Here is a 72089-nt window from a genome sequence, read left to right on the forward strand (position 1 = left end):
TCCATATAAAGTCTCATTTTTGTACAGGAGGCACGAATCATAAAACAAAAAAAACACAAAACAGATATGCAATCTATAAAACATGAATCGTATTTCCACAACAGAACCTTTCTGCTTAAAATCAGCAGTTTCTATACACATGAAAACAAAACCCCTGACTGTTTCTGTAACTCATGTTAATCTAGTGTGTGTATCTCTGAACTTGTCTTATGTAAAAAAAAAAAAAATGTCTTAGCCCCATTGTTGAGACTGTGTCTGATTTTATCTCCACCAGAGCAGAGAGAGAGAGAGAGAGAGAGGGGGGGAGAGGGAGAGAGAGAGAGAGAGAGAGGGAGAGAAAGGGAGAGGGAGAGAGAGAGACTAGCGTTTGTGTAAAGAATAAGAAATAGGAAAGCAATGAATGATGGGAATATAAAGATTTGAATACAAACATACATGCAGAAAGGGAGATTTTTACAACAAAATGACAGCTGGATTGGACTCTGACTCTATGGGGAAATGGCTGTATTCCTTTAACTATGATCCCTCCCAGGAATGACAAGGGGGTCTTAACCGTGCAATCCAGTGTCGTCCGTCATTTGTTCATTAAGAACTCGGTATCTCATTGACTACATGCCTTTTCAACGTACTTTCCTAACTTATAAAAGAGAAATGTAAAAATTAACTGTTGATGACTCAACTGAAATACATAAACAATATTTTGGAGCAAAGTATGTATATACTTCATTGCTGGATAATGATTCTCAGCCAAACAAATTATCATGAGACACTGCAGCCTAAAACAAAGAGTGTTCCATTTGTCTATTGTTAATTAGTCTTTCAAGAGTAATTCTTCTATTTCTCTATCTCACCCCTCTAATCTCTAAGTCTATACTCCTTTTTTGTCCCCTTTATCTGTGAGAAGAAAAACAAGATAGTTATCTTTAAACAACAAACAAACCAAGCATTCTCATTCTTTACCATCGGCCAGCGATTAGGAAAACAAGCATTTGACAACATAAAACAAACAAACAAAATCAACAAAGATTACTTTTTAAATCCGTTTCCTGCACACTAATACTTACCACAGTTTTAAACTTTACTTTGTCTAGTTGTAGGATTACAGGTCTGACCTGAACTCTAGAGTTGATTATTGCTTTCACGCACAGCATTTGCTGCTATAACATGTGCGGGCAGGTGTGTTTTCTAGTCTATGTGAATTCCTTCTTGGATGATATCTACCTGACCCACCCCTATGTGTATTGTCACTTTCCTTTGTTACAATCTCTCCTAATGTGTCCTTCTTCTCTGCAATTGTAACATCTCACTATTCTGGGTTTCCTGTCATGTGGGTTGTATGCTGGTGGTCGTGTGTGCAGTCCCTCTAGTGCTGGGATACTTACCATCATTACCCTATTACTTAGTGTCTCTTTCTGTTTATTTTTATCATGTCCTATAGCTGACTCCCTGAGAACACTTACAGTACTTCCTCTCCAGTATGGTAATGAAGTTTGCACCCTTCTTTTCAAGTTTTCCCTGAGTCCATCCATTAGAACGTTAACAGCAACCTCTCTGTAATCTACATTATCTTTTATGTCTGATACCCCTGCATATTTGACCATCTCCATCAGAGCCCTGCAAAAATAGTCTGTTGCATTTTCACTATCCTCTTGCCTGATAGTAAAAACTTTAATCCAGTCCACTATCACTGGAAAATATATGGCCAACCATGGGATTATTTGTCTAATATTGTCCTGATTATCATCCTCGGTTAAGGATTCATCCTCCTCCAAAATACAATCCTTAATTAACTTTTGTATATCAGTATTGAGAGGAAGACAGGTCTTCAATAATACTTGCCAATCGTTATTAGTTGGCTCATACATATTACCATAATATCTAATAAACTGCTGACATTTGGTCAAATCTTTCCTAGGATCAGGGAAATCAGACAAAATTTTAAATGTTTCAGATCTAGTGCATGTATCATGCTTTGCTACATGTTTTAAGGGAACGTCACCATCTCTGTCCGCTTTCCCATTGGGAACTGTTGTAGTGCAGACAGGATGTAAGTCTACCAAATGACTATGTTTTGAATTAGTTGCTGATGTTGCTGCTGCAGTACAATGGATGTATCCCCCTGTGTTAACCTTTACATTATTCACACCACTTTCAGCCGCTGCCCCTGCTGGTGGGGCCGTCCCTCTTCTTTGTCCTGAAACATTACTTTTAACATTACTTAAAACAACATACAGGTTACTAATTACAGTTTTCACATTTTTGGTATTGGCTGTACTTCCCGTCCCGACCGAAGTTGTCGGGGGCGTGTTTGCGCTCAGTTTGCCACGCTTAGCAACGCACACTTCCGGAATGCTTGTTTCCGGTACGCTTACTTCCGCTGAACATTCGCTGCTCTGCCACGTGTTACCTTCCATTTGCCACAATTTTAAACAATCATTATTTCTATTTCTCTTTTTCGTTAACTTACTCAACCGTACTTTATCTTTTACGTTATTTTGTACCTCTGCATTAAAACTCCCTATTGTTGGGAAAGGCCTAACACACTCTTTGGTCATCTCGACCCCTGTGTTGCAATAAGCCGTTGCGTATGCACCATATTTATTACACATGCAAAACCTTGCTGAATCCCTAAGGCCTTCTTTAGGCAGTACATTGGCCATCTCTAGCGTATGCTTAGCACCCATGTTGAACAGTGTCTTAGATAGCCCGGCTACCACAACCTTCTATGCGGAACACAGATATACTGATTTCAACAATTGCTACAATCACTCTACCGCTAGAGATCTCTTACTGGCCGTGGACGTATTCGCTACAAGCCGCGTCCACTCGCTTCCTCTTGTCTTAGACAAGGACCCCTAACACAGAAACTATCACTGTGGGACCCAAAGGCTATAAGCTCCTCGATGCCCTGGCTAAACTACAAAAATCTGTTGAGTTTAATATAACTGGGAGAACAAAGTCGATACAATCAACCAGCCTTTCCAACATAATTCCTCCTAGCTGCTTCACCAATTCGCACTGATGGTTGTCATGTGGTTAGTTCGCACAGCCTACCAATACTAATTATTAGCAAACCTTGCAATCTATTGGTAGTGCTTTGCGAAAACCTGGTTTTCGCATTCGGTATACCTGCCCTATATACCGTCCTTCAGTTGGGCAATCCGCCTCGTCAGACAGCAACTGAGCACAATGAATAATAAACAGTGTATCTACGTTACAAAATCACACACTATACACCTTTTCTGCGCAGAAAATTAAAAGTTCCCAACAACAGTAATAATGTCTCAGAGGTTTTCACAAGTAATTATACTATATACATATAATAACTATCAAAACGATTGTTTAACCACGTGGAAAATATACCGGAAGTTCGCGTATGCACAGCCGGAAATATACATACGCTCAGCAATGCAATACACTTTAAAACGTAAAACGACAAAAAAAAGAAACATTTTTCTTTCTTGTCCCTAGATTCTAATTAGCGTTCCTTCAGTCTATGCAACGACGGACATTCGGTCTCTCAACACAAAGTAAACCACAGGTCTTAAACAAATTGCGTTCTTTCCTGCTATGCGATACATCCGTCAATCCACCCTTTGTTGAGGAACCGAATAACGTAAGCGTTGCATACCTGCCGGTAATGTAACTCACCTTCGAGCCCCCAAATTATTAAAGTAATTCTATTGTTTTCAAATAAGCATTGCCCAAGCGATTGTATTGTGTTTCTTACGCACAAAGTGATTTATTTTAGCAGATGTAAATAGTCAACAATTCAATACATTATTATATCATGATACAGTACAGTACAGCACAGCCAATACCAAAAGATAAATACATACCAATGCAATTGCATGCGCTCGCTGCACACCCACGGGACCCGATGGACAGTATATCTGTTAGAATACTGTGTCAGAGTTGACTGAGGTCTGGATGCACAGCTATGAATATATATACAGTCAGTGTTTCATTGTGAACAATAGAGATGACGTAGCTTGCTTCTATAGGTCCAGACACAGTGTGGCTCCAGGGTAAACAGTTCATAGGCTCATTCAATCTAAGGAATCTAAAGGAGGGGGTCGTCTCTTCAGGGGGTCTGCTCCTTTCATAGCCAGCATCATACAAAATGTTTATTACCTAATATCAATAACTAAAGTATGCAATGTGCGATCACTTCGCCGACTGCACCGGTCAGCTACTGATGAATAGGGCTTCAATATGATATCAGGCATAACACCTTTCCTATAACCTAAACCTTTAATAACACTGAAGTGTACATATAATCAATGTCTATATATATATATATATATATATATATATATATATATATATATATATATATATATACTAATAATAAGTCAAATGCTATCTGCTCATAAATTACAGTGTAACGGAACCAATATGAATATGAATTGTATAAATAACTAAATGTTGTAATGCGAGTGTGTGCGTGCGTATTTTACCATGCGATCGCATCACGCCACGTGTTATGTGGCGTACGCTTTGCAATATGCATGGCAAACCAATATTAAACCAATATACTTTCGTTCATCCAGTTATACGACTTCGACAGGCTCTATGCGCTCTGTCCAAGATAAGTTGTTCTTTTGAAAAGTCTGCTATCATTTATAGGAATAAACCCTCAAGGTAGTCAGGTAGAGCTTCTGCAGAGACGGATTCTGGAATATTTTTAATCCGGATATTGTTGCATGTGTTACGGTTCTCCAGATCTTCTATTTGATCTTTAAAGGAGTTAAATTCTGTTCGCAGGTCAGCTATCTCGGTATCTGTTGTTTGTTGATGCTTAGAGACTGCATCTAGTTGATTTTCTACAGCATCCGTTCGAGATCCCAGGTCCGATATTTCTGAACGAAGTTCCGAGACAATTGCTCTCATTTCTGACTGAATTGTTTTTGTGACTATAGCAATCACATCATTGGAAGTAAGTGCAGTCTCAGGTGATGAGTTGTCGTCTGAGTCTGAACCCAGGTCAGCTGCATCCGGTAATGCTTTAGAGCGGCCACTGGCCTTTTCTAGCGCCTTAATAATGGTATGTTTATGAGTATTGCTAATTTTTTTTTTTTTGTGAGACATATTGGTGAGAGAAAAGTTCCACCAGACGTTTCTAGGATTATGCAGAGATCAAAACCTATAAAGATTTGTTGTGCAGGATTGCAATTATTTCCCAATCTGAACAGAAAAATATTCAACACTTTGTTTTAGAACATCAATAGCATGACGCTTCCTCTGCCTCCACTATGTTTAGAGTTAAGATGACATAATTTTACAACTTACAGTTGCAGGACATTAGTCGGGATACTCTTCCGACAGATGCTCCAGGCTTCACAACACTGTTAATAGTTGCTACTGCTGTTGTCTCCAAGAAATTTGCCTTCTCAGTTATTAGCACGTTATACTGGAGAAGCACTCTCAAATTTATGCAGAAGCTCCCTTTAAAAGTTAAAGCTTAGAATCTAGTATGACCACAAGGTGGCAGTGTAGCTAGATCTAAAGATATTATATGTCCCAGTACAGCAATAGGAGAGACGAGCAAGTGAGAGCTTAAAGGGGATAAACACAGACCTGCTGTCAGGTGAAGTTACAGCACAGCCAGGTATAGTCACAGTCAGCACCAGGTGAAGGTCTGTATTTTCTCTCCAGTCAAAGGCCACCAGTACTCAGTTACCGCCGTTGCATCAGGGGAGCTGGGCTGGATCCAGACGTGGACCGTCAGACACTTTCTAAGAGTGTTCCCAGCGTGCCTCTCATCTAACTCCTTGCCGGAAGTGAAGCCGGCGATGGCGCCTGCTACTTCCGGTTTAGCGTATTAGCGGAGCGGAGTGACAAGTCGGGCCAGACAGTGAGACTTTCAGCAGGGGACCAGTCTGCAGGTTAATCGTCCGCCCCAATGTCTCAGGTGCAGCCGCAGAATGGGGATTGCGGCACCTCTCCGGCGCCAGAAGGCTGTTGCAGACCTCACGGGGGTATGGTTGATTCCTCAAGCAGGCTGGCGGGTCGGCAGCGCTCTCCTAACATACACCAGTCGGGCCGGACAGTTAGGGTGGCCACACAATGTTAATTAGCGGTAATTAGGGTGACAGTTTAGGGAGCTCCAAAAACGCTGTTTGTTTTCAAATCCTTGTATTCTTATCATCTCTTGGCTTTCCTATTTCACAGTCTTTACTTCTCTTGTCAGTATCTCACTTTCTTTTCTTGTAAAGAAGATACGAAAACATGTACACATGGTCTCTTTTATGGGGCTAAGACATTTGTGACATCAGACGGAGTCAGGGATACACACACTAGATTGACATAAGTCACATAAGCAGCTAGGGGTTTGTATTTATGTCTATAGAGGCTGCTGATTTTAAGGAGAAAGGTTTTTGTTGTGGGAATATGATTCATGTTTTATAGATTGCATATCTGCCTTTTTGTCTCCTGTGAAAAGTGTGTCTTTATATATATGCACAAAGGGTGGATCGCTGGAGGTTAGACATACAATATATGCATCTCTGTGTAGAACATTGGAGTAGGATTTTTTCCACAATACCTGACAAAATGTGAAACCCTAGAAATTGTAAAATTTACATGTTTTATATTTGTTCACTGTTAGACAGACATGTACTGGATACTATTATATTTGAAGAAAGTGTTATAGAGAATAGATCCCTTTGCCCTTCTCACTAAGCTAAGTAGCTGGACATGGGGGATTGAAAATGGCATGTGAGTTGGCAGAGGGAAAATCAATTGATATACATTGGTCTTCAGAATTTTTCTAGTCTGGGGGTGACGTTGAGGCGACTGAAGAACTTTTTATAGCAATGCCAGCACATAAAGTAGGACATCACATGGAGGACTTGTGACAGTGACACAGTTACCAACTGAAGTAGCTGTTAATAAAGTCTATACTCACACACACAACTCTACACCAAGGCGGACATGGCTGTCAAATAGGCAGCAGGGTTTTATGTGACAGCTGACAAATCTATGTTTTGTTTTGTTTTTCATTGTATTGTTTTAAACTGTGTACATACATACACACACGCACGCACGCACACACAAATTAGTTAATATAGGAGATTTGTGTTACCTGAAGAATAAACTGTCTGGAAGGTGAAGAGATGTGGTCAGGAGTCTTCTGGACCCTGGAGAGATGGACAAGGTAGACAAGTAGCTCCCAGAGTGTATCTTCCAGACCTAGCGGAGGTAGCACATGGTTTGGCTCATCTGGGTACATAATGTATGTGCTAGCTGGTAAGAGTATATTGGGGTGCACCAGATGTTTCTTCTTAAGCTAGTAGGAAGGCAATGTCCTGTGTTGATTGAGAGAGTGTCAGGAAGATAATATCAATAGAGCCATCCCATATCCCTCCTACAGATGGGCTTTCTCCAGGTAAAACTAATTTACGTCATCCAATTACCACCTTGCAGGATCCTCAAGTATGCACTGGTGTACAGATGAAATATATCTGGGTAAAGGTGTATTGAAATGTTTCTGATGTATTGCTGTGTCATGCTCAGGGCTTTTGTTATTCAATGTGATATCCCTAGAGTTATAAAAGGTAATAGGGATATTTATGTTATTGGTAATAAATGTGTAATGTATGAGCAGTGAAAACAAATTACATACTTTTAATTAGCCACAAACCAGTGGGTAAATAAAATAACAGTACTAGCTAGAAGGAATTGCATAGCATGAGGGTTGAAACTTGATTGGAGTGGCTGGTAGCTTTGGCCACTAGTACTTTCCACTGTCAAAATCACTCCTAAACTGCCTCTTAACCTGTTGCCTTTTGAAATGTTTTTGACTTTTCTTGTAATGAGTGGTAACGGAGAGACTGTTCTAGACCTTGAGAGAAAAAGCAAATAGTGAGACAGCAACCGAGAACGTTCAAAACACTGTCTCCGGAGGTAGTACACTAACTGTCATGATGTTGGACTGGGAGAGTAAGTTGTGGAACTGTAATTTGCTATGCTCAGGTTTTTTGACAGACAGGTACCAAGTGTTGACGACCAGCATCAAGTTCTTAGGGGTAGGAGAGAGACACTGGTACCCATTCCATCCACTGCAGAGGAGCCAACACCCAGAGAAGGTCTCAATTACACTCGTGAATCTGTTCTGGGAGGCCTCGATTGCAGTTAGCAACACCTGAGCCAAGGACCTTGCAAAGACGGTCTTCCAGCATGAAGTAGTAGTTTTTCCTGTTTTTCCTGTTCTGTTTATTACTTTCTCTCATTCGCTTTTCAGGACAGTCAATTCTTTCAATTGTGGACAGGTGACAGAGGCTGGTTCAGGTAGTGAAGAGTTGGGGATGAAGAAGTTGGTAGCACAATCGGTCCAGCGAATTACTCTATTCAATTCAGGGGTAAAAAGAAAAATTTGGAAATCTTGGAGCTTGGAGAAAGTCCGAGGGGCTATTGTCTGAGGAGTATTATGCCCATAAGTACGTTGACCCCATAGTTGAAGAGAGGTACATCCAGCGATGCCAGTCCAGTAATATCCGGACTTATATAACATAAGGTTATATGTACACTTTAGTGATATTTAAGGTTCAGGTTACAGGAAATATGTCATGTCTAGTATCATTTTAATCCCCTATTTATCGGCAGTTGTCCGGTTCATTCGCCTAAAAGGATTGCACATTGCATACTCTAGTTATCGATGATAGGGAATAAATGTTTAAAACATTACTGTCTGTGAAATGTAAATAGACTAGATTTAACTGGATTCAGGGCGGGAAAATCAGAATCAACATCTGGAGAGCAGACCCCCACCCTTGGAATGTTAACCCCCACCTGTGGAGGGGTTGTTTGAATTGGCCTATTACCTGCATTACACTGGCCCCTCCTGAAGCCTGGACCTATAGAAGCAAGCCACATCATCTGTTTTGTTTTCTCTGTAACACTGAGTGTATATATACAAGTTCACTGGGACCAGCTACGCAGTCATCACTGACCACAGTCTTCTAGGCTGAAGGACTGTTCTAGCTGGATCCAGCAGAGGGCGCAACGAGCGCAGCGTATGTCTGTATGTATGTATGTATGTATGTATGTATTTATTTATTTGGTATCGGTTGTACTGTATTATAATTATGTATTGAACTGCTAAACCTTTTGCTTTTGCTAAATAAATTGATTGTGCTTTGGACCCACAAGAAATTGCTTAGACAATGCTTATTGGAAAACGATAAAATTACTTTAATAGTATTGTACCTAGAGATGGGTGGGCTCGGTTTCCTTGAAACCGAACCCACCCGAACTTTGGGGATCCACAGCAGTACACATATGAGCAGGAGCAGCAAACAGCTGCTGCCACCAGTCCTGATGGTAGTCTTCCCTGTACGTCATCTAGTATAGCCTATGTAAAAGTACATAGTCTTTTGAAGTCAGGGAAAAAATCCAACAAAAAAAACACCTTTTACTGTGTTGAAGAGAAAAAGAGCTGTAATACAGGAAAACTTAACTGCCCATAAAAAAATATTGCCAACATGCCATTCTACACACGCAGTGGCAAAGAAAGAATGAGGCCTTCGCCTTTCTCTATTAGTGCAAGATCTAAAAATGTTTCTGAGGCTTTTTCTTGTAAGGTCACTCGTGACCAAGCAAGACCAAGTAATTTGGAGTCCAAAAGTGGTGCACAACTACTGTTACAAGTGAAAGCCGAGCTGGAAGAAAACCGTACGGCATTAGAGGAAAATTTATGCTCAGAATCAGAAATTACACCAATCCCTGAGGAGAGTCCATCCACTAGTGGTATGTATAATCGTGACTATTCTGATAGTGTACCCATAAAGAAGGGCCCTTTCAGCATTTCTACTGATGTGTGCCTGAACAGCCCGAGTGTAGCCGGTGATACATCAATTGAGGATGCCACTTTGGATTTGGAAGATGATGAGGGGGATATATGTTTAGCCGACGAGGGCGCTAATGAGGATGTTGATGAGAATGAGGTTGTTTGTGTAAGTACTGCACCAGTGGAAGCAGTTCTGGCACGTGACAAGAAGTAGGCCATTGTCATGCCTGGACATAAAACCAAAAAAGCCACTTCTTATATGTGGAATTATTTCTACCCAAATCTAGACAACAGTTGTCTAGCCAATTGTAGTGTATATAAAGCCACAGTCAGTCGAGGGAGGGACCTTAACCATCTTGGAACCTCATCCATCTTACGCCATTTGACGCGAGTTTATGGCAAGGTGTTGGGAAAAGCTGAAAGATATGGAAAAAAAATAACAACAAGCAGACCATCAGCTAGGACCCTTGTCTCACCTACATCCTGACGCCTGCAATCCACACCCACAACACCATCCTCATCAATATCCTCAGTAGCGATCGGAGTTAGCCCTGCATCCAACTTGGTAAGGCTTGATGACTCCTGCACTATAATTAATTCCTCTGAAGAATTCTAGAGCGATAGTCCCACTGCTGCTGCTGGGGGTGAATCTTCCACCTATAAGCAGCCCAAGAAGAAGAGCACTAGTACTTTACAACAATTAACTGTGAAACAATCTTTTGCTAGAGGAAGCAAGTATGAAAGCAGTCACCCAGTCGCAAAGCAGATCAGACGCCATGACGATTATGCTAGTGTTAAATCTATGTCCAATATCCACTATAAACGCAGCTGTTTTTTCACAGTTAATTAATGTTTTGTGTCCCCGTTACAAAATTCCATCGCAACACCATTTTTCAAGAACAGCTATTTCTCAACTGTATAAAAACGCTCGTAAAAATGTACTAATTGGGCTCAAAAATGCCATTCTACCGTCTGTACACTTAACCACAGATATGTGGAGAAGTGGAAGTGGCCAAACCAAAGATTATATGACTGTGACAGCCCACTGGGTTGGTCATTCGCCTTCACAAGCAGGAACAGAAGCAGCATGTACACCACTACGTAACATTTCTCACAGGCAGGCTACTCTTTGTATCACCGGCTTCACTAACAGGCATACAGCTGATAATTTGTTTTACGAAAATTAAGAGATGTCATTGATACATGGCTTATACCACTTGGACTCTCCCCAGGATATGTAATTTCTGATAAAGACAACAATATTGCACAAGCATTACAGCTGTGTGAATTTATTCACATTCCGTGTTTTGCTCACACAATAAACTTGGTGGTGCAGAGCTTCTTGAAAAATAACCGTGGGGTGCAGGAGATGCTTTTGGTGGCCTGTAAAATTTCGGGACATTTACGGCATTCTGCCACAGCATGTAGGAGATTGCAGCAGCTCCAAGAACAATTTAATTTGCCCTGCCACCAACTTAAGCAAGAGGTGTTAACAAGGTGGTATTCCACCCTGTACATGCTTCAGAGGATGGAGGAACAGCGCAAAGCCATACAAGCGTATTGCAAAAGCCATGACATTGGGAAAGGAGGGGGAATGTATTTCAGTCTTGCACAGTGGAGAATCCTTTCTATGTTGTGCAAGGTTCTGAAACCATTTGAAGTTGTGACATGTGAAGTGAGTTCAGATTCTACTAGCTTGAGCCAAGTCATTCCCTTAATTCGACTTTTGGAAAAGCAGCTTGACTAACTGAAGGAAATTAAAGAAAGCAATTTCAAAAAGTATGTTGGCCTTGTAGATCAAGTACTTAATTTGCCTCGCAATGATCCAAGTGTTATTAAAATCTTGAAGTCGGATCACTATGTTTTGGCAACTGTGTTTGATCCGAGGTTTAAGACCTACATCGATTCAATGCTTCCAAATGACCGAGATCTGAACAGTTGCAAGGAGCTCTTAGTCAGCAAGTTGACCGCTGAACTGGGCCTTGGCTTGACGACGTCTCCTCCTTCAGTTTCTCAGGCAGCTTCTGCTCAGAAGAAATTGCACTTTCCAAAAAGAAGCAGGGATGGCGCAGGTGGCAAACCACAACAGTTTGACATCTGGGCTGGTTTGAAAGATTTTACCAAAAAAAGTGTGACCTTGGCCATAACTCCATCCAATCCTACTATTAACATGCAAAGAATGGTGGAGGATTATTTTCAAGAGTTAATTGATATGGAATGTCAGACAGTCCCTTTCCTTACTGGGAGGAAAAACAAGCCATTTTGAAACCCATGTACAAACTTGCTTTGCAATACCAAAGCTGCCCACCCTCCAGTGTGTACTCAGAAAGAGTATTCAGCAAAGCCGGAACCTTGTCAGGAGGTTTCTTCCTAAACATGTGGAAAAGACGATCTTCATCAAAATGAACTACATCTTCCACGAGGAAGGCCTTTACCGACAAATACATCCAAGTACAGACACTTCTCTAATGGCGGATTCCAGCAGAGATTAATTAATAGTTTGTGATGATGATGTACACACTGATGAGGGTGATGATGATGACATCATCTTCACAGTGTAGATATCACTTCACAGCACTGTTGGTCTAACATGCCTTTAGGCCTAGCAGGGATTAAACTCTATTTTTCTGAATTTGCACTAATAAGTGTAGCGTGTAATATACAACTTTTATAGAAGAGCTGCTTTGGTCATTTTTATTTATCTACAAGTCTTTGCAGGCTTTTTTTCTTAATTTGCACTAAGAAGTTTATGGTGTAATATACACATAAAGAGAAAAGGTGCTGTGATCATGTTGATTAATAGCGTCCCTAAAGCAGTTCATTGGGGCTGATTCTAAGCTCACTAATGAACTGGCTTTTTACTGTGAATTTCAATAGCTCTTTTTAGTGCATTGTCTGGCACCCTGGCTTGGTGTGTCTGATAAAAGCACCCATCCAGGGGGTGTCAGCGCTCGTTGCCATGTATTAGGTGTAGAATTACCACACTTATCCAAGAAACATGTGGAGAGATCGATCATTGCCATGGATTAGCTGTAGAATTACCTCACTTATAAAAGAGACAGGTGGAGCGCTCGTTGCAATGTTTACTAGATGTGGTAGGAACTGCCGTGTGTTTGAGTCATTGCTCTGTCGCTTACCATCCAGCCAGATCGCTGCAGTATTGTCCCACAGCGGTCCTTCGGCATCTATAACCGAGGCCCGACACTCTCACATGCCTCACGCTGATTCCATGCTCCGGCTGCTGGCGTCCTGTCTCCGACTCTGCGCATGTGCAGACTCTATCTTTTATGTCCTTTGCATGCTCCCTATTGGATACCCATTCTGGCTCCAAACTTTAAAAAGGCACTACCCTCTTCTCCTCAGTGCCTGTTGATCGTGTTACCTGCCTGGTATTAGACGTTCCGTCTCTCTCCCTGCGAGTTCTATAAGGTCTTCAGAGCTCCTCATCTCCGCTGTGCCGCTGGCTCTAGATCTCCATATCTCAGCTGTGCTGCTAGCTGCAGAGCTCCATCTTTCTCCGCTGTACCACTGGCTGATGAGCTTACGCTCCATCCCTTCATTTGTACTGCTGACCACAAGAGGTCACGCTCCATTTCTCTCAAGCTATACCACTGACCATAAGAGCTCACGCTCCATCTCTCTCAGCTATACTGCTGACCACAAGAGCTCACGCTCCAACTCTCTCGGCTATAACGCTCACATCAAGATCTTATGCTCCAGCTCTCTCAGCTAAACCACTTTCCACAAAAGTTTACACTCCATTATTCTGTTACACTATTGTCTACAGAGCTTGTGCTCCATCTTCTCTGCTGTATCCTGTTCATCCCATTCCGCTCATTCCCCTAAAGGGTCTCGCCTGACACTCCTGGTAAGGGCCGCAACCTGCGGGCGGACGCAGCTAACACCAAACCACCTTGCGGTGGTCCCTGGTGAATACCGTCCGTTCGTTAGACTACGCGCCTTGCTAGAAGTAGCACCAAGTTGGGCAGATCAAAGAATCCAATCCCTCAAACCGGGACAGTATCAACAGGCCATGACGGATTCTACTGGGGAACCATCTGCTAAAGACATGCTTCTTCCTACTCCATCGAGTGGAACAACAGGACGGCGGTCAGCGGCAACTTCTTCAAAGTTTTCAAACGCTGGCATCTAGAATGGATTCTATTCAGGTTGCTGCTTCTACTGCTCCTCCCGTCATCCCGGCGCCGGAACCTCCCACTCCAGAGGTACCAGTTACCACTACCTCTTTCTTCGGATTCCTCCTCCTTCCAAGTTTGACGGGGACCCTAAGATTTGTAGAGGCTTCTTCAACCAGTGTTCGATTCAATTCGAACTACAACCACAACATTTTCCTACTCAAAGAGCCAAGGTGGCCTATCTAATCTCGTTACTTTCGGGGAAAGCCCTGGTCTGGGCGTCTCCCCTCTGGGAGCGTGATGATCCACTCCTTTATGACAGTACTGCCTTTATTGCGGCCTTCCGATAAAGATTTGTTGAGCCTGGCTAGGTTACCTCCTCAGCATTCAGTATTCTCAGACTCCACCAAGGTTCACGATCAGTGGCTCAGTATGTCATCAACTTTCACTCTCTATCATCTGAGTTGCGTTGGAACAATGACTCCTTGGTAGCTACATTTTGACAAGGATTATCCGATAAAATCAAGGATGCTCTGGTCTCCAGGAACTACCAACTACCTTGGATGCTTTTATCTCTCTATGTAATTGTGTGGATCTTCATTTTCGCGAAAAGGACTGCTGAAAGGGCTAATTCCCGACGTCCCATACCCAAGCCAACACCACGTTTCGTTTCCCCAACTTCTAAGGATGAACCAATGCAACTGGGACGTTCTCGCTTGACTCCAGAGGAGCGCGACCATAGACTTAAGAACAAGCTGTGTATTTACTGTGCCGACCCTGGCCATATGCTTAACAATTGACCTAAGAAGTCGGGAAATGCCAAGCCTTAATCTGTTCCGGAGAGGTCAGATTAGGTAATGTTAAATCTTCTCCTCTGTCTAATCTACCTAAAATTTGTTCTTTTACTATTACGCTGTATGGTCGATTAGGTCCTATCCATTCCCACGCCTTGATGGATTCTGGAGCAGCTGGAAATTGTATTTCACTCTCCCTCGTGTCTCAATGTTCTTTGTCTATGAATCCTCTGGACTCTCCTGTCTCCATCACTGCTATTGATGGTTCCCGCATCTCTAATGGATTAATCAAGTGCAGCACTAAGCCTATCGTTCTTCAGGTAGGAGCATTAAACAGGGAGAGAATCACCTTCCATGTTTTGCCGTCCTCTACCAGCTCCGTCATATTGGGGTTGCCATGGCTCCAACGGCATTCGCCTCAAATGGACTGGACCACCTCCCAAGTTTTATCATGGAGCCCCACTTGTTTTCGGGGTTGTCTTTCTCAAGTTCGCCCCCCTGCCTCTACTAGGTCAAATGCCCTAGCTAGTTATTAATTTCCCCAAATCATGTGTCATTGTAGTGATAGTCCAAGGTTACGTTCAAGTATCAGAGCAAAGCCAGTCACACATTGAAGATAATATCGAAACTGTACCCAGAAGTGGCATCAGTGATGTAAGACAGAAGTGCAAGTGAAGCAAATCTCCATGGTACTGGACTGTGGTGAGCGTTCTGTTTGGATAAAGCTGAGTACATCACATAACCTGTACGCCGTGTATCCAGATGAAAGTAGGTTTGCAGGCAATGTTGCATTTAACTCCAAGGAGGCTGTCCCCTACAAACCTCCCCCCACCCCCTCTTAGTCCATTCCTAGTAGTAAATGTCAGCATGCACATAATAATGTGCATGTGAACTGTGGGCCCTGAGGCTTTTCGAAAGTTCCCTCCAAAAAATTAGTTTATTACAATACAGCATAAATATGAGGGCATATTTTACAATGTGGTTGAGCGTGAAGAACAAAAAAAAACAAAACATTGTGTCAATTTCCTGCGTTTCTTCTTAGCCAAATGATTACAGTCCACAAAATTGTTATGCATATGCTTTGTATTAGAACTCATACCTGCTGCGTTGTGAGTTCAAAGTGCTAACCACTGAGCTTCTTGTGAAATTCCTATTTTGTCAGTAATTTGTGTGAATAATGAAGAGTACATTTAAGTGTCAGTTGCCGGTATAGCACGCATGCTGTATTGTTGGTGTTCTTCCTATTTTTTCAAACATCAGATTGTGATAGTGGGTAGCTCTCCCACTTTCCATAAAGGCAGTCATGAGTTCTAATCCAGACAGAAGCCCTTTATCTGTGTGGAGGTTGTATACACTCGTGTGTGTGTGTACCCTTTATGGAAGAGTATGCTATGCATTTTCCTGAAAATTCAGATGGATTTATAGTACATACATTTTTATAAATTCATTATTCATGTGCTTTTAATGTAGCCATGCCCATGCATTTTGCGCACTATACGGCGACTTGAAATCCAAAACACAAAGGCCTTCAGCAATGTGTCTTTTTGGTAAAAGTGTGTATTACACTAATTAGTAGCAAACGTAAAACATTGTTCACAGTGTACCACATCATTGGTATTTGCCAATGATTAATCAGTAAAGAGCTATCCCGTGAAAATAAGCCACAGGCATTGTGTTTTGTTACTTGTAAACAAACTGTTCGGACCTCCCACATTGGGCGTGACATATACATTTCTTAGCTTCACGTCAATTGCTTGTGATCCGTCGCTTGTGCTTCTACCTTGTTTAAAGATCCACATGTTGGTGTGTTTTTTTGAGTTTGCGATTCTTATTTCCATCACTTAAGTGTAGAAGACCACAAGTGGGTGTGTTTTTGGAGTTTGAGGTTTTTATTTCTCGCACGTAAGTGTCTGCGTCACTCAAAGTATGCAACGCAAATACGGATGCGTTTGCGTACCTTGATGAATCGGGCCCATGGTTATCATTTTAGACAAATACACAGGCCCTACTGTTAGAAGTACACAGCTCTGCCTTCACAAGCAGAATGTTGTGAAACGGGACATACCTCCTAACTGTCCTTGCAATCAGATTAAATCCTGACTAAGTTATTTGTCACCTAAATTCTGGAATGTCCACCAGATTCAGGAAAGTTGGCAGACTGTCCTGCTCTCTCCTACCTGTCTTGGTCACTTTCACCACTTGTAGCAGCTGGTTTCTTTAGCTCTGTTCCTTCTTGTCTTGATCCTGGAATATTGGATGCCCTATTTTGAAAAAAATGGGTACATGAGATTTAGAAAACTCCAACCAGCCCCGGTGTCAAAACAATAGCACTCACATTTTATAATTAGGCCTCCCTCCAGTCCCCCAAATAATATTATTCACATTTAATAAGTAGAACTATTTCCTTCCAACCAGCCCCAACATTAAATTAACAGTATACCCATTTACTCAAATCCTATTTCCCTCCCTCCAAACAGTCCCAGCAATAAATGAAATAGCATTAAAGTTTAAAAATTATAGCCATTTTCCACAACCATCCCCAGCAATAAATAATTCATATTCACAAGTAATAAATAGCCCTCCTCCCCAAAATCAACCACATATTTCAATTGATAGCCCTAAACCACCCCAGCATTAAATTAAAGGTTCCTTCACCTCACCAGGGCCCGATTAAGGGTACCAGCCGCCCTAGGCTATTACCGCCGCAGCAGTACCCCCCCCCCCCCCCTCGCTGCTAGCTGCCTGTCAGGACGGCCACGGGCGCTTCTTACTGTGGTCACGTGAGATGCGGAAGTCCTGATCTCACGTGACCACAGTAAGAAGCTCCCGCGGCCGTCCTGACAGGCAGCTAGCAGCGATCGCTGCCAGACTGCCTGTCATGTAGTAGTGACAGTCGGGCCGCCCCCTTTACACCAGGGGCGATCCCGATGATGCAGGCCCGGCGCTGCCTAAATAAAAAAAAAAAAAGGCAGTGAAAAAAAAATAATCTCCGTGACACTGCGCCCCCCAGGCTCCAGCGCCCCAGACTGCAGTCTGGTCAGACTATTGGCTGATCAGGCCCTGCACCTCACCCTAAATAATTAGCCCCCAGCAACACTCCACCAATAAATAGCCTACCTCCCTCACTATATAAACATCCTACCTTCCCTCACATATTATATTAAAATATTGTGCGCACACTATATTTAAAATATTGCGGACACACGCGCACACCATATGAACATGGCCAAACACACACACGCACAATATATGAACATGGCCAAACACACACGCACACTAAATGAACATGGCTAAACACACACTATATTAACATGGGGCCACACACACACACACAGTATATTAACATGGTGACATACTACATTAACATGGAGCCACACACACACATTATATTAACATGGCCACACACTATATTAACATGGGGCCACACGCACACTATATTAACATGGGGCCCCACACACAACCATTTTAACATGGGGCCACACACATTATATTATCATGGGGCTCCACATACACACAATTTTAACATGGGCCACACACACACACACACACACACACACTATATTTAAAATACTGTGCACACACATGCACACTATTTTTAAAATATTGCGGGCACACTATATGAACATGGACAAACACACACGCACGCACACTATATGAACATGGTCGAACACACACACGCACACTATATGAACATGGCCAAACACACACAAGCACACTATATGAACATGGCCAAACATACACTATATTAACTTGGGTCTACATACACACACATTATATTAACATGGCCACACACTATATTAACATGGACACACACACACACACACACACTATATTAACATGGGGCTACATACACACACATTATATTAACATGGCCACACACTATATTAACATGGACACACACACACACACTATATTAACTAGGGATGTGCACCGGCGGCTTTTGTTGTCTCGTGTTTTGTGTTTTGGATTCGGATTTTCGCGATGTTTTGGGTTCGGATTTGTTTCGCAAAACACCTGCCGAAAGGTTTTGGTTCAGATTTAAGGTTTTGGATTCGGATTTTTTTTGAAAAAAGCATAAAAAGTTCAAAAATCAAGTTTTTGGGCTTATTTTCACTCCTACGCTATTATTAACCTCAATAACATTCAATAACAAGCATTTCCACTAATTTACAGTGTATTCTGAACACCTCACAATATAGTTATTAGTCCAAAACGTTGCAACGAGGTATCTTTCTGGACTGCGTAGTGGAGTGGTCCCCACAATATAATAAGAAAACCATCAACTGGTCTTAATCGCACCAACAAATGTACCTGGACTGCGTAGAGGAGTGGGTCACCACAATATAATTTAAAAACCCTGAGCTTGTATGATTCGCACCAATAAATGTATCTGGACTGCGTAGAGGAGTGGGTCACCACAATATAAATTAAAAACCCTGAACTTGTATGATTCGCACCAATAAATGTATCTGGACTGCGTAGAGGAGTAGGTCACCACAATATAATTTAAAAACCCTGAGCTTGTATGATTCGCACCAATAAATGTATCTGGACTGCGTAGAGGAGTGGGTCACCACAATATAAATTAAAAACCCTGAACTTGTATGATTCGCACCAATAAATGTACCTGGACTGCGTAGAGGAGTGGTCACTAACCACAATATAAATAAAAAACCCTGAACTTGTATGAATCGCACCAATAAATGTATCTGGACTGCGTAGAGGAGTGGTCACCACAATATAATTAATAAAAAACCCTCCACGGCTCTGAATTTCCCAAAAAAAAATTCTGGACTGTGTAGTGGGGTGGCCCCGGTACTAAATTTGATACCTGGGCCACAATACCTCCTCCAAGTTCCAAGTGTAGTGTTTATAACATATTAACACTACACTAATTTTAGAGTGCACTGAGGCACGTGGGCCTAGACCCGTTATTATTTGGCACTCACTCCTTCAGGATTGGGGCGGCTACTGTTGCTGCTGAGAGTGGTTCTTCCGTTAGCGGCATTAGAGCTTTAGGGTGCTGGAAGTCAGACGCGTACAAAAGGTATATTAGACCAAATAGGTGATGGATACGCAATAATATACTCCCCGTCCAGTGTTAACCTTGGGCTTTGCTGCTCGCTGTTGTTTTTATACGGGGGCATGAAGGTATTTTGCCATTTTTTCCTCTGTAATAGGAATGATGGGGTTCACCTGTCAGAGGAAGGCAATTGGATTTTTATAGAGCAGCTTTTTTGGAGAGTAGGTCAGTTAGTGAGGTCTATGGGTGGCGGGCTGGGGGTCCGTTAAAGGACTCCAGCGTGGCAAGAGAGCTTTTTCAATCAGCGACTAATTCATACGGTGCTACCGCTGATTGGCCGCACGTCACCGCTCCTTTCGAAGCACCCTGGCTCTTGGTACCTCTGTGCGAGGACCCCTTGACCAGCACTGTGCGCGTACGTCTTGGGGAGCCCAGAGGGGAGTGGTCACGATAACGCCAGATTTAGCACCGGCCGATCGTAAAGGACTGTGGTGCCTGGGACCAGTGGTTAGTGCCTATGGGCCATACACTGTTCGGTTTTCGATATTAGTTGTTAGCTGATTCAATCGCTCTCGTCGCCACCCTTTATAGGTAAATAAATAAATAAATAAAAAGATTATTTTATTTTCCACTACAAAGTTGTCGTGTCTTTATTATAGTTAAGTTTATAGTGCTAAGATTAACAATATTAATGTATGGTGTTAAGCTGAGGGAATCAGCAGTCTACAGTTTATAAGCAATCCGTCACTGTACCCCTGTAATGTGCTACAAACCAAGACTAAATACAATATTAGTAAGTGACCATGCTGCTTTAGAACTGAAGATATAGCACTGTGATACTGCAACCCCTTTGTACTCCATACGGCAAGATTTATGGTACTTTAATATCTGCTTTATGGACGAGAGAGGGTCCCCAGGAGGGACAACATTTATTGACCCTACTCTCATATAAAAATATAGAACTTCAAGTGTTGGCAAGAGAGGATATCAAGATGCCTTTGTTTTTCAATGTGCCCAGCACCCTGCTCTTGATACACCAGCGTCTCTTCACAATAAAGATGGCAATTTATTTTCAAGACAAGAATATCATAAAGTTGTTTGGATTGGGAGCAGAGACAACCTGCCTGTGCTAACCACCCGGGTGTACAAGAGTCCTGATCATCTTTATGTCGTTCAATATGTACCCTGCTCTGTACAGAGTGTGACAAAGAGCATCTTCTTTATGTCAAGGGCCAGGTGGAGAGAGAAGAGCCCCGATGGGCCATTTTAGCCTTGTAGAAACGGGGAGATGTGTCACATGCCGGGCAGATCCGACGGGGTATTGGTGAGCTTCCAGCGGGGATTCCTGGCTTCCTTAGCAGCACCTAGTCCAGCAATGACCATAAAGGGTTAGGAGAGGCCTTGGAGGACGGTTGTGGTGCAGAGAACCAGCTCGCTCGTCTTCTTATTTCGTATAAAAGTCTCTTTTTCTCGGTCACAGAAACACAACGTACGAGGAAAGCTCCCCTTACACTCAGACAGGGAAGGGTTTACGTGTCTGATATCCGCCAATAGAAACACAGGACGGACTGTGCACACCAGCCAATCACAGCGCAGCCGGCAGTGTATATAAGAGACTTCTGCCGCCCTCTATGGATAGTACTTTTCTATTTGTGTACTTGTAGTTAAGATGGCAGAAACCGCACCAGTCGCCGCTGAGTCTGTTCCTCTATCAGAGGGCGCCGGCAAGAAGAAGAGACAGCCGAAGAAAGCCGCAGGAGGAGCCAAGAAGGGCCCCAAACCCTCTGGTCCTAAAGTGTCCGAGCTGATCCTGAAAGCGGTGTCCGCCTCCAAAGACCGCAGCGGGGTTTCTTATACCGCCCTGAAGAAGGCTCTGGCTGCCGGAGGTTACGATGTGGAAAAGAATAACACCCGCGTCAAACTGGCTGTGAAAGGTTTGGTGAGCAAAGAAACCCTCATCCAGGTGAAAGGCAGCGGCGCTTCCGGCTCCTTCAAGCTGAATAAGAAGCAGCTGGAGAGCAAAGAGAAGGCGGCCAAGAAGTCTGTGCAGCCCAAGAAGCCGGCGGCAAAGAAAGTGGCCAAATCCCCTAAGAAGCCCAAGAAAGCTCCGAGTGCGGCCAAGAGCCCAAAGAAGGTGAAGAAGCCAACGGCGTCTGCCGCAAAAAGCCCGAAGAATGCTGCCAAGAGCCCGGCTAAGAAAGCGGCTAAACCTAAAGCTGCCAAGAGCCCGGCTAAGAAAGCGGCTAAACCTAAAGCTGCCAAGAGCCCGGCTAAAAAGGCGGCTAAGCCCAAAGCTACCAAGAGTCCGGCTAAGAAAGCTGCGGCAAAGAAGTGATGGAAGAGCCGCAGCCTGATCTTTCTTAACTCCCCCCAAAGGCTCTTTTCAGAGCCACCCACCCTCTCACGATAGAGCTGTATGCACACGATATGATCTATAAGGGGGAAACACGGGAGTTTGGGGTATGTATTAGGTAACCATATACGGTCTCCAGGCCTTACACTCAACCACATTTGCTGTCATAACCTTGGGTATTGCTGTGAAGAGGCAAATGTGACTTCATAGCAATATTACAGTAAGACTGCAAACTCATGCGCTGGTTATTACATCTAGACAAATGTATGTTGACTACATAGAAAAATCACCGTTTCTCCTGCAACACCTCCTGATTATCATTGTATATTGCAAACGCTGGTGGTTACACTGCAGTGTATAACATGATTGATCTGATTGCAGATAGGTTCTTCAAGGGTCACTGACATTCTCGGCAGTCTTAACCTTTTTGGAACTCTCAGGTACGCAGGGTTCTCGCGACGCCAGCAGTCTTTCAATAGATTCTGTCCGGTATACCCACTGTCATAATGGAGAATATGCAAACTTTAACCCCTTGCATTACACCTGCCGATAACCATCTTTCCTTGTACATTGTGATCAACTTTGGCACAAAGGATAAATAGCATTGCCGACAATACTTATGTCTCTTGGGGAATACGGTTTATTCACTCTTTTACTCATAGAAATGTAGCAAAAATATAATGCACAATAAATATTCACTTTGATACTCTATTTGTTACAGTTGAATGTATCAGTAAATTCCTTAACCACAAGTGGAGAATTAAACAGATATCGGGACAACTAGAGGAGAGGTTCCCTCAGTGACCACATGAGGTCGCTCTTGGGTCAGATTAGTGTGGTTGCCAACTTCCAGTTTCTGATGTTTTCTAAGAAAGAGCCAAGAATCCAAAGCGCGTTTATAAATTAAAAATGAACACAAGAAATACAAATTCTATGAAATGTTGTATAATAAATGTTAATGGACAAGGGTTATTACCACATTTATATTTACGTTTCTTTAAGTGCACCATATAGATCAACGTGTACACCTTAAATATTCGCATCATTAAAAGTCCGAAAAAAACATTCAGGAAATTGTTAAATGAAGTCCGGATGAAAAGCCAGATAATAGTCTGAAATCACTTGTCAGCAGCCTAGTACAGTCACAGCACAAACCACAATAAATACAGCCCGATTATAGAGAAAGTGGGTGGCTCTTAGAAGAGCCTTTGTGTTCATTTCGGGCGGAGAAGGGATAACTTGGCGCTGGTGCACTTGGTGACGGCCTTGGTGCCCTCGGACACGGCATGCTTGGCCAGCTCTCCCGGCAGCAACAGGCGTACGGCGGTCTGGATCTCCCGGGAGGTGACGGTAGAGCGCTTGTTATAATGAGCCAGGCGGGAAGATTCCCCAGCGATGCGCTCAAAGATGTCATTAATAAAGGATGATGCCCATAGCCTAAGAGGAGATGCCGGTATCGGGGTGCACCTGCTTCAGTACCTTGTACACGAAGATGGCGTAACTCTCCTTCCTGGTCTTCCTACGCTTCTTCCCATCTTTTTTCTGGGTCTTGGTCACCGCTTTCTTGGAGGCTTTCTTAGCAGCAGGCGCTGACTTTACAGGATCAGACATGATCGATTCACTCCTTCTACACACTACAGAATAAACAGCTCCCAGATCTGCCATATTTATAGGCAAAGGAATGCAAATGAGGAATCAAGCAATATTGGACAGACGTATCATGTGACGATCAGTACGTCCATAATTCCACCTTTCACTCTCTGATTGGTCTGTGCATGAACCTGAGCGGCATTGGTTATCTTGAAATGGACCAATCACGGAGGAAGAGCAAGTGATTTGATCTGCATGTTACCCTACAGAACCGACGTCCCTACAACACAAAGGCTCTTCTCAGAGCCACCCACTTTTTCCTGTAATAGCTGATTACAGCGCGGTTGTTTCCATTGCAGTTTATTTGTGTAATTTTACAGGCCATTATTTTACGTCTATACCGAGACCATGTATCAATCTAGATTTGTGAGCTTCCCGACAGAAAGGAGCTGTGCCGCGGGGAAGTTAATGTTTGGCTCGTGTCATTTTTATGCACTGTAAGAACTCAATGTTATAGAAAAAAACTGTAGCTAGCGTGGGTGCACGTGTTGTGTTCTTACCATAGACAAACTGTAAAGAACGGATGATCGGAGGACAGTATTCGAGTCGTGTTTTGTTTTTAAGCGATGACATTTAGATACCACATAAACCGGTAAACAGCGGGTGTAATAGCCTCTTATAAAGTAACATACAGATCATGCCAGAGCTCGTTTAGAAGGATTTGGTGGCTCTGAAAAGAGCCTTTGTGTTATGTATATAGATATACTGATTATCTTATGCCCTCTCCCCGCGGATTCTGCGGGCCAGCTGGATGTCTTTGGGCATGATGGTCACCCTCTTGGCGTGGATGGCGCAGAGGTTGGTGTCCTCGAAGAGCCCCACCAGGTAAGCCTCGCTGGCCTCTTGCAGGGCCATGACTGCCGAGCTCTGGAAGCGCAGATCGGTCTTGAAGTCCTGGGCGATCTCCCGCACCAGACGCTGGAAGGGCAGCTTGCGGATCAGCAGCTCAGTGGATTTCTGGTAGCGGCGGATCTCTCGGAGAGCAACAGTCCCGGGACGGTAACGATGCGGCTTCTTCACGCCGCCTGTAGCTGGAGCGCTCTTCCGTGCGGCTTTAGTTGCCAGCTGCTTGCGGGGAGCTTTCCCTCCAGTAGATTTGCGGGCGGTCTGCTTGGTCCTGGCCATTGTTCTACTACACGTATGTACTAGTAATGAAGAAACATCCGTTAAAACACATCTATATATGCTCAGTCCTGCGCTATGATTGGATAGCTAAAGAATGATCCTGATTGGTTTACGATTTGTCGTAGCAAGTTTTCAAAAGCCCGCCAAGAATTTGTGTTTATTTTTTCATTAATTATTCAATAACGTCTTTCATGTGAAAGAATATGAATTATCTTAACTAATTTATGAATTAGTATACCATCTTCTGTGCAAACAATTTAATGCCTTTAAATTTAGACAACTAAAAAGAACATATTTACTGCTTTACAATCTTTAAATTAGCTATAATGTTATATTACTAGTCCAAATCAGAGGACAAGATACTTACCCGACCAATTTTTTCCATATATTAGTCCCTTCCAGAACCACAATTCCATCCTTCATTTCATTTATAAAGCAAGTACATTTTACATATATAACACATTACAACACAGGAACATACTTAGGGGCACATTTATCATTAATCGGCAAAAGTGAGAAATAGTTATCAATCCTTATCGCAAGGATAAGGATTGAACTATTTCTCAAATTTATTAAAAAGGGAACACAGAAACAGCAGTTCCGAAAAACTGCTGTTTCTGTGATAGAAAAAATCACACTTACCCCCCTCTTCGGATGCGCTGTCTCGGGATCTCGTCTTCGTTCCTCTTCTTCCTTCAATTGCGCATGTGCAGTGCACATGCGTACAAAGTCCCCACTCTGTCTCTGCAACTATCGTTGCAGAGAGAGCGCGCTGAGTGACAGGGAGGGATCATGTGATCCCTCCACACATGCGCTGTCCAGCTCTGCTCTTCGGAGCAGAGCTGACAGCAGTGGATTTCTTCAATTCGGATGATGTACGCCAGCCTCAGCTGGCGTACATTATCAAGACAAGTTCCCGAAATTTTTATTTTTTCGGGACTTGTTAGATTGCGGCCAGGAGCAGTCATCATTCTGTTGAATGGTGACTGCTCGCAAAAACGATCAGGAGTGCAAAGCAGCAGATATCCATGATATCTGCTGCAATGCACCTTTAATAAATTTGCGGAGGGCACATCGGGACTTTAATTCCACGGTAAGTGCACAATAGTGCACTACCGTGATTTGTTAAATATGCCCCTTTAATGTCTTTAGTTAAATGTATAAAATTAAGTATTTGTATCCTCTTTTTTTGTTGTTAAACTTTCAGCATATATACGTAATTAATCCTTCACAAAACAAGTACATGAAGTTACACAGGACCAAATCTTTTGCCCCATCCCTGATGCAGTATAGTTTGGTCTGACACACCGTTCACTCACTACTTATCCACCCAGCAAAGAACCGAATGTATGTACAAATTACACACAAACCTCCACATTTAGCTTCTTTCTTGTTTAATTATCTTAGTGACTTGTTAAAAGTCTGAAAAGAAGGTTTAGCCTGTCTCTAATAGAAAGTAAAACGTGATCTGGTCTTAAATTGTAATGATGGAGAACCAGTGCCCAACGGGATATGGGTAGGAATCTAAGTTTTAGGAAGAACATCAGTTTCAACCAATCTTATGATTTTTATTCCATAGCAACTGATGTTTTTTTTGTGTGCTTTTTACTGATTATTATTAAAAGGTTTAAACTGCAAACAAGGGAACTTTTTTTCTGTAATCACTTCTCAGAAGCTGCAAATAATCACGTATAGAGGATCTGATGAAAAAAACTAAGTTTTACGTATTCTATACCCCAAGCAAATGTTCACAAAGCAGATTATTTTGCAATGTAGGATAAGACATTGATGTAAATAGAGCGTACACGTTAGTGATCACATTTCATTAAATGCAAACCAGCCTTGTTACTCGTCTCTGGTGTCCTAACCTTAATTCTCTGAGTAGCGGCTTTGCCTCTGTAACACTGTCAGATATGCTACGGACTGGGGACTTGTCTTCCACCAGTAACCAGCAGCTACAAAACAAATCAAGATTCCAACGTCTACAAAACGTGTGCTTGACTAGGACGTGGATGGGGGAATAATACAAGAGTAACTGAATTCCACCGGTTAAGGCTAAGGGATGTGTTATGGGGATCTATGGTTGGGCGGTTTAGTCTGCGTGGAATTCTGCATTAGGAAATTAACAGCATAATGTCACACACTACAAGCTAAATTAGGCACATTACATTGTTGATTTCCAAAAAGTCATTTAAAAAATTTATATTTCCAGTGCAATTCCTTTTCTTAGTTTTTCGGTAAAATTTTATATGTCAGCGATAGATACACAGCTTTCTGTAATATCCAGATTTACAAGTAGAGAAAGTCACCAGTCCAGATTCTGACAGTTCCTCCACTTCCTCCTTTTTGTGGATTTTCCAGGACAGCGGCACATGGCACCGGAGAACCATTGTTGATGCAGAGAGCAGATACTACTGAGGGAGAGATCCACTATGGACATTTCCCTTATAGCAGATTTTCAGCAGCAAATCCTGTAGCGTGGCCTGTACTAAGAACCTGGCATCAGTTTTCCAGCCTCCCGTGCATATACTGTTACAGGATACACTTACTGGATCAATCATATTGTTAGTCCATAAACACTACAGTTCTTTCTTCTGTTGAGAGCAACAATGTGTTAATATATTCAAATCGATCAGGCTCTTTGTTTTATTACATCCACATCATCTGGCGTAAGCTGCACTGGCTCACTGGTAAACTGAGTGTCAAAGTTCTCCAACCCATAATCATCTGTGATCTGAAGCTTGAAGGGAGGAACAACCTACCTTTTCTCCAGCATATTCCATACTCTTCTCCTCTGAGGATTTCAGGAGAAATGTAAGTTGGTGATCACAGAAAGTGCTAGTTGTGTCTCCTGGCCCTAGGCCCTCCTTACACAAGCCATAATCAGTTAGTTTGATGTGATCCAAGAATTTGTATTTAGTACTTTGTTTTAAATCTAATAAGCGAGATGGCAGGATCACAAATGAAATTAGTTACAATAAGCAACATTTTTATGTTTCAGTCATAATTACATTAGAATTGAATCAAGAAGAATTTTCTAAGAAATAAGAAGTAGATACACATACTTACCATATGGTGGTGATATCGCATCACATACTGCAATTTAGTACTAAGCTCCAAACATTCTACAAAGAGAGTTTCTGAAACAAAGTCTTCACATACACAGGAAATATACACTTCCCGTGACTTGGTATCTCCATACATATTTTCATATAGCATCCCTTATTGATAATGATATAATCATTTGTTTTAAATGATCAATCTCATTTGACGGTCTCAAATAGGTTGTCTCTGTTTATTTAATGTACTGTAAGAGGATAATAAAATATGATGTCCGGAGAGCAGGGTGCCAGGCACCTTGAAAAGTAAAGGTACAGCCCACTTGTCATCCTCTCTCTCTTAAGTAGTTATATATTTTATTCAGTGAAATAGTTTCAAATGTGTTTTAAGCGTCGCAATTTACAGTACTTAAAAGTTTTCCTGTGTGTTCTTTATGTAAAAGTAGGAAGACATTGGACTCAGTCCCAACCTCTCTGACAGAGGAGCAGAACATTTTGCTCTGCAGTCAGGTCATTGCTCCATGTGACTTTGTGGATATTGCCCCTATAGGGTGAGTTGTTTAGTTGGCTTAGGTGCTTTCAACCCCCTGACACTGTTTGTTAAAGAGTGTGTATTTACTTAATGCATTTTATTTAGAATAAAACCTATTTGTTTTTTCATCCAACTGTTTTTGTTAAGTGATTCATGAGGGAAGAGCAGGGTGCTGGACATTGAAAATAAAGGTTAAACTTGCTTGGCATCGCCTCTGATCCAGTACAAGGCGCTCATCGCATGTAATGTTTTGACAGTTCTTAAATATTGCCAGGTGGGTCCTCTATGCACCACTAGGCAGTCCATCACTTCCTCTGAAGGAGCTACCATAACACATGGATACCCAGCCGACAGGAAACACCCAGAGAGGTTACACAGATCGTTGGCTGATACTTTTTTTTTTACTTCCTGCCCTTGGTGGTCGTCCGTGTTGTGCTAGAAAAGTGGTTAAACTGGGACATGGCTCATAGTGCCCAGGGGTGCAACATTATTTTAGTTAGTTAAGCAGATGCTTCTTGACTCATTTTTCCTTTCCAGCAATATGTTTCCCTTTCTCTCTCTCTCACAAAGACACACACACAAAGGAAATATTATCACTCCAAATCCGTCTTTAAAAGTCACAGCGACACGTTTATTAGTTAGGCATGGATCTCTAAGTTGCTTTTTTTTTACTAGCTTTTATATAAAAAATAGATTGCTTTGGTTCAAATAAATGGTGACAAATAATTTGAAACAATACTTATTAGTATCTAAAATATAACCTACACATTCCTCACTAGTCTGATGTAGCTAAGAGGTACCTCTACACCTTCTAATAACTGTCTTTCAATATCTCACTAAGGGGTCTATTTATCAAGGATTTTTCTTGTGTTAAACACCCGAAAACAACAGTTTTCGGGTGTTTACCGTGAAATTGCTATGTATTATTGAAGCATCGCAGCAGATATCTCAGATATCTGCTGCTTTGCATTTCCTATCGTTTTTCTGAGCACTCCCCATAACAGTGTATGGGAAGTGCTCAGAACCGCTATGTATGAAAGTCTATTTAGAGAAACTTTTCTCTTTTTTTACATGTTAATGTACGCCATCTGAAGCTGGCGCCATCTGAAGCTGGCGTACATTAACATATCTGTAAACTTCCGCGCTGTCCAGCTCTGCTCTGAAGAGCAGAGCTAACAGCGCATGTGTGGAGGGATCATGTGATCCCTCCCTGTCAATCATCCTGCAGTTTGCCGTCCAGAATGCTAGTGCGCATGCACCAACTTATTAGTCGGTGCATGCGCACTAACGAAAAAGGAAAAAAAAGAGAAGATCACCGCAGCCTTTAAACTTGAGAAAAGACTGCGATGATCAGGTGAGTCACTTCTCAGGGACAGCAGTCTATCGGCACTGATGTCCCTGAGAAGTTTTTTTAATACATAGCCGTTACTTTTCAATCCTTATCAAGGAGATAAGGATTGAAAAGTATCAAGTGAAAAAAACGAACCCCTAACAACGATAACTATCACTAACAATATAGACTAAACTTTATCACAGCTGCTTTAACTTAGTAAACACATAGCATACAAGTACATTTGGATGTTAAGCAGAGGTATATATGGGTATGCAGTCTCTATACAGTGGCAGTTTAAACACAGTTCACTACTTCTCTTTCACAGTTCAAACAAACATTTCGTGGAAAATAGCACAGAGCAACGTCACGGCTCCCTGTATTCCTCAATTTGAATTTAGCACGAATAATCCCAAACAGTGGAACATTGCAATGTTAATCCCCTCCAACGAACAGTTACTTTATTCCAGGCAATTTGACAAAGCACGTGTAAGAAACTTACCTGCTCCACGCTCCTGTTCCCGTCCTGTCTGTAGTGTGGGGACTTCCGAGTGTGCGGCTCTGCTGGTCATGTGACCTCCAGCAGGGAATTTGACCTTCACCTTCCTACATAAGAATCGCTCTGACACTTGTATGGTGTAAGTTATCTAGCGTCTGACTCGCTTTGCCTTCTAGGTGCTTCTTCTCCCTGTGATTCGTGCCTGCTTCATTACTGGTTCTGACCTGTGTACCAGACCTCGGCTTATCTTGAGACTTCGCTACTGGATAATCCCTGTGTACGACTTGATACATTAAAAAACACCTTGGCTACCCAAGTTAATCCTCCGGCTTGCGGTCCCCCAGTGCAAAGCTCTGCAGTAACACATTCTTCTGCGTCATAGCTCCAGATCCTTAATTCTCCGAAGTTTGATGTTGATCCTAAGTCCTGTTGGGGCTTTTTAATTCAGTGTGCTTTACAATTTTAATTGCAGCCGGGAAATTTTCCTACTGAAAAAACCATAGTCACATATATAATTTCTGTGTTATCTGGCCAAGCCTTGGCTTGGGCCTCGCCGTTCTGGGATCGCAACCATCCTTTGTTACATAACTACACTATGCTTTTGGAGATGTTTATGAAAATATTCGAAGAACCAGGCAGGTTCTCTAGTACAGCCTCCGCCATTCTTCATATACGACAGGGTACGCTTCCTCTGGGTCAATAAGCCATTAAGTTTCGTACTTTGACTTCTGAGCTGCGGTTGAACAATGACACCCTGGAAGCAACTTTCTGGCAGGGTTTATCCAATTTTATAAAGGATAATCTAGCTGGTCAGGAATGTCCTGTTTATCTTGATGCCCTTATCTCCATCTCTAACCAAATTTACATTAGTTTTAGGGAGAGAATTCAAGAGAGAGAACATTCCTGTTGCTCTAACCTGTGTTTGGCTCCCAGTTTTCAAAACCCCATTGTCCCTGTTGAGTAGTCCATGCAAATAGGCTGAGCACATCTCTCACTTGAGGAGAGGGAGAGACGTTTTAATAATAATCTCTGTCTGTACTGTGGTGAGCCCGGACATTTCTTGATACAATTGTTCTAAGCACCTGGGAAACGGGAGAACCCAACCTCCTCCAGAGAGGCCGGGTTAGGTACATCAGAGATCTCTCTGTGTGACTCAAACTATTCCTTTGAAGTGCTGCTTTGTTATGCTGATCATCAGGTCTCACTGCCCGCTCTTATTGACTCCAGTGCAGCCGTACATTTGCATCTCCTTCCTCAACTCATAGCTATCACTAACATTGACGTAGTCGCATTGTGGGGGGATCAGTTAGATTTTGCACTATTCCTCTTTCTCTTCAGGTGGGTGCGCTGCACACTGAATGCATCTCCTTTCTGGTTATCCCTATATCCATTAACCTGCTGGTATTAGGTCTTCCTTGGCTCCAACTCAATTCAAAGGTATTGTATTGGCATAAAGCGCAAGTGCTATCTTGCGGGTCCTCCTGTCATTCTGATGCCTTCAGAAGGTGCTGATTCCAAAGAGAGAATTCTTACCATATTTGTTTACTTCCTTGGATCTTCTGGCTCAGTACGTTAACTTCACGATTGTCTTTTGTGAACAAGAAGCCTCCAAGTTACCCCTTCATCGGGCTTTGGATTGTGCTATAGAGTTGTTAACTGGCAAGACTCCTCCACATGATCGCGTCTATCCTCTCTTCTTACCTGAATCCCAGGCCATGTCTACCTACATTGAGGACAACCTAAAGAGAGGCTTCATATGGATATCTACCTCCCCTGCCGGGGCATAGTTCTTTTCGTCAATAAGAAAGATGGAGGGCTTTGCCCTTGCATTGATTATAGGGGTCTCAATTCCATCACTGTTAAAAACAGGTACCCACTGCTCCTGATCTTGGAACTCTTTGACAGGATAAAAGGAGCTTCCATCTTCACAAAATTAGATCTAAGGGGAGCTTATAATTTGAGTCGGATTAAAAAAGGCAACAAATAGAAAACAGACTTTAACAACCTTGATGGCCACTTTGCGTATACGGTGATGCCTTTCAAGCTGTGTAATTCACTCACTGTTTTCCAAATTTTTATGAATAAGGTCTTTCAAGATATGCTCTATCAGTTTGTGGATATATATCTGGATGATATTCTCATCTACTCTTCTGATTTAAGATCTCATCGTGAACATGTGGCTGCCGTTCTCACTCAGCTTCGACAATATCACTTTTTTTTGTAAATTAGAAAAATGTGTTTTGGAGAGAGAACAGCTTCATTTTCTTCGGTATGTGATCTCTGGTTCCGGATCTCAAGTGGACCCCGAGAAACTCAAGGCTATCTTGAAATAGCCCCAGCCTGTCTGTCTCAAAACAACTCAGCGTTTTATAGGGTTCCCTAATTATTATCGTCACTTTATTTGGGGATTTTCTTCTCTTGTTGCGCCCATTACAGCCTTGACTTAAAAATCAGCTGATTCTAAAACTGGCCTAACGAGGCAGTAATGGCCTTTGCTTTACTAAAATAAGCCTTTAATTATGCAACAGTTTTGCAACAGCCCGACACTACTTTCCCCTTCCTTCTGGAAGTAGATGCATCCTCCATTGGATTTGGGACTATCTTGCCTCAAAGTTCCTCTAATGGGAAAATTTACCCTTGTGGAGTCTTCTTCCAAAAATTATCTTCTGCTGAAAAGAACTATGCTATTAGAGACCGGGAATTACTTGCCATAAAACTAGCACTAGAGGAGTGGAGACAACTGCTGGAAGGCACATATTTTTCTGTTACTATTTATACTAGAGATGTGCGGGCTCGGGTCCCCGAGAACCGAAAACGCCCGAACTTCCGGAATCCGAGTACCGAGCCGAGTCGACTCGGTACTCCGGCTCCTATTCGGATTCCAAAACGAGGCAAAACGTCATTGTGACGCCGTCGGATCTTGCGAGTTTTAGAATGAATAAATAGCCGCCTCCACGGCGATCTAGCGCCATTTGAGAGAGGGACAGGGGAGTGTTAGGTCAGAGGAATAGAGCAGGAAGAGAGAAGTATAGAGAGTATAGAGGAGGCATTGTTCCTAATTTACACTACAAAGGGTTTGGGGTGTTATATTTCCCCCTTCTAAAAAAAAACGATTTGCTGACTGTTGAAATTCTAATATAGCAGCACTATATATTTCTGAATTTGCACTACAAAGTGTTTTGGGTCTTATTAAAATGGAGACACAGCAGTACACACATGAATAGGAGCAGCAAGCTGCTTCTGCCACCAGTCCTGATGGTAGTCTTCCCTGTAAATCATCTGGTAAAGCCTATGTAAAAGTACATAGTCTTTTGAAGTTAGGGAAAAAATCACAGAAAAAAACACCTTTTACTGTGTTGAAGAGAAAAAGAGCTGTAATACAGGAAAAGTTAATTGCCCATAAAAAGAAATTGCCAACATGCCATTTTACACACGCAGTGGCAAAGAAAGAATGAGGCCTTCGCCTTTCTCTATTAGTGCGTGATTTAAAAATGTTACTGAGGCTTCTTTTTGTAAGGTCACTCGTGACCAAACAGGAACAAGTAATTCAGAGTCCAAAAGTGGTGCACAACTACTGTTACGTGTGAAAGCCGAGCTGCAAGATAACAGTAAGGCATTAGAGGAAAATGTATGTTCAGAATCAGAAATTACACCAATCCCTGAGGAGAGTCCATCCACGAGTGGTATGTGCAATCGTGACCATTCTAATAGTGTACCCATAAAGAAGGGCCCTTTCAGCATTTCTACTGATGTGTACCTGAACAGCCCAAGTGTAGCTGGCGATACACCAATTGAGGATGCCACTTTGGAATTGGAGGATGAGGGGGATATTTATGTAGCTGACGAGGGTGCTAAAGAGGGTGTTGATGATGATGAGGTTGTTTGTGTAAGTCCTGCACCAGTGGAAGCAGTTCTGGCAGGTGACAAGAAGAAGACCATTGTCATGCCTGGACATAAGACCAAAAAAAGCCACTTCTTATGTGTGAAATTATTTCTACCCAAATCCTGACAACAGTTGTCTAGCCAATTGTAGTGTATGTAAAGCCACATTCAGTCGAGGGAGGGACCTTAACCATCTTGGAACCTCATCCATGTTACGCCATTTGACGCAAGTTCATGGCAAGGTGTTGGGAAAAGCTGAAAGAAAAATAATAACAAGCAGTCCGTCATCAGCTAGGACCCTTCTCTCACCTACATCCCGACTCCTGCAATCTACACCCACAACATTGTCCTCATCAATATCCTCAGTAGTGATAGGTGTTAGCCCTGCATCCAACTTCGTAAGGCTCGATGACTCCTGCATTATAATTGATTCCTCTGAAGAATTCTTGAGCATTAGTCCCACTGCTGCTGCTGTTGCTGCTGCTGGGGGTGAATCTTCCACCCATAAGCAGCCCAATATTTTTACATTTTGCTGTGCCATAAAATATATGTGTGCTACGAACGATCTTAGGTGTTGACCTAAATGACTGCTACAGCTGTACTAATTGCAGCAGGTTGTATATATAATTGGACCCCAACGAGTGACCACAAAGTATCTTTGACATAGTCAGAAACAGACTGACGAAACGCGTTAGTGGATATTTATTCCGAATCAGACAGACATATGTGGAATTTTAACATTCTTTTAACCTGGACATCAATGTTTCTATCAACTTTTGAGAAATATTCTCTCTAATAAGTACATCATTATAGAGGAACTGTGAATCGAACAACTGTATTTGGCTGCAGGAATTGTAGAGGGGGAGAATCCTTCTTCAAACTGCCCACAAGCTCTGAATCAGGAGGTTGTCAGCCTTAATTGAGGAGAGCATGATAAGACTAGATTATTGTTCCTATGGAGGGACCAGCAGCTTGGAGTCCGAGTCTGTTCAGTTGTATGAGCTACACAAAGGGAGAGTCTTCCCCAACAGCCCGCTGTTAACCTCCTGGTGAGATCGCTCTAAAGGCACTTTTCCACATGTAAGATGTATTCATGTTCTGTTTTTAGAAAACTTTTGGAACACATTGACATTCATATAAGTACTTACAAGTGAACTGGCCATTCACTTTCATCTTGTTCTTCAATCATAAGGTATTCTCATTCAGGTTCCAGGAGCATAATTATCACCTGTGCATGATATGCTTTATCCACGCACATTGTTTATTACACTTACCCCAGGTGGGATTTTGGGTATAAATAATTTGATTTTAGATTACCTAGCATTTATATTGTATTTTTACATCTTACAGACATTTTTGTCCTTTGTTTTAAGAAAATTGGTTTGATATCAGATGAACTTTGCCATTGTTTTTCAAAATTAAACACTCCTTTGGCGCATCTATATATGTTTATAGATTTTTCGGTACTGTAGGGGTTGAGAGGCTAAAAGAAACTCAGTGAGAGAAGACTTGGTGCAGGAGTTGCTGTTGGTAAACTCCTCTAGATCCTGGCAAATAGCCTGTGGGTGCTGCATATTGTGACACCCAATACTCCAAGTGTTCCAACAAGGGCACATTATAAAGTCCCTGAGCTAATGTCATCTATTGCTCTGTGTCACATTGTATTTTCAATTGACTATAACAGGAATAATAGAGACGACCTATGTGATAGTTACATCAGATTGATCATTTAAAACAAGTAATTATGCCACTATCAAAAAGTGATGCTATACTGTAGAAGAATAAAATAGAAGGAGTGGGGCGGGGGAGTATATATTGAACGTGGGATGTTTAGCTCCTAGTACTGTATTGTAGATTGTGACGCAATATCACCACCGTGTGGTAAGTATGTGTATCTACTTGTTATTTCTTCCCGCTGAAATACTAGGAAATACTTCCCGGTTCTGTTAAATCGTAATAATCATTACTGAAACATGAAAATACCGTTTGTATTAATTGTTATCATTTAATTCCTCATCCTGTCAGATGGCTTATATAAAAAATAACAAAAAAAACAATAAAGATTATTGGCGGACTTTTTGAAACATGCAGCGAGCTGATTAAACCAATGAGGATGAAAGGCGACCTTAAATCATCCAATGACAGCGCAGCACTTTGTATAAATAAAGTTGGTTAAGCAGCTTTTCTTCAGTTACTAGTACACACTTGTCGTAGAACAATGGCCAGGACCAAGCAGACCGCCCGCAAGTCTACCGGAGGGAAAGCTCCCCGCAAGCAGCTGGCAACTAAAGCCGCCCGGAAGAGCGCCCCTGCTACCGGCGGCGTGAAGAAGCCGCATCGTTACCGTCCCGGGACAGTTGCTCTCCGAGAGATCCGCCGCTACCAGAAATCCACTGAGCTGCTGATCCGCAAGTTGCCCTTCCAGCGTCTGGTGCGGGAGATCGCCCAGGACTTCAAGACCGACCTGCGCTTCCAGAGCTCGGCAGTCATGGCCCTGCAAGAGGCCAGCGAAGCTTACCTGGTGGGGCTCTTCGAGGACACCAACCTCTGCGCCATCCACGCCAAGAGGGTGACCATCATGCCCAAGGACATCCAGCTGGCCCGCAGAATCCGCGGGGAGAGGGCGTAAGATAATCCGTACATCTACATACATAACACAAAGGCTCTTTTCAGAGCCACCAAATCCTTCTAAACGAGCTCTGGCATTGATCTGTGTATGTTATCAATTATTTCTCTAAAGTAATAACTGGTATAAGACACGGGTCGGTATTCGATCATTTATGGGGATCCAAAGCAGCAGCTCAGCCTGTATTCTCAGCACAACGTGCATTTCGTCAGTTGCTGTTTGCACACACTGATTCTCCTACCTACTTAACATTATTTTTTATTTATTTTCGAGAAAACTAAGGTTGTACTCAACTAGTTTCAACCACCCGCACGAATGGCATAAACTAGTGTGTGTATGTATAGATACTGACGGATTTTCTCAGCCACGTTATCCTACTGAACGAGCTATTAACATTAGTTGTTCCCCACAAAGATCGTCCCTGTACATAATCTCACTTATCTACCCAAAGTGGTGATAAAAGTTCTGGCCGGGTTTACTAGTGAAATAAACTGCTGTGAAAGAAACAACCGCATTGTAATCAGCTCCTATAGGAAAACGTGGGTGGCTCTGAGAAGAGCCTTTGTGTTATAGGGACGTCGGTTCTTTAGTGGAAATATCCAGCGGCAAATCACTTGCTCTTGGCCGGCTTGTGGCTCTCGGTCTTCTTGGGCAGCAGCACGGCCTGGATGTTGGGCAGGACACCTCCCTGGGCGATGGTCACCCCACCGAGCAGCTTATTGAGCTCCTCATCGTTGCGCACGGCGAGCTGCAGGTGGCGGGGGATGATACGGGTCTTCTTGTTATCACGGGCGGCGTTCCCGGCCAGCTCCAGAATCTCAGCCGTCAGGTACTCGAGTACTGCGGCCATATACACCGGGGCTCCGGCTCCCACACGCTGCGCATAGTTTCCCTTCCTCAGTAGACGGTGAACGCGACCGACAGGAAACTGCAGACCGGCCCGAGATGAGCGAGTCTTGGCCTTAGCCCGGGTCTTACCGCCTTGTTTCCCTCTTCCAGACATGTTCAGCTCAGCCTAATATACTAGCACTGTAATATAAGTAATTCTGCTCGTCTCCTTCCTTCATATACTTGGAAGGGACAAACAGCTTCCTCTGTGATTGGTCCGCTTTTCACTAACTAATGCCGCTCAGGTTCATGCGCAGACCAGTCAGGAAGTGAAGGGTGGAGTTATGAATACACCGCCCGTCACATGATAAATTTGTCCAATAAATCGTGATTCCTCATTTGCATGCGCTGCCTATAAATAAAGCAGATCTGACGGCGTTTAGAAACAGTTTTTCAGCATCGTGTGTAGAGGGAAAGAACTGATAATGCCTGATCCAGCGAAGTCAGCGCCTGCTGCTAAGAAAGGCTCCAAGAAAGCGGTGACCAAGACCCAGAAGAAAGATGGGAAGAAGCGTAGGAAGACCAGGAAGGAGAGTTACGCCATCTACGTGTACAAGGTACTGAAGCAGGTGCACCCCGATACCGGTATCTCCTCTAAGGCTATGGGCATCATGAACTCCTTTGTTAATGATATCTTTGAGCGCATCGCTGGGGAAGCTTCCCGCCTGGCTCATTATAACAAGCGCTCCACCATCACCTCCCGGGAGATCCAGACCGCCGTACGCTTGCTGCTGCCGGGAGAGCTGGCCAAGCATGCCGTGTCCGAGGGCACTAAGGCCGTCACCAAGTACACCAGCGCCAAGTAATATTCTCTGTCCTACATGAACACAAAGGCTCTTCTAAGAGCCACCCATCTTCTCACTAATCGGGCTGTAATTATTGTGGTTTGTGCTGTAACTATACTAGGCTGCTGACAAGTGATTTGGGACTATAATCTGGCTCTTCATCCGGACTTCATTTAACAATTAATTTCCTGAATGGTCTATTCGTACTTTTAATGATGTGGAAAATGCAGGTGTACAAGTTGATCTATATGGTGCACATAAAGAAACGTAAATATAAATGTGGTAATAACCCTTGTCCATTAACATTTATTATACAACATTTCATAGAATTTGTATATTTCTTTTTTTCATGTTTATAAATTGAACACGCTTTGAATTCTTGGCTCTTTCCTACAAAACATCAGAAATTGGAAGTTGGTAACCACACTAATCTGACCGAAGAGCGACCTCATGTGGTCACTGAGGGAAACTTTGCCCTCGTTATCCCGATATGTTTAATTCTCCACTTCTAGTTAAGGAATTTACGGATACATTTAACTGTCTCTAACAAATAGAGTATCAAAGTGAAGATTTATTTTGCATTCTATTTTTGCAACAATTATGAGTAAAAGAGTGAATAAACCGTATTCCCCAAGAGACATAAGTATTGTCGGCAATGCTATTTATCCTTTGTGCCAAAGTTGTTCACAATGTGTGCCAGGAAAGATGGTTACCTACTGCAGGTGTAATGCAAGGGGTTAAAGTTTGCATATTCTCCATTATGACAGTGGGTATACCGGATAGAATCAATTAAAAGACTGCTGGCGTCGTGAGAACTCTGCGTTCCTGAGAGTTCCAATACGGTTAAGACTGCCGAGAATGTCAGTGACCTTTGAAGAATCTATATGCAATCAGATCGATCATGTTATAGACTGCACTGTAACCACCAGCGTTTGCAATACACAATAATGATTATCAGGAGCTGTTGCAGGAGAAACGGTGGTTTTCTGTGTAGTCAACAGACCAATCAGTCATTTGTCTAGATTTAAAATCCAGCGCATGAGTTTGCAGACTTACTGTAATATTGCTATGAAGTCACATTTGCCTCTTCACAGCAATACCCAAGGTTATGGCAGAAAATGTGGTTGAGTGTAAGGATTGGAGACCGTATATGGTTACCTAATACATACCCCTCACTCCCGTGTTTCCCCCTTATAGATCATATCGTGTGCATACAGCTCTATCGTGAGAGGGTGGGTGGCTCTGAAAAGAGCCTTTGGGGGGAGTTAAGAAAGATCAGGCTGCGGCTCTTCCATCACTTCTTTGCCGCAGCTTTCTTAGCCGGACTCTTGGTAGCTTTGGGCTTAGCCGCCTTTTTAGCCGGGCTCTTGGCAGCTTTAGGTTTAGCCGCTTTCTTAGCCGGGCTCTTGGCAGCTTTAGGTTTAGCCGCTTTCTTAGCCTGGCTCTTGGTACTTTTGGGCTTAGCCGCCTTCTTAGCCGGGCTCTTGGCAGCCTTCTTCGGGCTTTTTGCGGCAGACGCCGTTGGCTTCTTCACCTTCTTCGGGCTCTTGGCCGCACTCGGAGCTTTCTTGGGCTTCTTAGGGGATTTGGCCACTTTCTTTGCCGCCGGCTTCTTGGGCTGCACAGACTTCTTGGCCGCCTTCTCTTTGCTCTCCAGCTGCTTCTTATTCAGCTTGAAGGAGCCGGAAGCGCCGCTGCCTTTCACCTGGATGAGGGTTTCTTTGCTCACCAAACCTTTCACAGCCAGTTTGACGCGGGTGTTATTCTTTTCCACATCGTAACCTCCGGCAGCCAGAGCCTTCTTCAAAGCGGCAAGAGAAACCCCGCTGCGCTCTTTGGAGGCGGACACGGCTTTCAGGATCAGCTCGGACACTTTAGGACCAGAGGGTTTGGGGCTCTTCTTGGCTCCTCCTGCTGCTTTCTTCGGCTGTCTCTTCTTCTTGCCGGCGCCCTCTGATAGAGGAACAGACTCAGCGGCGACTGGTGCGGTTTCTGCCATCTTCACTACAAGTACACAAATAGAAAAGAACTATCCATAGAGGGCGGCAGAAGTCTCTTATATACACTGCCGGCTGCGCTGTGATTGGCTGGTGTGCACAGTCCGCTCTGTGTTTCTATTGGCGGATATCAGACACGTAAACCCTTCCCTGTCTGAGTGTAAGGGGAGCTTTCCTCGTACGTTGTGTTTCTGTGACCGAGGAAAAGAGACTTTTATACGATATAAGAAGACGAGCGAGCTGGTTCTCTGCACCACAACCGTCCTCCAAGGTCTCTCCTAACCCTTTATGGTCATTGCTGGACTAGGTGCTGCTAAGGAAGCCAGGAATCCCCGCTGGAAGCTCACCAATACCCCGTCGGATCTGCCCGGCATGTGACACATCTCCCCGTTTCTACAAGGCTAAAATGGCCCATCGGGGCTCTTCTCTCTCCACCTGGCACTTGTCATAAAAAAGATGCTCTTTGTCACACTCTGTACAGAGCAGGCTGCATATTGAACGACATAAAGAGGATCAGGACTCTTGTACACCCGGGTGGTTAGCACAGGCAGGTTGTCTCTGCTCCCAATCCAAACAACTTTATGGCACTCTTGTCTTGGAACTAAATTGCCATCTTTATTGTGAAGAGAGGCTGGTGTGGCAAGAGCAGGGTGCTGGGCACATTGAAAAACAAAGGCAACTTGACATCCTCTTTTGCCAACACTTGTAGTTCTATATTTTTATATGAGAGTAGGGTCAGTAAAGGTTGTCCCTCCTAGGGACCCTCTCTCATCAGTAATAAAGTACCATAAATCTTGCCATATGGAGTACAAAGGGGTTGCAGTATCACAGTGTTATATCTTCAGTTCTAAAGCTGGGTACACACTACACGGTTGTCGTCCAATAATCGGCTCAATCAGCCGACATACGACCGCTCGTTCAAAAGTCGGGTCAGTGTGTGCAGTGACACAATGGTCGAAAGTCTGCCCAAATGGACGATTATCGCCTCATTTGGTTGGTTGTACCGTTTTATATTTTCGTTCCAATCTCGTTTCCGTTGTGAAGTGTGTATAAACTTCCAACCGATCCACAACAGTGAGTACGAAATTACAGTCATTGCTCACCACAACATGGCTGTAAAAAGTCGCTAAAGGGACGTCCGCTCTTCCCTTTATCGTCCTAAACAAGGCTAGTGTGTATGCAGTCCATGAACCGAGCGATCGGAACATCGATCGCATGTAAAATCGATCGACATAAAAAGTTGGTGGAAAAATCTGTAGTGTGTACCTAGCTTAAAGCAGCATGGTCACTTACTATTGTATTTAGTCTTGTTTTGTAGCACATTACACCGGTACAGTGACGTATTGCTTATAGTATGAACTGCAGTATTTTGGACACTAACGGCCAGATTCCAGGAGCCAAAAATCCCAGGCTGCAGGTTAGCATTTCTAGAAATAAAAAAACAATAACGGGTTCATTTTATGATTATCTTGGATTTAGAGACATTTTCTTGGATTATATTGAATTGTGTGACAATTGCTGGCTCCATTGTTTAATCATTCACTACTACAGACTTCAGGGAGACCTTGGGCACGTGAGGGCACAACAAACTTACTGGTACTCTCCGCAAGATAGTGCCCTCCAATCCTCATACTGGGACAAATGTCTCCACTTGTTCCCATCCCCTTCTGGACCAAGAGACCCAGAAGAGGGGCTTAAAGGGTGATGCAACGTACATATTCGGGATCAATTTGCTTTCAAGCTTGTTGGAGGTTATAATTCCTGATGGACTGTCAGACATCACTCGGGAAGTCTTTAGTGTTAGCGGCTCCCAAAAGTTAGAGTGCAAAATTATCCTCATTAGTAACCTTCTAGAGGAGTTTTTGACTTCCCTGCCTCTACTTACCATTGTCTACTTACCATTGTCTTGTCACTTTTAAACTCATGGTCATGTTAGCTGGTAGTTATTCATGCCTAACTCGGAGACTCTTCCCCACACTTTTCTGTGATGAGAGCAGAGTATTGGCATTGATCAATAAGGAGTAAATCTCAGGGAATCTCCTCTCATCATTAATAATGCTGCTGCTCAGATTATAACATTTTACCATGGGTCGTAATCAAAGTAATTTTGTATAGTGTTATGAAATGTTCACTGTAAAAGAGCCTAAACGCCTATTAAAGTAAATGAGGAAATGTACACTGATAAAACACCTGGGTACCCTGAACGGACATTCCTGTGAACGGAAGAATGGGTAGTTATTTACCCATTTGTAGGTAGAAAATACACCAAGGGTTTAAATGCACAAGCAGCCTGCACTTAAAGACTTTGATTATGATTATCCTCTTTCTGAATGTCAAATGCACAGCTAACTGGTTCTTGGCAGTGCTTCCAGAATTTACGGATACAAAACAGGAGGTCTCATGCTTCATTCAACATTATTTTATGTATATATTTATATATTTATATATATATATATATATATATATATATATATATATATATATACACACAAAAACAGACTGGGGTGGAAGAGGGGGTTGCCCACATTGTATAAATTGTCAATACAATGTTGGCAACCCCCTCTTGCACCCCAGTCTGTACATGGAGAGTGCAGAGGATCTATGTCTGTTTTTGTTTATACAATGTAAGTCCCATGACTCTTGCAACCCATTCTTTACATTAATTAATTCCAACTTGTGTCAGGTGAGTCCCAGGTCTCCCATGGTTGCTAGTGCTTGGGAAAGACTTGCATTTAAAAGCTGTGTGCAGGTAAGCCTTAAGCCCAGATAAAATAGCATAGCATAAAATCATTTTAGGACTGACCAGAATGGGAAGACTTTGGCGAGAGTTGGTCAGCTTAACATATATTGCAATATGTGGAACTAACATTCCCTGTTTGTAATATAGAAAAGCTTTTAGTACAGCATTAGTTATGTGTTTGGAGAGTGCAGAGTATCCCTGTTTTTTGCCAATATATATATATATATATAATTATTATTATTAATTTTTATTTATAAGGCGCCACTAGGTATCCGTAGCGCCGTACAGGAACATACAGAAACACGATACAGGGTGAGACAGCACGGTACAGTTAACAAAAAGCACAGTAACTCAGAAGCTCAAAGTACAGCTAGATGAAAGGTGAGAGCCCCCAGCGGTGAAGCTAGAGGGGCAGAAGGGCAGGAGGACCTCACGGAGGAGACAAGGAGCTGGAGAGCAGAGTTAAGGTGGTGGAGAACAGGAGGAGAAGGAGGAGCATACAATCTAAGGGGAGGGTAGGACGGACAGAGACACAAGGGTAGGAGGAGGAAAGGAGGAGAACGCAGAGAGGGAGAGGGGGGAGAGGAGAATGACGAGGAGGGAGGCAGGAGGAGGGCAGGATAGGGAGGGCGGTAGGTGGGAGGCTGGAAGGAGGTCGGTTAGGTGGGGGACTGGAAGGCTTTGAGGAAGAGGTGGGTTTTTAAGGCCCGTTTGAAGCTGGACAAGTTGGGGGATGTTCTGATGGAGCGGGGGAGCTGGTTCCAGTGGAGGGGGGCAGCGCGGGAGAAGTCTTGGATGCGAGCATGGGAGGAGGTAACCAGGGGGGAGGTGAGGCGACGGTCATTAGCCGAACGCAGAGGGCGGGATGGAGCGTGGATGGAAATGAGGTTTGAGATGTAGGGAGCAGTGTAGTTGGAGAGGGCCTTAAAAGTAAGTGTGAGGAGCTTGAACACTATTCTGTAGGGGAAGGGGAGCCAGTGAAGGGATTGGTATAGGGGGGAGACAGAAGAGGAGCGGCGAGAAAGGAAAATGAGCCGAGCGGCTGCATTGAGTACAGAGCGAAGGGGAGCGAGATGAGTGCTGGGGAGGCCGGTAAGGAGGAGGTTGCAGTGGTATAAGCGGGAGATGATAAGAGCGTGGACAAGAGCCTTAGTGGCATCTTGGGAGAGGAAGGGCCGAATGCGTGCGATATTCCGCAGCTGGAAGCGGCAGGTTTTGGCGAGAGAGAGAATGTGAGGAGCAAAAGAGAGAGAGGAGTCAAGGATGACACCGAGGCAGCGAAGTTGAGGAACAGGGGAAATAGAGGAGTTGAGAACAGAGATAGAAAGGTCGGAAGGGGAGGGGGAATGAGCGGGAGGAAAAAGAATAAGTTTGGTTTTAGCGAGATTAAGTTTGAGGAATCTAGAGGACATCCAGGAGGAGATGGCAGAGAGGCAGGCAGACACCCTGGAGAGGAGGGAGGAAGAGAGATTGGGAGAGGAAAGGTAGAGTTGGGTGTCATCGGCATAAAGGTGGTACTGGAGACCAAAAGAGCTGATGAGTTTCCCTAGGGAAGAGGTGTAAAGAGAGAAGAGTATATATATATATATATATATATATATATATATATATATATTGTATATATATTGTATATATATATTAATTATGCATGGGCAGTAATTCTGACAAGCTTTATGGAGAAGTCATATATGGCAGTTACATCCACCCAATGTGTCCTCCATTCTCTTCCAGACAGGAAGCCCATAACAGTTGCTGCTTCATTTACATGAAAAAGCTAGCCAGGGGTTGACTTCTAGGTTCAATTTATTAAGGACACTGACCCCATTTGTGCCTATTGTTCTGTAAGGCATCCTAGCAGACATCCAGGTGCCTTCTCAGCAAGGTTAGAAGGATCTGCAGTTAATGAATAGAGACACTCCAGTCAGCCCCTTTGTCTGGATCTTCAAGGTATCTGATACCCACCCAGGGTGAATCCTTACATGGTGGTAAATTGGGGGTCCCTTTATAATAAGTTGCTGGAATGATACCTGTGCGTTTTATTCCGGAGACTGGTTGTGGTGAGATCAGGCTTTCTGCCACAGCAATGGGGTAAATGCATGTTGCACATGTCTAGGGTTGTGCCTGTTGATCTGCTCGTGGAAATCTCTGTGGCCATTGTTGCTTTGTGCACCTGACGAAAGCAGGAAGACAGAGGACTTGGCCCCTGCCTGGCTGGCGGAGGAGTGAGCATTGTGGCTTAATGGATATTGTGAATATAAGTCATATAAGATAGAGTACTGTAGTATGTTCTGTGTATGGTGAAGCCTTTGCTACCTGCATTCATTATTATTCATGTGTGTATATATATATATATATATATATATATATATATATACACACAAGTTAACCAGTACATGATACGCATGCATTCTAGCCAAATCAAGCTACTTAAGGTGTTAAAAAGGTTCTTGTCATGCATTTGGGCCTAGCCCAGGCCTCCTCAGGGGAAGAGCGTTACTTCCCGACGCAAGCGCCCTTTTTTAACGTGGTTTTGTCCACATGTCACCACCTCATCATTTTTCTCCATCACCTCATCCTTCATCTTCATCGCCACATCCTTCATCAAGCTACTTAGGGTGTTAAAAACTCCCCACTGTCACCCCCGGCAACCACCAACCACTCCCAACTGTCACTTCTCCTTAAAGAAATATATAGGTCAGTGTATAACTCTGCCCAGCAGGTGGCGCTGCAGCTTGGTTTTTTTTTCCCCACACACACCACTAGGCATTTATATAGTAGATATATATATATATATATATATATATGTGTGTGTGTGTGTGTATGCAAATATAGTTATATTATAAAATATAAGGTACATTTGTATCTTTTCAATTGTTTAGCCTAAGTGATTCATAACTCACAGAAGTACCAGGTACCCTCAGCTAGCATATAAGGATGCTTATGGAAGACAAGCTAGGCCGAGTGGGCATAAGAGTTACTCCTAGGTCCCGGTATTCTCTCAGTATTAGGCTTCCTTGCACATCCCCACTTCTCTAGCAAATCCTATTAAATAAGGGTGCCCCAATCCAAAAGTATGTAAGTGGTGCCACATTCCACCTGCCTCTCCTTGAGGACAATCGGAACAGAAGAGAATTTGGAAGGATACTTATAAGGGATATTCATCCCTTATAAGTCAGACACCTGCTACCACTTCAAGAGGGAAATACAGCTACAAACTTCTCCACTCCATTAGTCACCGGTCTGCATCTTTTTATGTGTGTACTGAAAACGGGTTGACCATTGATCAGCAGAACAGAAAGTGATTTAAGAAAACGATACCGAATTTACCTGCTATTACACCTTTATTGGACAATCACGTCAACCCCTTTTCTGTTGGCCGCTCACTTGGAACAAGTGAACAAGGGAAGAGAACAGGGCAATTACATATTGAAGTGGTGAAGTTCTTACGTATGGAAATTTAAAGACGTATTATTTTTCCTCTTCCCCAGTAGACAACCTGGAGCCAGCATCACAGGTATTCCAGGGAGCATCATACATTGGAGACAAACACTGCTAAGCCAATGATGTTCTGGTCACTCTCCAAAGACAGCCAATTGGGGGTGCCAGCTGGGGGTAAGAGTAGCTACCTAGGGGTTATGGCGTTGAAAGTATTTGAATAGTGATCGCTGTACAGAAACAACAGAAAAAGCTTCCGGGAATCTGTGATCCTGCCAAAAGCAAGGATACAATAAGATAGGACTATAACATGTGGTATAGGAGTGAAGATTTGGCCGTGCTCACAGATGGAGAGCTGTATCACTGGGGTACTGGAGAATGCTGTGGGGTGATAATTGTTGAATATTTTGAGTTATAATGGTGGTTCTTGCTATTGTTATTTGCAATGTTTACCTGTATAATTGGCTTTATCCAAATGATTTCTGAATCCATAAAGGAACTATGATGAAACGGGGACCCACTGGACTGAGGACTTTTTATCCATCACCCGTTTCTCACAGTTTATTGTACTTTTTTTATCCTTGGCCCAGTCTAAGTGTATACACCAGAGCATCAGTGCATTATTGTGTGGGTGGATCACTTATAAATAACTTATTTTAGATATTTACTTTAATTAAGGGTTCAGGGCACCACTATATTTCATTTAAAATGTACTGGTATTTTTTCATATTGTGTGTATTTTGGTATAGGAAATGTATTGATTTCTAATATATTATGCCAGGTCAGAGGAAGTCTTGTTTGCTGAAAGCAGGAAATGCTAAGTAAGTCTTTTCATCGCAGAAGTGACAAAAACCTGGTTTAACCTGAAGGCCCAGCAAGAGGTTGTTACATGTTGTCACTTCTTGTTAGAGAGACAGGAACCCATCTGAACAATGTAAACTCAGGATGCAAGTAATGTAGGATATCACATATTGCTGTGAATTTTATGCTAAATTTTAATGTAAATTGCATTAACTTCACGTCTAGAGAAATATCACATCCTGATGTTAAATCATCTGATGTGATATCAGACAATTTGGTGTCTGGTCGGAATAGGGGGCTGGTTTATCCCCTGCCAGGACTTGTGTCAGAATCTTTATAAAAAGGAGCTCTGTTTGACAATGTAGTATTTTAATATCTGTAACTGTTATTAGGAATACTTGAGCTAATAAAACATTACTGCTCCAAGATCCTGTTTTGACACCTACTTACCTGCGGCAATTCCTGTGACCTACAGATTAGACAATCTAATCCGTTATCCAGATGTTCTGAGGTTGGGACCCAGCATTCCAGTACCGATACTCTGCGTCAAGGCCGGACTGGCCATCTGGCACTTCTGGCAAATACCAGAAGGGCCGATGGCTAGATGGGCCGGTCCACAAGGCCGCCCGAGCTGCAGCACCTCCCTGCGCTCTGCTCGGCAGACGGAGACTCAGTGATGTGCACCCAATGCAAGTAATCACATGGGACGTCACGTGGTGCCGTCCCATGTGATTAGTTGCATAGGCGACACGTCACTGATTTTCCGTTCGCTGAGCAGTGCGCAGGAAGGAGGTGCTGCTGCTCTGGCGGTCATGCGGATGGCTGGATCGGATGTAACAAGGTAAGTGTGTCTGTGTGTGTCCACATGTTAATATTGTGTGTGTGTCCCCATGTTAATATAGTCTGTGTGTTTGTGTCCATGTTGACATAGTGTGTGTGTGTGTGTGTCCATGTTGACATAGTGTATGTGTGTGTGTGTGTGTGTGTGTGTGTGTGTGGCCCCATGTTAATATAGTGTGTGGCCATGTTAATGTAGCGTGTGTGTAGCCCCATGTTAATATAGTGTGTGGCCATGTTAATATAGTGTGTGTTTGGCTATGTTCATATGGTGTTCTTGTGTGTGTTTGGCCATGTTCATATAGTGTGCGTGTGTGTGTTTGGCCATGTTCATATAGTGTACGTGTGTGTCCACAATATTTTAAAAATAGTGTGCATGTGTGCGCGCAGTATTTTATTTATAGTGTGTGTGCGGCCCCATGTTAAAATAGTGTGCGTGTGGGGCCCCATGTTAATATAGTGTGTGTGTGTGTGGCCCCATGTTATTATAGTGTATGGTCTTGTTAATGTAGTGTGTGCGTTAGTGAACCCATGTTAATGTAGTATGCCACCATGTTAATATAGTGTGTGTGTGTGTGTGTGTGTGTGTGTGTCCCCATGTTAATATAGTGTGTGTTTGGCCATGTTCATATAGTGTGCTTGTGTGTTTTTGGCCATGTTCATATAGTGTGCGTGTTTGTGTTTGGCCATGTTCATTAGTGTGCGTGTGTGTCTGCAATATTTTAAATATAGTGTGCGTGCAGTATTTTAATATAATATGTGAGGGAAGGGAGGATCTTAATATAGTGAGGGAGGTAGGCTATATATTGGTGGAGTGTAGATAGGGGCTAATTATTTAAGGTGAGGTGAAGGAACCTTTAATTTAATTTAATGCTGGGGTGGTTTAGGGCTATCAATTGAGATATGAGGTTGATTTTGGGGAGGAGGGCTATTTATTACATGTGAATATGAATTATTTATTGCTGGGGATGGTTGTGGAAAATGGTTATATTTATTAAACTTTAATGCTATTTTATTTATTGCTGGGACTGTTTGGAGGGAGGGAAATATGTTTTGAGTAAATGGGTATACTGATAATTTAATGTTGGAGCTGGTTAAAGGGAAATAATTCTACTTATAAAATGTGAATATTATTATTGTGGGGACTGGAGGGAGGCCTAACTTTAAAACGTGAGTGCTATTGTTTTAACACCGGGGCTGATAGGAGTTTTCTAAATCTCATGTACCCATTGTTTTTCAAAATAGGGCATCCAATATTAAAGGATCAAGATAAGAAGGAACAGAGCTAAAGAATCCAACTGCTAGAAGTGGTGAAAGTGACCAAGACAGGTAGGAGAGAGGAGGACAGTCTGCCAACTGTCCTGAATGTGGTGGGGCAGTCCAGAATTTGGGAGACTGTCTTACTTAGTCAGGATTTGGTCCGACTGCAAGGACAGTTGGGAGGTATGTCCCGCTTCACAACATTCTGCTTGTGAAGGCAGAGCTGTCTACTTCTAACAGTAGTGCCTGTGTATTTGTCTAAAATGATAACCATGTAACATAATAGGGGCCCTGCTGTCTTAATTACCCTGGGCTCCCTGAGCCTTAATCCACCTCTCTTTAGGGGATGGGAACTGATAGCTGCTCCCAGTCTCCGGATAGGACACAGACTGCAGAGCAAGCCGAAAAGCTCTTGGTATCACAAGATTGGGTAATCTCGTGAGACAATGAGCTTCCCTGTTCACTCTACTGTAAGTTCCCACCCTGATGGATATCAGCAGCACCAGAAGCATAGATAAGTACAGTGGGATGGCGGTGTCATAATCTGCCTGGGGGGATGGCGTGATGTGGCTGGGAGGGCGTGATAAATGTAATCTTTTATTAAAATGTATGTATCAATGCCCCATGTTGGCCACAACACAATGTGGTCACGCCCTTATCAGCGCCGGCGCTGAGCGGCGGCACATAGTTTCTTTCCTGGTGGGCCTGTGTTCTTTAAATGCCAGGGCTGATTTTTAATCCAAGTCTGGTCCTGCTATGTTGCTACCTTGCAGCTCTGGACAGTGGGATAGGCCAGGGTGAACCATCCTCAGCAACCCTGATATGAAGCCAAGAGGTCAGGGGTAGCAGTTCAGGTGCCCAGCAAGGGGGCACACTAGCAGTGAAAGTTACCCAGAAGGAACCTGTTCTAGGTGCCGGTGAAAGAGCTTAGTGGTGGTAGCAGGCACTGCCTGCTGCGGTTAAAGTGGCACAATTTGGGATAAAGAAAAGAGAGAGTAGCAAGGCATGCCCAGCCGGTCCCCAGCAACACAACAGACAGGGTGGAATAGGAGGTCCATCCTTCACATATGTGCATTGTCAAAGCCATATTTTGGATTGGATTGGATGAACAAAAGTATATTGGTTAATATTGTTTTACCGTGCGATTGCGATCAGTACACCACATAACACGTGGCTTGGCGCGATCGCAAGATAAAACATGTACGCATACACTCACACTCTCACTATTATTTATTCATATATTTCATATTCATAATGGTTGAATTCCACAGTTGCTTATAAGCAGAAGGTATTTGGTTTATAGTTATATATAGATATATTAAAGTTATATGTACACTTTATTAATATTTAAGGTTCAGGTTACAGGAAATATGTCATGTTTAGTATCATTATAATCCCCTATTTATCTGCAGTTGTCCGGTTCATTCGTCAAAGGGATCGCACATTGCATACTTTAGTTATCGATGATAGGGAATAAATGTTTAAAACAATACTGTCTGTGAAATGTAAATAGACTAGTTTTAACTGGATTCAGGGCGGAAAAATCAGAGTCAACATCTGGAGAGCAGACCCCCAACCTTGGAATGTTAACCCCCACCTGTGGAGGGGGTTGTTTGAACTGGCCTATTATCTGAATTACATTGGACCCTCCTGAAGCCTGGACCTATAGAACCAAGCCACATCATCTGTATTGTTTTCTCTGTAACACAGAGTGTATATATACATACATATATATATATATATATATATATATATATATATATATATATATATATATATATATATATATATATATATATACACAAGCTCCCTGGGACGAGCTAGGCAGTCATCACTGACCACAGTCCTCTAGGCTGAAGGACTGTTCTAGCTGAATCCAGCAGAGGGTGCAGTGAGCGCAGCATATGTATGTAGGTATGTATTTATGTATTTATTTGGTATCGGTTGTACTGTATTATAATTATGTATTGAACTGCTAAACCTTTTGCTTTGCAAAATAAATTGATTGTGCTTTGGACCCACAAGAAATCGCTTAGACAATACTTATTGGAAAACAAAAAAAATACTTTAATAATTTGGGGGCTCGCAGCTGGAAGTTAATCTACCGGACATTACGCAAAGCATACGGATTACGGTTCCTCAACAAAGGGTGGATTGACGCGTCATATACGGCTAAGAACGTAATGTGTTTTAAACCTGTTCATCATTCTGTGTTGTGAAACCGAATGTCCATTTTTGCATAATCTAAAGGAGCGCTAACTTGAAACTAGGGACAAGTAAGAAAACTGTTTCTTTGTATTGTCGTTTTGCGTTTTAAATGTATTGTATTGCATAGCGCATGTGTAATGCCTGCATTGAGTATGTGTACTTCCGGTGATATTGTCACGTGTTTAAACAGTAATTTTGATAGTTTGTTATATGTATAGTATAATGACTTGCTAAAGCCTCTGAAAAGATATTACTATTGTTTGGGAGATGTATTTTCTGCGCAGAAAACAAAATGTTGTATGTGTATGTGAATGGTATGCATAAAAACAAGAGTTTATGTACTGTTGAAAAGAGACAGGGATTTTGTTCAGGTGTGTCTGACAAGACACAGTAAAAAGGTGACCTGAAAACAAAGGTTCTGTTTGAAGGGCGGACAGGATATAAAGAAACATTTGTGTGAGTGGCGTTCTGTTCTAACAAAGATCAGGGGAAAAAGAGACGCCACAGAGTATACATGGCAGGTATACTCGAAGCAAAAATAACAGGTTTTTGCGGCATTCCCACTTGTAATTGCAAAGCTTACCGATAATTAGTATCTGTAGGCGGTGCGATCGGACCGCATGGTTGATTGTGCAGCCGTGATTGTGACTTGGGAGATGTGGGAGAAAATACGCTGCAAACACTGATATTCATAATAAGTATCGGGTGCTAACAGTTGTAAAGTACTCAAACTAGGAAAGGCAGGGCATTGGGAAGTTGGGTACTCCATTGAGTACGTTGACAATCGCGTGTTATTGTTCAGTGGTACTCAGTGATGTGGAATTGAGGGGACGTACCTGTTGAAATCGTCCACGGCCAAGAAGAGATGGCCAATTTTGTACTGCCTAAGGAATGGCCGGTTGGTTCGGCAAAGTATGTTATGCATAATTAATATGGTGCGTATGCAACAGCGTACTGCGCCAAATGAGTCAAGATGACCCGGGAGTGTGTGAAACATTTCCCAAACATCAGTAGTTTCGAGTCAGAGGTGTTAAATAATGTTAGAGATAAAATGCGGTTGATTAAAAAAACGATCAACAAAAACGAGAATTGAACATGATGACTGTTTAAAATTGTAGCAACAAGAAGGGTACACGTGGCAAGGGAGCGCGTGCTCAGCGGAAGTAGGCGTGGTGCAAAGCGCGCACACAAGGAAGTGCACGTTGCAAAGCATGGAGAACTGAGCGCATGCGCGCCCTCACGGCCAAATGCGGTTGGGTTGGTAAGTACAGCCGATTATGATGAGAGTAATGTTTCAGAAGAAGAAAATGTACCCACCGTCATTTCAGCCATTGCCCATGCCAGTAACATGCAACAGGCATCACACGAACAAGGAAGGGGAACGGTTCCACTAGCAGGGGCAGTGGCTGAAATTGGAGAGAATAATATAGAAATTAATAGAAAGAGGGACATTCATTGTATTGCAACAGTAATTCCAGCAAGTAGTCCAAAATGTAGTGATTTGGTAGGTTTACATCCTGTCCGCGTAACAGCAGTTCCCAATGGGAAGGCGAACAAAAATGATGTAGTTCCCATAAAACATGTAGCAATGCATTTTCCATGGACTAGGACTGAACTGTTTTCAATTATGTCTGATTTCCCTGATCCAAGAAAAGATTTGGCCAAGTGTCAGAAATGTATTAGACATTTAGGTAATACACATGAGCCTACTAATAAAGATTGGCGAGTGGTGTTTAGGGCCTGTCTTCCTCTCGATATTGATATACAAAAGTTCATTAAGGATTGTATGTTGGAGGAGGATAAATACTTAACCGAGGATGATAATCAGGAAAATATTAGACATATCATTTCACAGTTGGCTATATATTATCCAGTGATTGTGGACTGGAGAAATATTTTCACTATCAAACAAAAAGGTAGTGAGATTACAGCTGACTATTTTGCTAGGGCTCTGGCAGCCATGACTAATTACACAGGGATACCAGATATAAAGGAAAATGTGGAACACAGGGAAGTAACTGTTGCAATACTAATGGATGGTCTCAGGGAGAATTTAAAGACCAGGGTACAAACCTATTTTCCTAATTGGAGAGGCCTCACGGTAAATGAAATTAGAGAGTCTGCTGTGGAACATGATAAAAACATATGTAAAAGGGAAATGGCGCAGAGTGATAGGCTAATGATGGTGAATATCCAGGATTTAGAAAGATTACATATCAAGGGACGATAAGGGACGAAAGAAACAGAAATCTTTGAAGTGTTTTAACTGCCTTAAGAAGGGACATTTGAGGGAAGATTGTAAAGAAAATATTAGAGTGAAAGCTAGAAAATTAGGACCAGGCAAGGCAAATGTTAATCTGTGGTAAGTATCAGTGTGCATGTTCAGAAAGAAACTGATTTAAATGTATATTTTGTTGTTAGTGCTTGTTTGTTTTATGTTGTCTTGTGTTTGCTTTCCTGTTCGTTGGCCGATGGTAAGGAATGAAAATGTTTGTTTCCTTTGTTGTTTAAGAATAACTATCTTGTGTTTTCTTTTTCCTTTTTTTTTTTTGAAAAGTAAATTTTTATTGTAGTTTTGCAAAACAACACAGGAGTGAAAATGAGACATCATATGACAAATATGTGAAACAATTCACTTTAAATAACAGACATGCATATATATGGGAGCATGTACAGCACAAAGAAAATTGGCATGTTTCTGTAAAAAAGTGAGGGTTGTTTTTATTTTTGCTGTATGGGGAAAGGGGGAAGACAAACAATGAGGAAAGAGGGATTAGGGGAAGAGAAAGAGGAGGTGGGAGTTTATCACCTATTGTTCCTTAAATCAGGTGGCAAAGAAGAAAAATAGCGATAGACTTGGCTATATGGAGGTGTAATCAGATTGTCTGTGATTACCATTTAAAAATACAAGACATTCCAAGCCTCTAATAATCATAATTTATTGGAGCGGATAGGTGTCAAACCCGTTGTTAATGGGGGTTCAGCATTGAAATGGCTCGTCCAAGGAGACCATGTATTTTGGAAGTTCTCTGGTTTATCTTTGAGGACAGCAGTAATGCTTTCCATTCTGTAAATTGACCAAATTTTACTAATGGTAGCTGAGAGCGAGGGGAGGGCAATATTTTTCCAGTGAGCGGCTGTCAGACATTTAGCTGCATTTATGACCAATGAGTTTTTGTACGGGTCGGGCGACGTCAGGAAGCCACCAAATGTGCAACAGGGTACCCCGCAGTCCGCAACCCCTCCAACATCGGTCACTGGATTTAGGAAATATAGCATGTAGACGGGAGGGGACTAAATACCACCTGTAATAAATTTTACATGAATTTTCCTTTATTCTCACCGAAATTGATGTCTTAGCTACATTAATTCTAATCTTTGACCATTCTTTTGGTGTCAGGGTCTCCCCAGTGTCCCGGTCTCCCCAGTGTCCCGCTCCCAAGCTAGTTTGTGCGGTTCCTTATCCGGCTGGCCAAAGCCATTGATCAGCTGGTAAACAGTGGATATTAAGCCTCCAGTAACGGTTGATGTGCGACATAGAGACTCTAAGGGCGAACATCGGGCTGACGGGGGAGGAGTCCTTAGGGATCGATAAAAATGCCTAAGCTGTAAATATTGATAAAGTAAATTTCCGGCAGACCTAGTCTATTTTGCAATTCTGAAAATGTAGGGAAAACCCTCATTGGAGCCAGATCCCAGGCAAAGAGCAGGTTGTGAGAGGTCCATTGATGAAATGTTTTGTGATCTAGGCCAGGTTCAAATTTTTTATTGTTCCAAAGCGGGACATGAAGTGGGTATTCAGATAACATTTTATAGGATCTAGTCACTTGTTCCCAGATTGAAACAGAAAAACGGGCTGTAGGAAGTTGGGCTAGGCGCCTTGATATATGTTGGGGTGAGATCCAAAGCAAGGAGTATGGGGAGTATAACTGTAATATATCTGATTCAATATGAGTCCACACTCTACTATAAGTAGGGGAATGCCAGAGAATACATTGGGAAATATGTGTAGCTTGATAATACTTTAAAATGTTTGGGAGTCCTAGGCCACCAGCAGTCTGGTGCTTAAAAAGGATTAGCATTCGTACCCTAGGCTTACGACCTGCCCAAACAAATTTGGAAATCATCTGCTGTAGATGCTTAAGGATATGTGAGGGAACCTGAATTGGGAGAGTCTGCCATAGATACAATAATCTAGGTAAAACATTCATTTTGATAGAGGCCATTCGGCCTATCCATGAAATGTGAAATGTATTCCATTGGGATAGGTCATTTCTAATTGTGTTGAGGAGTCTGGGAAAATTAGCTGCGCATAATGAGGGGTAGCTTTTAGTTAAATAGATTCCCAAATATTTAATCTTACTATGTTGCCATCTAAAATTAAAATGGGCCTTAAGCGATTGAATAATATGCTGAGGAGTGTTTAAGTCTAAGATTTCCGATTTATCGGCATTTATTTTATATTTCGAGAGTGAGCTATAGGACGCAATTTCATTAAAAAGGCTGGGCAGGGAAATATGTGGCCTAGAGAGGGTAAGTATGACATCATCCGCATATAATGCAATCTTATGGTCCCTAGTACTCGTGGGGATGCCTGTGATGTCCGGATTATTTCTAATCCTTGCTGCCAAGGGTTCCATAATTAGAGCGAAAAGTAGAGGAGATAAAGGACAACCTTGACGGGTGCCATTATTTATACTAAAGGGAGAGGAGGTGAGACCATTAGCTAAAACCGAAGCTGTGGGGTTATGGTATAATGCGGAGATTCCCTTACAAAAAGCTCCCTGGATCCCCATGCTCACTAAGGTTTGCTGCATGAAGGGCCAGGCCACTCTAACACAAGCTTTCTCAGCATCTAAAGCGACCACCAGAGCAGGGAGAGACGTGCGATTAGCCAAATGAATTAAATCTATTATTCTTCTGGTGTTATCTGAGGCTTGTCTACCCGGAACAAAACCAACTTGATCAGGGTGGACCAATGAGGGGAGAACACGACCCAATCTATTGGCAAGTATTTTAGCAAAAAGCTTTAAATCTACATTAAGAAGTGATATGGGACTGTAACTACCTAACTCAGTGGGGTCTCTGTCAGGTTTGGGTATCACCACAATCCCTGCTCTGGTGGTGGCACCATCAAATTTGCTTCCTTCCATAATCGATCCCATCAATCCCGTGAGCATGGGTACTAGCTGGCGGGAGAATTTTTTGTAATAAATAGCGGGAAATCCATCTGGGCCTGGGGCAGACTGACGCTTTAAAGTTTTGATAGCATTAGAGATTTCCTCTGACGTAAAATCTGCATTGAGGGATGCTAATTGTGCTCTAGTGAGTTTAGGTAATCGGCAAGAATGAAGGTAGTTTTTAATATTTGCCTTAAGCTGGGCTGGGTCATCTGATGTGGGACGCAAGTTATGTAGTGAGGCGTAGTAGTCCCTAAAGCGCTGCGCTATCTTTTGAGGGTCAAAGAGTAGGGACCCCGCGGCATCCTTCACCGACATTATTCTATTTCGAGTACGTCGGGCACGGAGTTTGCGAGCCAAGATCGTATCTGCCTTATCTCCTTTTTCATAGTATTTCTGCTGGACCCATAGAAGAGTTTTAGCTGCTCGCTTAGATTATATTTGATTTAGTTGCCCTTTGAGAGAAAGGAGCTTGGAGTATAAACGTTTTTTAGGATTAGTTTGGTGGCGAGTTGCAGTTAATTGTATCTGTTGTTCTAGCTCCAGAATACGCTCTCTTTCTTTCCGCCTCTGCTGTGCTGTCAATTTGATGAGGGTACCCCGTATAGTGGCCTTATGGGCTTCCCAAAGGACAGATTGTGATATGTCTGGGGAAGCATTATGGGAGATGTAATCAGAGATAGCTTGGGAAATCTGGGAGATATGCTCTTTCTTAAGGAGTATAGACACATCTAGACACCACTTGGGGCATGACTGAGGGAAATGAGGTAAGCGCAGAATCAGATCGACCGCATCATGATCAGACCAGGACACCGGGAGGACCCGAACATCCCCCAACCTCTGAGTTGTCAAATGGTCAACAAAAAAATAATCTATTCTTGAGTATAGGTCATGAGTTGCTGAGTAATGAGTGTAAGCTTTGGAAGAAGGATATAACACTTGCAAAGCGTCATACAAGTTGAATGATTTCAGTTGGAATTTCAGCTTTTTAGATTTCCCGACATGACCCACAGATATATGTGTTTGACTGGACCTATCCAGTACTGGGTCTATTATAGTATTAAAATCCCCTCCAATGATAATCATACCTCCTGCATGTAAGGACAGCTGCCGAAAAAAGTCTGCATAGAAGTTTCCCTGATGCACGTTTGGAGCATATACTGAAGCCAGAGTTATGGGACGTTGGTTTAGGCTGCCTCAAAGGATGATGTACCTACCAAGAGAGTTAGATGTCTGGGAGTCTATAGACAGCGGGACTCTGTTGTGAATTAGAATTGCTGTACCTCTGCGCTTAGCATCTGCAGAAGAGTAAAAAGCGTGCGGATATGATTTAGAGGCCAGTGTAGGGTGCGGGACTTTGAGATGCGTTTCTTGCCGAAAAATTATGTCTGGGTTCTTCCGCTTGAAATACTGTGAGGCCATTGTGTGCTTGTTTGGTGAGTTGAGGCCGTTGACATTAAGTGATAAAATTTTGAAGTTCATGGTGGATGGAAGTGTGAGGGATATTCTACACTACAAGAAAGGCCTGAGTCTCTATTCAAAAATAGTAGTTGGGTGTGGTGAGGGGGAGACACATGAGGAAGAAGGGAAAGGAAAAACAAGGCGGTTCTGATCTCGACGTGAGATGCAGGACCTGTAGAAAAGAGAAATGGCATGTCGCGTACCACCATCTCTTTGGAAGTGGAGGTGTGAAAGTTAGTGGGGGGAGGAGCGCCATGGAAGGAAGATAAAAGAGTGTAGACAGAATTAGTATATAGCGCATTTTTGGAGCACAATTCTGCTAGTAATAGAGGCGTGGGTGCGGGGAAACATCTTGAATATATAACAAGTCAAAATGCTATAAATAACATCGCGTAAATAACAAGTAGGTCATACATCAGAACATTTCAAATAAAAACATTTTACAAGTTTGCACCAGGACTAAGAGCTGGTTAGAATAGTATCCGGTTAAGCCAGATTACAGGTTAACTATTAAAGACACAAATAAAGAAAAGGAGAGGGAAACTCCATGTCTATTTTGGGGGGGAGGGGCACTCTGATTTGGAATAGGTCCAAGTACTACTGAGCGGGACTATGTAAGTAGGATTCTAAATAATGTGAGACAGTAGTTGGATACATATTCTAGAGTATTTACAAGGACATCATAACTAGCTTTCCTTTAGATGAGGGCATATGCAAAGAACCTGTATAAAACCTCAATACAAATGTATATCTACAGTAAGAGTCATAGTTAAAGAAAAAAAAAAACTTTCTCAAACCTCATAACAAAGTCCATCAGAGTGAGAAAAAGAGACTGGAGTTAGATAGCATGAATAAATCATGTTCGCTGCCAGGACGTCGGCGGGGTTGGGTTTTTCTGCTGAGAGGTAGAAGTTGAAGAGGAAGCTTCAGAGTCCTGGATAAGTCGAAATCGTCTGAGTAAATCAAGGCCTTGATCCGGAGTGCTCACTGAGTGGTTCCTACCATCTTTGGAAACGATCAACTGGAACGGGAAGCCCCACTTGTACTTGATAGAATGATTGCGTAGGATTTTCATTATGTTAATAAGATCTCTGCGTTTTTTCAAAGTGGAGGGAGCCAAATATTGATATAATTGCAAATGCAAACCAGAATACGGGATTGACTGCACGTTTCTAGAGGCAGCCATTATTCTCTCTTTGGTCTTGAAATAATGAAATCTTATAATTATGTCTCGAGGAGGTTGATCTGAACTTGGTTTTGGACGTAGGGCTCTATGCGCTCTGTCCAAGATAAGTTGTTCTTTTGAAAAGTCTGGTATCATTTGTAGGAATAAACCCTTAAGGTAGTCAGGTAGAGCTTCTGCAGAGACGAATTCTGGAATATTTTTAATCCGGATATTGTTGCATCTGTTACGGTTCCCCAGATCTTCTATTTGATCTTTAAAGGAGTTAAATTCTGTTCGCAGGTCAGCTATCTCGGTATCTGTTGTTTGTTGATGCTTAGAGACTGCATCTAGTTGATTTTCTACAGCATCCGTTCGAGATCCCAGGTCTGATATTTCTGAACGAAGTTCCGAAACAATTGCTCTCATTTCTGACTGAATTGTTTTTGTGACTATAGCAATCACATCATTGGGAGTAAGTGCAGTCTCAGGTGATGAGTTGTCGTCTGAGTCTGAACCCAGGTCAGCTGCATCCGGTAATGCTTTAGAGCGGCCACTGGCCTTTTCTAGCGCCTTAATAATGGTATGTTTAGGAGTATTGCTCATTTTTTTATTTTTCTGAGACATATGGGTGAGAAAAAAGTTCCACCAGACGTTTCTAGGATTATGCAGAGATCAAAACCTATAAAGATTTGTTTTGCAGGATTGCAATTATTTCCCAATCTGAACAGAAAAATATTCAACACTTTGTTTTAGAACATCAATAGCATGATGCTTCCTCTGCCTCCACTATGTTTAGAGTTAAGATGACATAATTTTACAACTTACAGTTGCAGGACATTAGTCGGGATACTCTTCCGACAGATGCTCCAGGCTTCACAACACTGTCAATAGTTGCTACTGCTGTTGTCTCTGAGAGATTTGCCTTCTCAGTTATTAGCACGTTATACTGTAAAAGCACTCTCAAATTTATGCAGAAGCTCCCTTTAAAAGTTAAAGCTTAGAATCTAGTATGACCACAAGGTGGCAGTGTAGCTAGATCTAAAGATATTATATGTCCCAGTCAGGGCCGGATTTACCGCTAGGCAACCTAGGCACCTGCCTAGGGCCTAGCGGCTCTGGGGGGGCACAGCTGGGGGGGACAGGAGTAATTTTTAAAAAAATAAAAAAAATAAAAAAAAATCGGCCCCTCCCCCGACTCGCGGCACCCCCCCCCCGCGACTCGTGCGGGGGTGCCGCGAGTCGGGGGAGGGGGGTGCCGCGAATCGGAGGAGGGGGGAGTCGGGTGCCGCGAATCGGGTCCCGGCAGCCTCTTCTCCTCTCAGTGATAGAGAGAGGAGGAGAGGCTGCCGGGACCCGACGAGCGATCACGTGACTCTTTCTTTTTTTTTTTTTTTTTTACATCTGGACTGACGGAGGAGGAGCAGCGCGCAATAGAAAGGTAAGTAAAACAAGGGACAGAAGTGGTGATGGTGAAGGGGCACAGAAGTGGTGATGGTGAAGGGGCACAGAAGTGGTGATGGTGATGGGCACAGAGGTGGTGAAGGGGCACAGAAGTGGTGATGGTGAAGGGGCACAGAAGTGGTGATGGTGATGGGCACAGAGGTGGTGAAGGGCACAGAGATGGTGATTGGCACAGAAGTGGTGATGGTGATTGGCACAGAAGTGGTGATGGTGAAGGGCACAGAGGTGGTGATGGTGAAGGGCACAGAGATGGTGATTGGCACAGAAGTGGTGATGGTGATTGGCACAGAAGTGGTGATGGGCACAGCGGTGGTGATGGTGAAGGGCACAGAGGTGGTGATGGTGAAGGGGCACAGAATTGGTGATGGTGATTGGCACAGAGGTGGTGATGATGAAGGGCACAGAGGTGGTGATGGTGAAGAGGCACAGAGGTGGTGATGGTGATTGGCACAGAAGTGGTGATGGTGAAGGGCACAGAGGTGGTAATGGGCACAGAGGTGGTGATGGTGAAGAGGCACAGTGGTGGTGATGGTGATTGGCACAGAAGTGGTGATGGTGAAGGGCACAGAGGTGGTAATGGGCACAGAGGTGTTGATGGTGATTGGCACAGAGGTGGTGATGGTGATGGGCACAGAGGTGATGGTGAAAGGGCACATGTGATATTGTGAAGGGGCAAAAGTGACAATGAAGGGGCACAGTGTGATGATAGAGGGACAAAAGTGACAAGAGCACATACTTGGATTTATGCGTATTATTTTTGCAAACAGCTTAAGTAAGTATTTCTGCCCTGACTTCAATATTTATTATGTTGTTTTGACCCAACTACTTAAAAAAACGGGACTGCTTGGTAATTATTTAGGGGTGCCTTTTTCTGCAGCAGGGTGGCCTTGCTCTTTTCCCATGTTAGGTACGCCCCCAAAGATGCAAGCCACGCCCTCACCTCCTTTGGCGGCGTGCCGCCGCTGCGCGGCGGCACATGCTTTCATACTTTCATATCTACTTAACTATAGGGGTATATGGTAGGCATGCGGCGGCACATGCTTTCACTTCTACGTAACTATAGGGGTATATGGTAGGCTGCAAAAATATAGTGCTATGGATTGTTGCAGGGAGGGGCCCCAAAAACAGTATCCTGCCTAGGGCCCTATGAGGTCTAAATCCGGCTCTGGTCCCAGTACAGCAATAGGAGAGACGAGCAAGTGAGAGCTTAAAGGGGATAAACACAGACCTGCTGTCAGGTGAAGTTACAGCACAGCCAGGTACAGTCACAGTCAGCACCAGGTGAAGGTCTGTATTTTCTCTCCAGTCAAAGGCCACCAGTACTCAGTTACCGCCGTTGCATCAGGGGAGCTGCTACTTCCGGTTTAGAGTATCAGCGGAGCGGAGTGACAAGTTGGGCCAGACAGTGAGACTTTCAGCAGGGGACCAGTCTGCAGGTTAGTCGTCCGCCCCAATGTCTCAGGTGCAGCCACGGAATGGGGATCGCGGCACCTCTCCGGTGCCAGAAGGCTGTTGCAGACCTCACGGGGGTATGGTTGATTCCTCAAGCAGGCTGGCGGGTCGGCAGCGCTCACCTAACATACACCAGTCGGGCCGGACAGTTAGGGTGGCCACACAATGTTAATTAGCGGTAATTAGGGTGACAGTTTAGGGAGCTCCAAAAACGCACGTCTAACCACGATGGCTGTCAGGCCACGCCCCCGTCTTTTCTTTTTCATAGATAAGGATAAACAAAAGAAATATTTACTTAGTGATTAAGGGGTTGCATAGAAAAGTGGAAAAATTACTCTTGAAAGACAAATTAACAATGGATCATTGTAACACTCCTGCAGTGGTGCATGATAATTTGCTTGGCTGAGAGACATTATTCAAAATAAAGTATGTACATACTTTTCTCTAAATGTCGTTTTATGTATTTCAGATAGAAACGCAAGTGAGATACTAAGTATGGGTCACTAAGGGTTAATTTTGCACTTCTCTATTATAAGTAAGGAAGTCTGTCACAAAGGTATTTAGTTATGGTGATACCGAGTTCCATATGAGCTAACGACGGACAACCCCCTAGTTAAGTATGGGGAGGGGGAGGGGTCATATTCTAGCGAATAGCTAAGAATATGTGGGAATATGATTCATGTTTTATAGATTGCATATCTGCCTTTTTGTCTCCTGTGAAAAGTGTGCCTTTATATATATGCACAAAGGGTGGATCGCTGGAGGTTAGACATACAATATATGCATCTCTGTGTAGAACATTTGAGTAGGATTTTTTCCACAAGACCTGACAAAATGTGAAACCCTAGAAATTGTAAAATGTTCATGTTTTATATTTGTTCACTGTTAGACAGACATGTACTGGATACTATTATTTTTGAAGAAAGTGTTATAGAGAATAGATCCCTTTGCCCTTCTCAATAAGCTAAGTAGCTGGACATGGGGGATTGAAAATGGCATGTGAGTTTGCAGAGGGAAAATCAATTGATATACATTGGTCTTCAGCATTTTTCTAGTCTAGGGGGCAACGTTGAGGCGACTGAAGAACTTTTTATAGCAATGCCAGCACATAAAGTAGAACATTACATGAAGGACTTGTGACAGTGACACAGTTACCAACTGAAGTAGCTGTTAATAAAGTCTACACTCACACACACGACTCTACACCAGGGCGGACATGGCTGTCAAATAGGCAGCAGGGTTTTATGTGACAGCTGACAAATCTATGTTTTGTTTTGTTTTTCGTTGTATTGTTTTAAATTGTGTACACACATACACACACGCACACACAAATTAGTTAATATAGGAGATTTGTGTTACCTGAAGAATAAACTGTCTGGAAGGTGAAGAGATGTGGTCAGGAGTCTTCTGGACCCTGGAGAGATGGACAAGGTAGACCAGTAGCTCCCAGAGTGTATCTTCCAGACCTAGCGGAGGCAGCACATGGTTTGGCTCATCTGGGTACAGAAGGTATGTGCTAGCTGGTAAGAGTATATTGGGGTTCACCAGATGTTTCTTCTCAAGCTAGTAGGAAGGCAATGTCCTGTGTTGATTGAGAGAGTGAAAAAGGGGAATGGACCAATCCGCTCCAAGGTCCAGACAAACCTCAATTGGATATGTTTATTTATAATATATAATCCGAGGGGGTGCTCTCATAACTAGAATTATCTAGGAAATAACAAATACAGATGACAATGAATATCAACTGAACAAAGTAGTGTGTGAGGCACTCCTGTCCGAGAGGGTATATCAATATAAAATCAACTTTATTGATGATTACTTAAAAATGCGACATTTACAGATAGCTAAATCCCACCTGGATCGGTGAATTTAAAATATACAAGTGAATAGAATTGAAATATAGTGTAAAGAGAATTGAAAATGACCCAAAAATGGGAGCCGGTCAAAGTTATCAAAATAGAGAACTCGTATAGTACCGTGGTTGTTAGTGATAACTAGTCTATCTCAGACTCTTCAATCCAGCTCAGGTAGCATACACAATTATTATAATAATTATATATATTGATTTAGACAAGCATTAGATTCCACATTGATTATTTGTTATTGGATATATTACTATCCTTTGGATGTATGGGAAACTAATTTGATTTAACTATTTAAATTGCTCATTTGGGAAAGATTTGATTTATCCCATAGTTTCAGACCTATTAACATTTGCCAAGATCTGATTTATTCTCCAGCTTCAGTTTCCTAAAAAAGATGGCTTTTAATTTGCAAGCAGATCTCAATAAAAGATGTGAAAAATGGAAAGAGGATATAGGATCCATTTTTCCGGATCAAGATGATTGTGATTCTTGTGACAGTGGCAATACATGGAGGGATGATTTAAATAATTTAAAGACTCTTCTCCATAAACAATCTAGAACTTGGTGGAACATGACAACTACACAGAATTATTTAAAACAGTCAATTACCCCTAGAGGTCTAAGACCAAAATTACACCCCACATATGATTTGGCCACGCCAGAATTACAATCAGAATGGGAAAATAACCTTCTAAAATGTTCAACAGATCTCATGCGAATTACATTGAAACATGATTTATTATATTAGATTCTTATTCGAAAGAAACAGATGAATTGAGCCTTAAACTTAATATGAAACTCTAGAGTCTTTTCAGAAAATGTATGAAAAATATAAGAAGGACCTAGAGATTTTTGAAAAACAAATTGTTGAAAGGAAGAAATCTAAATTTACACGAGATAAAAAAGATTATGCCACAGGCAATATCTTTAAATGGAAAAAAAACATCCATTTTAAGGATAAGCAAGAAAGAATGAGGAATTATGAATCCTCTGAGATTGAATCCTCAGAAAATGAGGGGGATAACAGATCATACAACAAAGGGAGAGGGTTTAATAGGTTTCCCTCGTCCCCTTTTTTAGGGGAAACCTTGAGACCCCTGGGGGAAGGAGGGTCAAACCAAAGCGAACCAGGAGGAGTAGGTCGAAACCTACGAGAAAGACAACCCAGAATATGGAAAGACAGTTATTCTACCAGCAGGAAACAACAGAGGGGCAGATAAATGGAGAATTATCCCACCAGCAGAATATAACACAACACACTGAAGAACAGGCCTTACAAATAATTAATCTTTCAGATTTAATACTGTCTACATCACATACTAAACTATTGAGTAGAGGGTTGTCCTTCTCTCCTACTACTGATTTTGACCGTTTTTCCTGGGAGAGAGATCTCAATCTCTTTACAAGAAAACTTAAGTTAACCAAGATCTTTAATGATATTACAGCAACCACTTCAACAAATGATACAAATCCTGATAATCAGGAGGATTTTAACATAGGATTGGATGCTGGAGATCTTGAGAGTCTGAATATTTTGGAAGAATTAAATTTGGAACAGGGCACTGTTGATCTTGAGAAAATACAGAAGAGACCTATCTGTCGGAAGAAGTCTTCTTTCTTCCCTAAGGATCTGATATGTCCACAAATTAAAATCTTTGAGAATATGGTGTCACAGGATTTAGATCGATTAAAAACTAAATCTAACTATAACAAATTTGATAACCTCACAAGGGATGAGAGAAAAGCGCTCAAAGACATACGTTCATGGGAGGAAGTAGTTATTAAAAGTTCTGATAAAGGAGGTAATGTGGTTATCTGGCCTACTCAAATGTATAGAACAGAAATGCATAAACAACTAAAGGACAGAAATTGCTATAAACCCCTTTTGGGTAATCCGATGGATGAATTCAAGATATTATACGATAGACTCATTCAGCAAGCTTTTGATGAAGGGGTCATCACTAATACAGAACTAAAATTTCTACGAGTAGATCACCCCAAAGTGGCAACCATTTACCTGTTACCCAAAATTCATAAAAATGCACAAATACCACCAGGAAGACCTATAGTCTCAGGTATAGGCAGCCTAACTGAGCAGGCCAGTATCTTCGTTGATACGCACCTGAGAGAATATGTAACGTCATTACCATCATATGCTAGGGATACCATGGATATCCTTAAAACATTGGACGGAGTAATTTTGGATCAAGATACTTGGTTAATCACTTGTGACGTGGAGTCTTTGTATACAAGCATAAAACATGACATTGGTATCAAGGCAGTGGAATTCTTTTTGCAAAACAATATCGATCCAGAATTTAGAACATTTATTTCAAATTTATTCTGAAGAAGAATTTCTTTGTTTTTGAAAATCAATTCTATTTGCAGGTGCGGGGCACAGCAATGGGGGCTGCTTGTGCTCCGACCTTTGCGAACCTGTATCTGGGTCAATGGGAACGAGATGTTGTCTTCCATGATGATTTGGCCGAATATACAGATAAGATAATGACATGGATGCGCTACATCGACGACATCTTCATCATGTGGCAGGGAGACAAAGAATCATTTGAGAAATGTATTCAGATCCTCAACACCAATGAAAATAATCTCAAATTAACATATGAGATGGACAAACATCAAATTAATTTTTTAGACATTACCAACAAAAAAACAGATGATGGTCAAATAGAAACGGATCTATTTAGGAAGAAAACTGCAACTAATAGTGTTCTTCATAACGACAGTTCACACTTCCCATCAGTCATCAAAAATATACCAAAAGGTGAATTTCTCGGATTAAAACGGAATTGTTCAAATTCAGAGGATCATGAAAAACGTTCAGAAGAATTAAGTACTAGGTTGATCTCACGAGGATATAGTAAGAGATCAATCAAAAAAGCTATTAATTCAATAAGATCAGTAGATCGAGTGGATTTGATCTATCCTAAAAAGAAACCTGAATCGGAGAATAAAATTCGATTTGTAGGTGATTTTTGTTCACAATGGAAACAAATCAAATCTATTGTACAACGACATTGGCCTATACTTATGTCGGATGAAATATTAGCCACATTGGTGGGTAAAGAAGCAAACTTCAGTTGGAGACGAGCACCCAACCTAGGGGACAAACTTGTACAGAGCCACTTTAATCCAAGAAAACAAAGGGTGATTACAAAAGGTTCATATAAATGTGGATCCTGCAAGGCATGTTCGGTAATGATTAAAACCACGGAAATATATGATAAGTATGGGCAAAAACATACTATTAACAACTTTATTAATTGCAATACTAGGGCAGTTATTTATGTACTGAAATGCACTTGGGGAAAAATCTATGTTGGAATGACAAGTCGTCCCCTAAAACAACGGATTCTGGAACATATAGGAAGCATTAGAAATGCTTCCAATGATAAACAACGCTTCAAACCACTTACCTCTGTAGCACGCCACTTCCTACACATACATGGAGGAAAATCCGATGGATTATGTGCACTTGGGATAGAAAAAATTTCCATGGGAATAAGGGGTGGTGATATCATGAAGGTACTGCTTCAAAAAGAAAGCAGATGGATCTTCTTACTTCACTCCCTTATACCATATGGCTTAAATGAAAATATCAATTATTCTAGCTTTCTATAGAATCCCAATGCAATTTAAGTCACATCCGGATAGAAGTGTTGGCCTATGGATACATTCTATCTTGTATCATTAGTTGGGATTGTGTTTTCCATAATAAGGATAGATAGAATCCAAACTGAGTATTCCTGATTTAGGGATCCATTTTGGGATAATACATCAAGATGTGTAATTCTGTACATTTGTTGGTCACAAATAATTGGTAGACATGAGTCTATTGGATAATGATGTTATTATCAAAATCATAACCATAGTAATTGTATATACATTCAATATGGTCAAGGAGCACGAATTAAGACACGTTCACAGTTCCTTTTTTATTATTTTTATTATTAATTAATTTTTCACACATAATATTTTCTGTGAATAATATAACAGGAAATCATTTAGTTATATAGTAATATTTACCAACTAATGCACCATATATTAAAATGGAAGATACACTTATTCACTTATTGCAATTTCTAAACAATTGTGCAAATTAATAATTGATATTTAATAATAGTTAATTCTCACAAAAATTTTAAGGAATCAAGAATAGGTATACTTACCTTATCAATAATCATCATGCACTATTTATTTTCTCACACTCTCTATGTTCAGAGACCTCGGTTATTTCCCCTTCCTCACGTTTAACCAATCAGTTTTCTTTTTGTAGCACTCTCTATTTTATTTATTTTTAATCCATATTAACCTTTACATACATATTCCCATGACTACTGGCCACTGTACTAATATAGACATAATACAAATAAACATAAAACTTTTTTAGAACCAATCTGAGTTCCACTAAACTATTAGGAATTGATATATAGCTTGTGGCAAGGAATGACATCCTTTAGGAACCATGTTATCCTCTTTTTACATGGGCCGATATATGATTGGCTTAGACAAACATCAATCACGGTAAACGCGAGATGATTGGCTGATGGGGACATAAAAGACTCAGTCCTATTCCAAACGAGTAATTTCCCATGACTAAGCCTAATTGGTGAAACGTACGTCGGGCACGTGACGCATGACGTCACAGACCCGGAAATAGGGAGCCGATCAGCGGGACCTCCCACGATTGTGTCTCGCAAATCCAGAATAATTTTTCATTGCTAAATAGTAGCCAATTCCTCTGTAGAAGACCAACTTTAGGTTTCATATTAGGGGTAACACGTTTTATCGGGCATCGCCGATAATTACAACTGGCAGCGCAGGCTGTCTCATTAGGAGGTACACATCACGAGTGGGACCTTTAACAAGCAGCTCACACATATCCCTGTATATTTACACATGCCCAGAAAGTGCACTGCATTTTATATCTTCTATACCACAAACCTTTGCTCTTGTTAGTTTGTAGGGAAGTTATTACAACCCAGCCATACATTTGGTAATACTGTTACATGAAGGGACATATCTGAGGATACATCGATAGCACTCAGGTTAAGAATCACCCTGTAATGCAATCTAGCAAGATCTATTTGGAATTTTCCAATATTGGATACACACTTTGCAATACTAATGCATGAAGGGATATATTTGAGAGCCAATATATCGCTAGTATTCTGGCAGATAATGACCCCACAATGCAATCTAACAATAATGGTATAATAGATTAGATTAAATTTATCTTCACAATAAAGGTGTATTATACTGTGGCACGTGTATTAACATAGGACATTAACCAAATTGTCCGGTTATTTACATCTAGACTGGGTATACATGTGAAGTAACCATCTACACTCATAGGCATTCCATTATATGTAATGCCCTTTTTGATGGTGTACTAATCATATACGGAACTGCTTGCTACTAATATCATATATTTTTTATAATGTATCTGGTATTGCCCCCCTTTTTCTACACATGATGAGAGACACAAATACTATATGGAAGCGTTTTATATATAAATACACGCCCATGTCTCAATCTGTGTGAGATTTATATTATTCTATGTTAGCTACAGAGTGAATTGCCTATGCCTAAAGGCTCTTTCTGGAGAGACACTTCACAATAGGTCTTAATGGTCCTATGAATTATCATACTATAATTACATAATTAGAGGACCAGACCCTAGTTATCACTAACAACCACGGTACTATACGAGTTCTCTATTTTGATAACTTTGACCAGCTCCCATTTTTGGGTCATTTTTAATTCTCTTTACACTATATTTCAATTCTATTCACTTGTATATTTTAAATTCACCGATCCAGGTGGGATTTAGCTATCTGTCTATGTCCCATTTTTAAATAATCAATAAAGTTGATTTTATATTGATATACCCTCTCGGACAGGAGTGCCTCACACACTACTTTGTTCAGTTGATATTTATTGTCATCTGTATTTGTTATTTCTTTGATTGAGAGAGTGTCAGAAAGATGATACCAATAGAGCCATCCCATATCCCTCCTACAGATGGGCTTTTTTACAGGTAAAACAAATCCACGTCATCCAATTACCACCTTGCAGGATCCTCAAGTATGCACTGGTGTACAGATGAAATACATCTGGGTAAAGGTGTATTGAAATGTTTCTGATGTATTGCTGTGTCATGCTCAGGGCTTTTGTTATTCAATGTGATATCCCTAGAGTTATAAAAGGTAATAGGGGTATTCATGTTATTGGTAATAAATGTATAATGTATGAGCAGTGAAAACAAATTACATACTTTTGATTAGCCACAAACCAGTGGGTAAATAAAATAACAGTACTAGCTAGAAGGAATTGAATAGAATGAGGGTTGAAACTTGATTGGAGTGGCTGGTAGCTTTAGCCACTAGTCCTTTCCACTGTCAAAATCACTCCTAAACTGCCTCTTAACCTGTTGCCTTCTGAAATGTTTTTGACTTTTCTTGTAATGAGTGGTAACGGAGAGACTGTTCTAGACCTTGAGAGAAAAAGCAAATAGTGAGACAGCAACCGAGAACGTTCAAAACACTGTCTCCGGAGGTAGTACACTAACTGTCATGATGTTGGACTGGGAGAGTAAGTTGTGGAACTGTAATTTCCTATGCTCAGGTTTTTTGACAGACAGGTACCAAGTGTTGACGACCAGCATCAAGTTCTTAGGGGTAGCAGAGAGACACTGGTACCCATTCCATCCACTGCAGAGGAGCCAACACCCAGAGAAGGTTTCAATTACACTCGTGAATCTGTTCTGCGAGGCCCCGATTGCAGTTAGCAACACCTGAGCCAAGGACCTTGCAAAGACGGTTGTCCAGCATGAAGTAGTAGTTTTTCCTGTTCTGTTTATTTCTTTCTCTCATTCTCTTTTCAGGTCAGTCAATTCTTTCAATTGTGGATAGGTGACAGAGGCTGGTTCAGGTAGTGAAGAGTTGGGGATGAAGAAGTTGGTAGCACAATTGGTCCAGCCAATTACTCTATTCAATTCAGGGGTAAAAAGGAAAATTTGGAAATCTTGGAGCTTGGAGAAAGTCCGAGGGGCTATTTTCTGAGGAGTATTACACCCATAAGTACGTTGACCCCATAGTTGAAGAGAGGTACATCCAGCGATGCCAGTCCAGTAATATCCGGACTTATATAACATAAGGTTATATGTACACTTTAGTGATATTTAAGGTTCAGGTTACAGGAAATATGTCTTGTTTAGTATCATTTTAATCCCCTATTTAATCGGCAGTTGTCCGGTTCATTCGCCAAAGGGATTGCACATTGCATACTCTAGTTATCGATGATAGGGAATAAATGTTTAAAACAATACTGTCTGTGAAATGTAAATAAACTAGATTTAACTGGATTCAGGGCGGGAAAATCAGAGTCAACATCTGGAGAGCAGACCCCCACCCTTGGAATGTTAACCCCCACCTGTGGAGGGGTTGTTTGAATTGGCCTATTATCTGCATTACACTGGACCCTCCTGAAGCCTGGACCTATAGAAGCAAGCCACATCATCTGTATTGTTTTCTCTGTAACACTGAGTGTATATATACACAAGTTCACTGGGACCAGCTAGGCAGTCATCACTGACCACAGTCTTCTAGGCTGAAGGACTGTTCTAGCTGGATCCAGCAGAAGGCGCAGCGAGCGCAGCGTATGTATGTATGTATGTAGGTATGTAGGTATGTAGGTATGTATTTATTTGGTATCGGCTGTACTGTATTATAATTA

General features: G+C 42.2%; 7 protein-coding genes across 7 annotated transcripts; 3 read left to right on the forward strand and 4 right to left on the reverse strand.

Annotated features, from left to right (window-relative positions):
• The first annotated feature begins 21406 nt into the window (after positions 1-21406).
• On the forward strand, positions 21407-22776 carry LOC142149838 (histone H1-like). The gene has a single exon (XM_075205141.1). It carries the CDS (start codon positions 21413-21415, stop codon positions 22076-22078), a length of 666 nt encoding a protein of 221 aa, XP_075061242.1. The 5' UTR covers positions 21407-21412; the 3' UTR covers positions 22079-22776.
• A 534-nt stretch (positions 22777-23310) lies between these two features.
• On the reverse strand, positions 23311-23707 carry LOC142150671 (histone H2B 1.1-like). The gene is made up of 2 exons (XM_075205865.1): positions 23576-23707; positions 23311-23496 (listed from the first exon to the last, which is right to left on the reverse strand). The coding sequence occupies exons 1-2, from the start codon at positions 23705-23707 to the stop codon at positions 23311-23313; spliced, it is 318 nt and encodes a 105-aa protein (XP_075061966.1).
• Positions 23708-24460: 753 nt separating this feature from the next.
• LOC142150672 (histone H3) lies at positions 24461-24871 on the reverse strand. The gene has a single exon (XM_075205867.1). The coding sequence runs from the start codon at positions 24869-24871 to the stop codon at positions 24461-24463; it is 411 nt and encodes a 136-aa protein (XP_075061968.1).
• Positions 24872-36391: 11520 nt separating this feature from the next.
• On the forward strand, positions 36392-36802 carry LOC142150673 (histone H3). The gene has a single exon (XM_075205868.1). The coding sequence runs from the start codon at positions 36392-36394 to the stop codon at positions 36800-36802; it is 411 nt and encodes a 136-aa protein (XP_075061969.1).
• Positions 36803-37342: 540 nt separating this feature from the next.
• Positions 37343-37802, reverse strand: LOC142149839 (histone H2A type 2-B). The gene has a single exon (XM_075205142.1). The coding sequence runs from the start codon at positions 37800-37802 to the stop codon at positions 37410-37412; it is 393 nt and encodes a 130-aa protein (XP_075061243.1). The 3' UTR covers positions 37343-37409.
• Positions 37803-38092: 290 nt separating this feature from the next.
• LOC142149840 (histone H2B 1.1-like) lies at positions 38093-38733 on the forward strand. Its single transcript, XM_075205143.1, has one exon. The coding sequence runs from the start codon at positions 38113-38115 to the stop codon at positions 38491-38493; it is 381 nt and encodes a 126-aa protein (XP_075061244.1). The 5' UTR covers positions 38093-38112; the 3' UTR covers positions 38494-38733.
• A 724-nt stretch (positions 38734-39457) lies between these two features.
• On the reverse strand, positions 39458-40471 carry LOC142149841 (histone H1-like). Its single transcript, XM_075205144.1, has one exon. The coding sequence runs from the start codon at positions 40469-40471 to the stop codon at positions 39767-39769; it is 705 nt and encodes a 234-aa protein (XP_075061245.1). The 3' UTR covers positions 39458-39766.
• Between the last annotated feature and the right edge of the window lie 31618 nt (positions 40472-72089).

Source organism: Mixophyes fleayi, chromosome 4, assembly GCF_038048845.1.
Source record: "Mixophyes fleayi isolate aMixFle1 chromosome 4, aMixFle1.hap1, whole genome shotgun sequence".
Taxonomy (NCBI): domain Eukaryota; kingdom Metazoa; phylum Chordata; class Amphibia; order Anura; family Limnodynastidae; genus Mixophyes; species Mixophyes fleayi.

What these genes read in the sequence shown, in the direction of transcription:
- LOC142150671 (XM_075205865.1), bottom strand. Translation starts at nt 23,707, where the DNA reads ATGTCTGATCCTGTAAAGTCAGCGCCTGCTGCTAAGAAAGCCTCCAAG. An exon ending in ACGCCATCTTCGTGTACAAG is followed by an intron (nt 23,497 to 23,575) that starts GTACTGAAGCAG and finishes GACATCTTTGAG; the next exon opens with CGCATCGCTGGGGAATCTTC.
- LOC142150673 (XM_075205868.1), top strand. Translation starts at nt 36,392, where the DNA reads ATGGCCAGGACCAAGCAGACCGCCCGCAAGTCTACCGGAGGGAAAGCT.
- LOC142149838 (XM_075205141.1), top strand. Translation starts at nt 21,413, where the DNA reads ATGGCAGAAACCGCACCAGTCGCCGCTGAGTCTGTTCCTCTATCAGAG.
- LOC142149839 (XM_075205142.1), bottom strand. Translation starts at nt 37,802, where the DNA reads ATGTCTGGAAGAGGGAAACAAGGCGGTAAGACCCGGGCTAAGGCCAAG.
- LOC142150672 (XM_075205867.1), bottom strand. Translation starts at nt 24,871, where the DNA reads ATGGCCAGGACCAAGCAGACCGCCCGCAAATCTACTGGAGGGAAAGCT.
- LOC142149840 (XM_075205143.1), top strand. Translation starts at nt 38,113, where the DNA reads ATGCCTGATCCAGCGAAGTCAGCGCCTGCTGCTAAGAAAGGCTCCAAG.
- LOC142149841 (XM_075205144.1), bottom strand. Translation starts at nt 40,471, where the DNA reads ATGGCAGAAACCGCACCAGTCGCCGCTGAGTCTGTTCCTCTATCAGAG.